We start from the raw sequence: 72,089 nt of genomic DNA, 5'->3' as shown, positions 1-72,089 counted from the left end.
CCTTATTTAATAATATATATCATTTCTTTGTTTTTAGTTGTATTTATTTGTTTACTTCCATATCAAAGTTAGTATATTTGAAAGGGTTCTGATATATATGTATTTACATGTTAGCATTTTTTTAAATTAAAGATATATTTTTTTCTCTTGACTTCATGTCACTTCATTGGCAATTAAATTTTGCTGAAGATAATGTTTTTGTGGCCACCAAGGTGAGTATAAAATTTAGTTCATTTCTTTAATGCAAAGTCAAATTTTTCCAGCTGTAAATATTAATCACAGATTTATCCTAAGACATTGTTAGGAGATAAGAGGTCATATAAATGGTTTAACTGCTACTGTTATAGTATCTTATGAGGTGGAGAACATCTAGCATGGGTTGCAGGCAATAAGTAGATATAAATAATTTAGTTTTTGGATTATGGAGCATTACATGTGGATTAACATGATCATAATTGTGGTGCAACATCCTTTGAGATATGTTCTTTAATATCAGCAATTTAAATAAGAAACTGCTGTCAGAGGTAAGGTAAAAAGCACATAAATAATGAAAGTTTCCTTGATGGCAAGAAAAAAACTAAAATCTAAGGCACGTTGACAAATTAAAAGGATTTCACATTATTGTAAGAACTAAACATTATGGTTGACTTTTTGTAGATGAGAAGCATTCATTTGTCAGCAATTCAAAATGTGGAGAATTGCTGGATCACCAATCTTCTGGCGTTTTCCCCAGCAAACTCATCCTCATTCACGATTGGTTGTCTTTCCTCTATGAATTCCATATCTTGATCCTCATGCGGAGGTAATTCTTGTCTGTGAGTTATCATAAGGTTATGAAGGACAGCACAAGAGATAATGATTCTCGCAGCCGCTTCTGGGGTGTAATGGAGCACTCTCTCCCTGTGTAAGCATCGCCACGTATTTTTTAATACCCCGAACAAACGCTCCACACAGTTCCGTTTTTGTCAGTGGCAGGTGGTGTACCGTTCTTCAGGGGAGTTAGGGGCAGCCTGCCTAATGGGGGTCAATAAATATGGCTGCAAGGCATAGGTACCCTGAATCACCTGAAATGAAAATTTATTTGTTTGTCCATTGTATTTTCAAGGTGATATTAATCTAGAGCTAAACATGAGTTAATGTAACTAATGCATTGGTAAGATTTAATATTCTCACCCAACAACCACGTATTTCTTATCCCTCCATCATACATCGCCTGCATTATTTCCCGGGTTGTGCTGGTATTCCATATGAATTGATCATGTACAGATCCCGGAAATCTTGCTGACAGGGACAAGATTCTCAGGTCATGGTCACATATCTGTTGATTACAAATCACCATTATTAAAAACCGTTTAATAATGGTGATTTGTATATCTATATTGTTATATATATATAATGTTATAATTTAATCATTGATCCATGGGTCAACAGGAAATATATTTGGCAGACAATTATGAAGGTATGGAACTTAATGCCTGTACATTAAGGGAATGGGAACGATAGTGATGATTGTAATAGGCCTCTTCTCTTGCTGATGGTTTCACTATTCTAATGTGCGTACAATCTATGCACCCAATGACACCTGGAAATCCTCGAGCCTCCATGAATCTGAAATATATTTTGTTAAAATAATTAATTAACCTAAGTATTGAAGAGAACCATGTAATACAGTGAAGGATAGTGGTAATAGAGCCACCCTAGAGGATAAAGTCAATGCCTCCAAATGCAATTGTTTCAATTAGTGTAATTATTTCGTGTTATACACACCACCAAGAGGAAAATCACTAACCTGTTCTTAATGGCCTGCCGCTCTTCAAATGTTCTGGGAAATATAAATGATGTAGGCGCGAGGATTTCAGTGATTGCTTCGCTTACTTTCCTGATGCAGTTACTCACGGATGCCTGTCCCATTGAAAGGTGGAAATCCTGAGCGGCACATCGTTGGTAAGAGCCAGTGGCAAAGAATCTCATTGCTGTCAGTACCTAACATATATTTTCCGAAAATTGTGATCAGTCAAATTCTATCAGAATTCAAATTTCCTCTGCTTGAAAGTGAAGCTTATAGGTTATTACCTGCACATGAACAGGTAAGCCACTGGACCGTCTTCTTAACAGCCGTGGACTGATTCCCACAATTAGCTCCTGTGCTATCTCCCGGGACACTCTGAAGAGGCGTTTAAAATGCCGCTCTTCCAACTCAAATGGATTATGGGCGACCCGGATCCTTCGTCGCTCTAAGCGTAATCTATTTCTCTCCCGTCTCCGTTGCCATTCGTGGAGCAGAAGAGGCAAAAAGTAAATCCCGTCCATTCTACTCTTTAAAATTAAACCATTAGTAGGCGAGACGGCGGAAGGGAACGAAATGCATTTATTCGCTTACGGAAATACTATCATTAGAGAACCCAAAAAGAAACTGAGAATTTGCTGAAGCAGTACTTACTTTCCAATTTGCTGCGTGAAAATAAAGCTGCACAATCGAATACACTGCCTCTTCGAATTCACCACCATGCGCATATAACAATTGAACAACGTGGATAACTAATTAAGTCAAGACAGCACTCCAGTAAAAATAATTATGAATTTTATTGGTTTTTGTTCGATTATAGGGCATTATTAAATTAAATAAACAATAATTTTTGGCAAATAATTGCATTTATTGTTCGATTTTATTTCGGCATATGCTTGTCACCATCGGTTTCGAGCGTGATAGGCCGATGACGCTCGCAGCGTGATAAAAAGTGCGACCACGGTTTCATAATCGCTGCTATCACCTTCCGTCGTGGGAATCGCGTTGCCCCTGGCAACGACATCGCTCTCACCCTTCTCACAGTTACATAATAAGGGCGCTGGTGGTTTGCTGGTCTTTTGCATCTCCGCTACTGACGTGAATAACCAACCAATAGCTATATGCATATGATTTGGATGGGATGGCTGTCGCCAATTAAATCATCCGTGCCAATATATGCATTCTCCCCACTATCTCAGTGATTGCCATCCCATCTACAGAGGACCAACTTCATCCCCTCCACGCCCCCTTCGGGACATCACCTCTCCGCTGCTCCCACCCTCCACATCCTCCTGTTACCATATCACCTCCGACTGACGCTTCCCTTCCTGGGGGGGTGTTTCAGAGTCTCGTAGGATTGGCGGCGTCGGAAACGGATTCATTCCGAGTCTATCGGGAACCTATCCTACGCTCGTCTTCCGTGCGTTTCACACATACTGTCGGGAAACGAGAATACGTCATAATTTTCAAGTAACAAGTGAGCAGCGAAAATAACTTCCCGCAAGATTTGATACTTGACAAGGGAGGCGAAAGGTTTGTACGGGCAAAAATAAGTGCTTATTGATACATTGTCACATAATTGACGTTGTTGCCGGGTAAAATTATCTTAGAATTGTTCGCCTGTAGTTTTTTTTAACGCAATACCCTGTCGTTTTGAGCAAATTACGGGAATGAAGGAAATCTTTGAACGAGTTTGTTATTTCATTCTCGTGAGAGCATAGTTGATTGTTCTTGAGAACGAAACTACAGGTAGTTGCGAAATTAGGTAAACTACAGGTAGGCCTTTCCATCCCTCTCTCGCCGTGTGGCTTCACACCCTGAGGCTTATGGTTCGACCATTAGCATTGAAAGAGACAAACCACTTGGTTATCCGCAGGTATCCCCATTCAGATGCCCCAGTGTAAGTGACAAAATGAATTTCAAGAGATTTATTATCAGCACTTTATTCAAAATATCAAATACTATTGAGTGTGATGTATAAAAATGGGTTTTTGTTATCTAAATGTAGTCTGATAAATACGTCGTTTGCATTATGTTATGTCATGCCTCGCATTAAAAAAGATTCGCTTTACTCGATCCAACTGGTGAATACCGAAGTACCGAAACTGTATCCTTCAAGGTCGTAAGCTAACGCACGAGCAATTATAATGCGGAATTCTGCATCAAAATATTACAAAAATCAGTAAGTACTTACCTCAATGGATCTGTTGATGTATTACACATATATATATATATATATAAATTCAAAGGTAAGGAAAGAAAGGGATAGGAACATGGAATAGAAAAAGGACGAGGACAACGGTGCTGTGGTAGGTGGAAAAAAGCCAGAAATCAGAGGGTAAAAATGCGGCCTGACTGGGACTCGAACCCAGAACCTCCTGGTTGCCGGCCAGGTGCTCTACCAGTTGCGCTACCAGGACGCTTAGAATTACCATGATTTCGAGGTTCTGGGTTCGAGTCCCAGTCAGGCCGCATTTTTACCCTCTGATTTCTGGCTTTTTTCCACCTACCACAGCACCGTTGTCCTCGTCCTTTTTCTATTCCATGTTCCTATCCCTTTCTTTCCTTACCTTTGAATTTATATGTATGTTTGCGCTTATGGCGCCGTGTGAATGAATGAAGTAGTGTATCGGCCATATTGGCTTATTTCACTTGGGCTCTGCGTGCCCCGAAACGCGTGTTCCTGTCTCTTTCCCACTATCGTGTGAGTGTGTACCTTTCCTTTCATCCTTGTGTCCTCGTCCATTCCTTCCCCTGGTGAGTGGTGAGCTGCCCCAGTGCCATCTATTGGTTACTCTCGTGGGCCACAGCAAAGGGAGTTTTCTGTGTATAAACCCCCGCCGAAATCATGGTAATTCTAAGCGTCCTGGTAGCGCAACTGGTAGAGCACCTGGCCGGCAACCAGGAGGTTCTGGGTTCGAGTCCCAGTCAGGCCGCATTTTTACCCTCTGATTTCTGGCTTTTTTCCACCTACCACAGCACCGTTGTCCTCGTCCTTTTTCTATTCCATGTTCCTATCCCTTTCTTTCCTTACCTTTGAATTTATATGTATGTTTGCGCTTATGGCGCCGTGTGAATGAATGAAGTAGTATATATATATATATATATATATATATATATTAATTACCCAACTACCCATCTCTAAGGTTTTGGGCTGAGGATAAGGTTTCAAGGTTAGAAGCGAGCGAAAGAATAATGATTTTAGGTTGTGCCCTGAATTTTCGCGCGTAGGTCAGCTCTCACGAAAGCACTAAAATCGAGTGTCACTTCCGCATATTTTGTGGCTTGATACATTTTTTAAATTAGTACACGTTTTCTCTATTCGTCCAAAAAAGTTACCCACTTTGCTAATTCATCAGTGCTATATGAATATATTTTGCCGACCAGCTGTTATAAGGTGGTTTCCTATTATTTTCTCATTGTCTATATTGAAAGATTATTACTCCTGGAGTCCACATTTCACGCTTTTAGATTTTCAAAAGACGATATCTATTTTTCGCGATAAAATGGAAAGTGATAATTTTTAAGCGAGAGAAAACGCAATGGCTAAGTGTGAATGCTGGGAAAAGCTCGTGAGACGTCAGTCTGGTTCCCGCTGCCGCATTGTGAGTGACCTTGGGGAAAGTATGTGTGCGCCACGGCGATGCAGGCTGCTAGCAGGTAGCGCTTGGCTTAAATAAAGATTATCATTACCCTATCAAACGAAGGAAACTTTCCGAGCTTAGGTAATTTTAATGGGTGATTATTAAGAGATGTTTCCCTGAGTTCTGTGCCTCATGCATGCATTTGTAATCTCAGTCGGTGTAAAACTCCTATCTTCTCGTAAAAAAATAGGTCCCTGTGACGTCACGTGGAGTGGCATCGCGTTATCACCAATTTGGCCTTTTTTAAACGCAATCGCAATCAATGCATTTCGATTTCTTTGACAAAGGAAACTACCCTCTTGTATCTCTCTAGGCATCTCCTGTGCTCTCTCTTGCCAAGCCTCCTTTCTCTGTGACTTCTCACTCCGAGGATATTGGTTCGGTCTAGAGCGTTAGAAGTGACAAACCTCTGTCTTCCCATTGGGTTCGCCTAAAGTCAACGTTACATACAGTACACAGGCAGTGTGTTTCGAGTGATAGGGGCTAAAGTTGGCTGGCGAGCAGATGCGACGCAGGAATATTTCAAAATTTAGGTTATCTAACCCCGTTCTGCTCAGCGCCACCCTCTTTCGGCATTTACAACTCACTCTACTATCCATCCCTGCGATATTGGCAAAGTTTCCAGGCGACGAGCGCATTGACGTCATGGCGAAATTAGCAGTGCCCGAACGCAACTTCCTTAATTTTTTTAAGAGTAAAATATTACTCCGGGTGTTTTTTTTTATCACAAGTAATTATTGAAATTTTATCACATTTTTTTGTTAGCAATGCATGTATCAGATATTTTGTGGCAGCAAAATTGATGAAAATGTAATTTGCCTATTACGTATGTCTTTTGTTAAACAGTGCTGGGACGGAGTTCTTGCTCGTTTCGGCACCTTGACACCACTGCTGGTGAATGACGATACCAGATCAACAAGCGATTTTCCATGAAATGTTTTGCCTTGAATCAATTCTCTAGAGATCATATAAAGTGGATGGCATTGAATATCTTGCTCTCTTTTTCAATGCTCTATTTTCTATTGCGAATTGATTTTTAAAAGTAGAGTATCCAAATGTGTTGCGATGAGTTGCTTACATGTTCATGTGTCAGTACCATGTTTCTTAAGTGCAGGACTAAAGGGAGGAAGGTGGAATTGATTTCCATTCGAAAATTATGCCGGTACCATATGGCGAAGGAAACTATTTGAGATCACATAGAAAATGTTGATATAATTTTAGGTGACTCAGTAACATTACTAGTGTGAACTGGGTTCTATCTAAAAATATGTAAAAAGTGTTTTCGTGAGACAGCTAACTGGATATTTATCATTTCCTCGCATTGACCCAACCTATATTACAAGTTTTGAGAAAACGAACGTTAGCTCTTGCTATATTTTATTCAAAACAAGCTTAAAAAATGGGTTTTAACATTACCTTGTCTTTGATTTTTCTCCAAAATTCTAGTTTGAAACACTGAAACTCACTCACTCAAAACAACTGAAACTCACTCAAAAGTGTGGTATGAGGGTATGTTGCTAATTTAAGCAATCAGTGGACGTTAAAGAAAGTTTCATTTACCTTGATAACAGAGGGCAATAGTGCACATATTTTCGCTTGTTTTACCAAGTATATATTCAATCCCATCACATTGCTATCAGGAAAAAGCTAAATATTACGGGATTGTTTGTGTATTAAGAATGCATTGCGTATTTTCTGCGAAATTATTTAAGTTGACGGCGAAATGTTAGCATATTTCTTTGGAAAATTTATTGTTCGTTTTTATTATCAACTATTAAATATTTTAATTGCATTCGTCTCTCGGTTTTCATTTTTGATGTTTTGTAAAGTCTGAAATATGAGTAGCTTTCGAAAGCTTTGAAAATGGTTTCTCGTCAAAAATGAAGTCGTTTGCGAAGTTATAAAACTTCCATTCATTCAGTATTAATGACTACCTTTTTGAGGAAATGATGATAGATATGTTATTTCATTTTAATAGCAATTTTACTTTAAGCTGCGGAGTCAAATGTCCTCTTTTTTTCAAGCCTGACAAAATGTGTGAAAACAAATTGAGTACGATGCATTTATGTTGCTCGTAAAACGAAACGACCGACAAGGGGATATTATAGAGAGAAGAATGGAGTCTTGGGTACACTTGGGGGGGTGGAAGCAGTCGCCAGGAGGGAGAGGGGGGGGATAGTGCGCGTTTGGGAGACTTGAGGGTGGTGGGGAAGGAACGAGGGCGATTTCTGAAGAACCGGGGGTCGAAGAAATGCTGAAATATGGGGTTGATACGTTAGTGAATGGACCACAGGTTGCCGGCCTCGGTGGCGGCGGTGTAACGTCCTCGCCTGCCAAACAAGAGGTCGCGGGTTCGAGTCCCGCCTGGGTAGGTTTCCCCGGTCCAGGGCATGGTCGTTTGTGTACGTTTACTTGTTACACTTGTTGAACACCCCGGTGTAAAATGGCCAATAAGAGCTGTATCCGGTGGTTTGATGATAAAATAAAAAATAAAATAAATCTGTAAATCAACACAGGGAAGCGGAAGTCGATTTCTGTGTCTTCAGAAAATGTAATCCCTGCACGATTAACGAGGATCGAAGGAAAATGTCGCGCAGAATGCATATTGATGTTATTCTTAGACGTATTTCTCTCTTTGACGACACATCCGAATAAAGTCCACTTTCCCAGTAGGGAATGAATTCCGGGAAAGTGACTCCAGATTTACTGTGAATGGCTTTTTCCCCAAGCCATTCATTCCAATGGTAAATCAAATTGCCCCTTCCTGTCGAATTATCATAACGCGCGATTCTCGAAAATTGTGTACTATCACACGAACAGTAGCAAATAATGCGTTGTGTGTCTCAATTTCGGCCGCAGCGGGAAAGGAATTCGTGGATGTATTGCTAATCAGGTTACGGATTCGATAAATTGTTATCCATCGGTTGCGCTCTCCCTCTTCGTACTCCTTTCATCTTTCCCAATTGCGATTGTGTGATGGCATTACTGCCCCTGAGATGCGAACCGATTTCATACCATTTACTTTGAGGAAAGACGAACGATAGTGCGCAACTTGAAAGACATTCGTCCGTTGACAGGGAAGTCGACCTCGATTCGGATTTCCACTCTTTCCACCGCTGCATACGTCACCAGCTGCTGCTTCTTCCTCGGGGAGAGCAGACCTTCCCCTACCATCGTTCCGACCTTGGGAACTGCGTCACATTCCTATTCCCATACGGAAGGGCGACCGGCAGTTGTTTTCGTGGAACGTATGTCGGAGGGATATATTCCCAACCCTGAAATATAACTTGCAACATCGAAAAACTTCATTGAACGTATTCACTGCACGTTATATGACAACTTCCTCGACGTAGTGATTGCGTGACAGTGTTGAAAGTGTACTGTTACCGAGGAAACAATATCAAATGAGCGTACCCTTCAAAGTATTACTCTTGCCACACCCTCCTTCAATTAGTGGCAGTCAATTAGGTATTCGCATTACTTAAGCCTGCTATCCTCTGAAAGTATGTGTTGTTGTCATTGAAGTCTTTATCCCCAAGTGCACGTCGTAATATGGGACAGGTATTGCGTTATGCTATGAATAGAAATTACTTATTCACTTTTTACGTCGACGGAAAACAAACGAAGGAGGCCAGTGCGTCTTCTGAAAAATTCGTCCGTTGGAACTCTTTTTTTTCTTCCCAGCGTCCCCTTCGCCACTCGCTGCGTTGTGGCTCGTGGTGGGGGAACCTTCCCCCACCACCCAGGTCCGACCGTGGGAAACTGCGCCACACACAGGTTCCCACGATGGTGGTCTACTTAGCAGCCCCCCACCCCCTATTACTTTCGCCCAGGTGGGCCCTCGCAAGACAGTGTGTGTCTCAAGAAAATGTAGAAGGAAATGAACGTTAGCTATGTTTAATGTCTGCCGTTCGCATTTCCACTTAGTAGTGCATTCACTTTTCCTCCAAATTATCTCCTATGGTTAAACGGTACAGCATCATTAAGGTCTACAGAATGAAGATTACGTGAAAAATTAACCGTGATATTGCCCGGAAAGTAAATGTATTTATTGACAGCTTCTCCACACTCAACTTTCCGTTCATATGTGCACGAGTGAGGAATAGCCGTCCGTTTCAAGGATTTACAACCGTACATGGAATTTATCAAACACGAACTTTCAACGTAATCAATTTCGGGATACATTTCCCATTTCTTTACGAGTTCATGTCATTGGTCATCTGACGAATAAAACTTCAGTTTCAGTATGGAGGGAAATATTTGCATCGGACTGCATGATATACATTAGTCACACTGGATTTCCTGAAACTGTCTGCATTAATGAATGTGCGAATGAGGGATAGGAATATATCTTCCAGCAATTACGCAGAACGATCCGCCGGGAAGCTGAATAATCCGCTGGACCAAGCGTCACTTTCCAATGGCAACGAAAAGGAATGCTCGTGAATGCTCACACTTACCTTAGCCATTTGCGCTGCTTCTTCTTTTCTTTGTATCTATGCTCATTGATTGTATTTGTCGCTCCCTATCCTCGTTCCCACGGAATGAGTCGGTGACTTCAATGAACGAATAAACCGCTGATGTGATCCACACAAATATTTTTATTTTGCACAAATATGATTTCACCGAAACGACGATCGGTGAGGAAATGATAGTATGTTTCGGAGGAGAAGTTCTTGATTGGAATAGACGTTGAAAGGAGACTCTAAGAAGATCCATTGACTGTTCTTTTTCCATGTAAAAATGCGATGACGTCTTCTGCTGACCTTCGGATTTGTTTGGAATATTATGGAATATTGTTACACGTATATCGTGACCGTTGGTTGTTTACGAAATATCGGACCATTTATTCAGCGCCACCTTTTCAACAAATCTTTTTTCCCTCGTAAAAAAATAATTTTCGTGGGATATATTTTTTTACAAATTTACAGGCTACCGCTGTTTATTAATCTATTTTATTGGATAAAATTTGAAATAATCTATCATATGCGATCTTCAGTGGTTTTAAAGGTTATCATTGGTTTCAAAGAAAACGGGTTTTGAATTTTCTTGACGTCACAGCTATTTGTCATTGGCTGAGTTTCAGAAGTGCCGCTCTCTGGACTTCACTTCGCGGCAAGCTGTCTTGGAGATAAGAGGTGAATACCTTACCTATTCTTTTGGTGATACGGTTCGTGCATCCACTATCCATTAATTTTCAATTCTCGCAAGCCGAGCATCAATCGCAAATACGATTTATTTATAATCACAAAGTAGTCGTTGTAAGAGTGACAATCGTTTTGAAAAACCAATTATTGTTACGGCTTTCGTCTTCATGTCCAACATATTATACCATGAAGGGAATACGCCCCTGTTAAAAATAGCCCAGTGTCTTCAAGAACACCTGTAATCGGGAAAAATTTTCTCGGTTTTAAATCCTCTTGTATTTTAATCAACACTGGAATTCGTGTCTAAATAATTTCTGCTCTCATGGCATTTCGGTGAAGGGCCAGGTTTCATTGCGTATTAGCTGCGTTAGATATTTAATGTGACCGTTAACTGGTTTGATACTCCTTTTTTATGTGCGTATGAGATAGATTTAATGAGCAAGAAGGGTTACTTTTGATTAGTTACATTTCCATCTAGTCTGTCTGCATTTGCAGATTATAGGTAAACTGTGATTAGCTTTATCACTTTTTTATCGTTTTTCAAACTACCAACTTTCGCACGATTGTGCATTGCGGGTGACTCCCGTAAAAGTTATCACCGCGGCTAGTCCCGGTATACTTTAAATTAGCATATGATGATTTTTTTATTCTCTCCTATGCTTCTATTCCTAGTGTGAAAAGATTATTGTTTTTGCAGTAAGCCTCCTTTTCCTCCACTATTTTCTGCTTATTTCTTCCTTGCTTCACCCATCGTTGTAATTCAGCTTTCTGGGTAGCAAAATTCTTTCACCGCTTCATGCTTTTGTTTCCTAGGTTAATCTTGGTCTTAGCCTCCTCTCTTTTGCTTCATACAAATATGTTGGTATCTTTTTATGACTTTCAGCTGACATTTGGCCATTGTCCATTCCAAATTTCTCAAAGTCTTCTTCATATCCTTGTCTTTCTCGGCTATGACTTCTATATTGTCAGCAAACGGCAGCATAACAGTTCCTTCTCATTGTATATTAACACACTTAAAAGCCCTCCGTTTTATTTCACTGATGGCTTTCTCTAAGTATGCATCAGAAATTACAGGGAACAGTTAAGCCCATGCCTCCTTTTCTTTTCCTATTCTTTTCTCTTTCCACCGATAGATCCAGAACTTATCACTGCTATTTGTTTTTTGTGCAATCTGTGCTCTATTCTGCGATAGTTGTTGAGCACTCCAACTTCCTTCTGAATTTTGAGCCTCGACTCCCATTCCACGTCATCAAAGGGCAAATGTCTCTAAGTCTGCAAATGATATGAAATTCGGATTTTTCTTCTCTACGAGCAGCTGAAGAGCCAAAATTGCTTCCTTTTGCCTTTGTTTTTCCTAAATCGGAATTTGTCCTCATCCAGGAGTTCTTCTTGTCTCCGTTGTATTCCCTTGTAGATGACTGTCGTCAGCATCTTTGACGTATGTGACCTCAGGCGTGTGGTCTAACATATTTACACTCCTCTGCACTCTCTTTTTTGGGAGTAGGATTGACGTTCTTCTCGAAGTCACCAGGTGAATCTCCTGTTGAGTACGTACCGCAGATAGTTTCATACAGTTAAGACCTTTTCTCCTGCAATTTTGTTTAGCTCTGCTGTAATGTCATCTATTCCTGGTGCCTTATCCTTTCGTAGGCTTCTAACTGCAGCGTCAAATTCCGATCTTAGGGTGCTCGCTCCCATGTCATCCTTTTCTACTTTACTTTCCTTTTCGATAAATTTAGGGTTGAGCTTGCATCCGTTGTAGAACTCTCCAAGTATTCCTTCAATCTCTTGGCTTTGTGTTTCTTTTTCAGTGAAAATATTTCCATACTTGTCTGTTATGGTATTACACATTTCACATCATTTCTTAAATGTTTTCTCACCATTCAATTGGCCGCTTCTACTTTCCTTGTAAGAGTTTATTGAGAGTATCCTCGCAAAAGTTGTGATGGCGATCGCATCTTACCAAAGATTTGATCGTTACAAGTGATTCATTTACTTCTACTCCCTTGCATCAAATCACTGGTTTTACGCGGAGTGAAAATGAAGACAAGGATAAGTAAAAAATTCGACCGGTCGAAGGGAAGGGAGGGGGGGCTGCGTCTTCGTATCTACCCAGGATCTGGGATATCTGGGATCTATTGTCTTATAGGGGTATCGGGTAGATGTGGACGCTGGAGTTTTGGCTTCCCACCTTTTAGGTCCGTGTTCAACTCCCGGTGGCGGAGAAATTCAGAGCCGGTTGGCCGATCCTAGAGAAGAGTGCTTTGTGGCGGGGGTTTCAAGTACAGCTTTGCGTCCGTCAGGTGGGGCGTAAAGCCTTTGGCACCTTTCCTAAAGAGCAGACTAATGCCAACGCTGGGTTTCTCTTTTTTTCTCTTCCTACCATTTATTTAAGTGTGGGGCAAATGACTTCTTTATCTTTCGTTCGCCTCCTCAACACCCCATACCATTCCTGCGGATGGTGAGCTATCGCCAGTTACGAGATTGCAGGGTGCATGTTGGGAGAGCCTTCGCCACCGCCAAGAGAACTTCCTCGCACTCGAGATATCCGTCAATGTCGTTTCATCGCGATAACATCGCCATTTGCTCTCTTCCACTTCGCTCTCTTGTCTGACGTGTTGAATGGAGGAGGAGTGCTGTGCTTCTTCTTCTTGCCTTCACTCTATTCCCCCCCCCCCTCCACGCATGTCTCTCGGCTGCCAATATTAACGCCTCTTCCCTCCCACCCCCCACTTTCTTTCCTCCATCTATTGTGTTGGAAATCTTGTGTTGGTGCTATCGTGGAATATACATATTCGAGAAATAACCGGTCAAGCTAATCGTAAATTGGGTTTTGTTGAAAGAATATTAGGAAAGTGCGACGACAAAGTGAGAGAAATAAGCTACTTTTCCCTCGTTAGACCACACTTGGAATACGCTGCCAGTGTTTGGGACCCTCATGAAAAAGTCTTAATAACAGAGTTAGAACGCGTGCAAAGAAGAGCTGCCAGGTATGTGAAAGGTCGTTACGATAGTCTTGTTAGTGTAACTGGCCTCTTAGATAAACTCGGATGGGAATCTCTGTCGGACCGTAGATTGAAAAATAGACTAAACCTTTTAGATAAATTCAAGAGCAATATCTTTTCTGACGAAGTTTACCACCTCCGTAATTCTTCTCGCTCTGAAGTAATGTCTGCCCTATCATTGGTCCCACTATCCTCCCGTAGGGATTTCCGTAATATTTCCTTCATTTACAATGCCTTAAATGGCAAGTTCCGATCCTCAGCTATGATGCCTTTCTTTTCACTCCACATTCCCTCCCGCTCCTTCCGTAATAACCACCTACTACACCAGCCTAAATTCCGTCTCTCTCTCTCTCTCTCTCTCTCTCTCTCTCTCTCTCTCAGAGATCACTTTTTTACAGACTCCCTACCTCTTTCAATGCCATTTCGAGTACTCACCCTTCCCTGGATCTTTCAATGCCCATCAGGTCATCCAAGAGGCAGCTTCGAAAAGCCATCTACTGAATCCATTTTTTCTTTTTGATATCCTTTGTATAGTTTTTTTTATAGTTAACATTTGTTAAAGCTGCAGATTTTATGTTTTGTATTCAATGTAAAGGCCATTTTGGCTGTGTTTGAATAATTTAATAAAAAAATAAAAAAATTAAAAATATCTTGCGGACGCCAACATACTACGGAAGATCAGATCATGTAGATAAAATAAGAGAGGTAGATTGTAGAACGGTCAGATTCCGAGTGTCATTTTTTCCACGATCAATAAGAGATTATAACGGCAGCAATAGAACTCGTAAATAGATTGCATGACTTGTAGTGTAGCCTACTAACCTATGCGAAACTTAATGCATGTTTCTTAATTCAATTATTAATTCTAACAGCATAAGGTAGTATAATTTGTTATTATACGGGACGTTTTTTGGACGGTGTGATGTGCATGTGGGAGTCCAAATGCATGCTGGTGATTGATCACCCTCTGCCAAACACCCTAGAGGTGGCTCTCATTATGTAGATGTAGATGAAACGTCCAAGTATTGTTGTGAGGGAGTTTTGGCTCCCGCGCATGTTTAGTAAATACGATACACGTACTTATACGAAGCACAGAGCGCAGTAAAACAACATAAGTCTTCTGCATTTTGATGTGGAATGTAAGTAGCAAACTAGGGACTTCCAAAACACTGGAGGTAGTTCAGTACATTTTTCTGAATTTGAGGGGTATTTTTGGCGTATTTTGCCCATTTCTCAGGAAACGTAACCGAATGAGGTAAGTTCACTGTATTTAAAGGCTACAAAGCTCATTTATGGGTGATCGATAAATAGATTCCTTCCGGATTTTAGAGCCTATTTGATACCGATAGTTTTCTTATACTCAACTGGAAAAAGAGTAATAATTGAGCCATTTGTCTTGTTATCATTCGTTATTTAACTAATGTCAGTTTAATATGTCCTGCATTTTTGCGGGGTGAGGGCCTTAAAACTTCCTCATACATCATAGGTTCATGGCCTTCGGAAATTGCATTTGAACCTCTATATATCTCTCAAAAATTAAAGTAAAATGTAATTGCTATTTTCCACAATAGTTCTTACGACGACTTTTGGCTCACAGAGTTGTCATTTGGTATGGGACATCACATTACATGAGCATATCACGTTTAATCATTCAGAGAAGAGGTGGAGCAGGATTTGACAAGTATTACGTAGGAGTAGAAAACAAGTAAGATAGTGAAAATAGGCAACCCAGGAGATATAGATAAACCATGGGTGAGAGCACATCTCTAGCGGCAGGAGAACGGCACCCGGGAAAAAGACAGGTAGATGCGATGGCCAAGGGAGGGGGGAGGATATAGGAGGCAGAGGTAAAGAAAATATCTCCCATATTCTCCCTTGCAAGGGCGCAGCTAAGAATTAAGGCTAAGGGAGGTTTTATGCGCAAGTAATACTAAAAGAGTGTGGGGGTATTGTATACCCACCAGGGTAAGCAGGAGTTGCGGGGGGGGGGCCTCCTCCAGAAAAAATTGTAGAAAAATGGTTCAAAATGGCGAGTTTTACGGCTTTCTGAAGTTAGTCAATTCATATTCACCAGTCAACGAACCACGCAAGTTCCAAGTGGCTCCCAACCAATCCCTTTCCGTTCCATTTAAATTGCCTTTCTGCTTCGGATTCTCTGTATATTCCGTATTCGAAGTGCGGCTAAGTAATTACGAAATAGCACCGCGACTTAATCACTTACCTCCAAAACGCTCCATAAATTCTTAACTCTCGTGGCTTGCAGCGAATGACTCTTCTGTTCTATCATCAATGAATTCCAAGTGTTCAAGGATTTCCAAAACCTGACATTGGAAACAGATTCCTACATCTTTAAAGACTGTTATTTTTTCAAATATTGTTGGTCAATATTAAAAAGATTTTTTGTCATTATGCGTAAGTAATACATTTATGACTAAGTGGTGTGCATGTGGTGATTTTTTATCATGTTGGTGATTGGTCAACCACTGCCTATCCCTCCCTTGGGGTGGCTCGCAGGATATTTTGTATATGTAATGTTACCCCTTCCCCCGAGTGAATTCAAAAGCATGGTCACACGATACATTAAGACGAATAAGTGAATCTGTAATCACCTAATTAAAACAAATGTTAGAACAAAAGAAGCATCCTGTTCGCAGTTGCTTAAAATATTCTTACATGCCGCGTCATTCTGATTTCTAAGCCGTTTGTGCAATCGCATGTTATCCCTTTTGGGTTAATGTATTATTCATTGTCATCTATTCTCACCTTTGCCGGCTATCATCAGACGGCGTTGCCATTCACCTGAAATCCTGATCTACTGAATCAAGCGGTGTAGTTACCCTCATGTTCACATATGCTATCCTCAGAATGAACGCATTTTCTAATTGAGATTCTAATCTGGCTACATAAAAAATCGTAATTTAATGTGCATCAGCTGAAAGGCCGAAAATACTTTTATAAGGTATTTTGTATTTGCTGTGATAGAACACATCTCTCCTTAAGTAGGCGCTTACGCCAGTTATGTGAAAATCAATTCCTCGGAGGAGGGTGAAATTAATGTCAGAATATATTGTGTTAGCGTTTCTAGTATTGTAGTAATTCCTTTCTAGTATTGTAGTAAAAGCCGCGGATCGTTAGTACGAATGAAAGCAAGGACAAGGTTTGACCTAGAGAATTGAACCAAGAACTATTAATATTTAAACAAAGATATTAGGTTTTTCACGCTGCGACGCTTTATTATCTTATTTTATTGTGACCACTTAGCTAAATTGCACATAAATTGATAGATATGGGAATTCGTTTTTCCCCCGAACTATAAAGGACTTTAATAAATGGTGGTCGAAATTTTGTTTGAGAATTTTGCTTTTTATATTAAACGGCTTGTTTCCTGGCACCCTCTGCCACACGCCTATGTAGGTTAAAAAATGCTGTTTATTTTTCGATCAACGTGGTTATTATTTAAGAGTATAAATGTTAGTGAAGAGTTTGATCTGGAGTGTAGCTCTCTACGGTGCGGAAACGTGGACACTGAGGGAAGAAGACGAGAGAAGATTGGAGGCATTCGAGAAGTGGGTATGGAGAAGAATGGAGAGGGTGAAATGGACGGAGAGGAAAAGGAACGACGAAGTGCTGGATATGGTTGGCGAGGAGAGACAGCTTTTAGATGAGATACGGAGGAGACAGAAGGTATGGATGGAGTTAGTGTTTAGCGGTGAGGGGATGTTGAAAATGGGGTTAGAGGGTAGAATGTTAGGGAAACGAGGGAGGGAAAGGAAAAGAATAGGATTTTTAGACAGATTGAAAGAGAGTAGGCCTTACAGTGAATTAAAGAAGGTAGTGTTGGAAGGAAAGGGAGGCTCCCAGCTCACTTCTTGAATACTCCATGAAAACCTACCTTAATTGGTAGAATACTAATAATAATAATAAAGTCAGTCGGATGTGTCCCATTCTGTTTCGCTAGGTGACGTCAAAGAAGTGGAGAATCTCTCGACACGCAGCCGCTGTATTGGTGTAGGTAGTTTAAATGGTAGGGTGGAAGTGTCGGCTGGCTGGCCCATTCACCACCCCCTCGCTTTGCGGACTGTTTGTATTCGAGGGATTGGAAGAGGGGGCGGGGGAGTTGGAGGTGTGCCCACAGATATATTGCATATATCTGTGGGTGTGCCGACGGTGGCGTGCGAATGTTTCGTCGCAACGTTGTTTGGGGGGATGGGAACGGAGAGGAGGGGAACGGAGGCAAGGAGTGTCGACTGTGTGTTAAATTCGTGGCCCGGCCGATCTAGTGCTCATACGCAGCAATAGATGGCGTTAGTTGTCACCGGGAAATTCAAATCGGCCTCACTGCCTATTCCATTTATTCCAGTAGTTTTAAAAGGGATATTTTTTTCCAAGGAGTCTTGGTTTATTACAACTCAAATTAACACCAACATATCAAATATGTAAAAGTGATAATTTTAATTGCAATAGACCAAACCTCCCTAGAAAAAAACATTCCCTGAAATTAAAAGACTAATTATACAACTGGACTTCATAATATACTTATTTATTGTTTGAAGCATCTTGAAACTCGAACATCTCACCCTAATAGGAATCTATTCACTAGGAATTACTGATCATTATGTAGAATCAAATATTTACCAAAATAATCTCTGGGTACTGCGAAGCTTAGAGATTATTAGTGAAATTGCTGCAATAAATCACGGGTTGCACGCTTTGGTATACTGGGAGATAGAAAATAAAAAAAAATTGCACTTCCTAATAAAGATTTAATTAACGAAATAATGAGCAGTAAACACAGCAAAATCAATACAATTGCAGTCAAACACAGCAGATGTCAACATTAATCCATGATGATTAAAAATACATCACACATTCCAATAAAATACATTTTACTGTACATTGCTTAGAGGAATAAAAGCCACTAATTTTCTCCATAGTGATGATCCTTGATATTTACTCCAACAAAGAAACCCTGAAAGAAATTACCAACATTAATGAATCTGCATTAAAAAAAGGCAAGTGTGCCACCATCCTTATTAAAAAATTATAATAATAACAACGTTTAATGTCCTGCAGGTTAACATGAATAACATAGGGCATAATCATAGAAAAAATACATACAAAAGAAGAAACAAGCAGTAAAATGCAGATTACAAAAAAAGTTATCATTCAAAATCTCAACGACGCTGTAGTAGCATTTATGGATATGCAGATGCTTTAATTTATTTTTAAAGATATTTTGGCAGGCTAAATGTTTAATTGAATTAGGAATCTTATTGACGGTCATTGAGGCCGAATTGAGGACCTTTCTTGCTTATGTTCAGTGGCTGATTAGCCAGATGAACATTTTCTTTACCACATTTCACATGGCTATGTATAGCAGAATTAGGCATCAGCATATGTTGATTACTACAGACAAACGTAAAAAAATTCATGACAATATAATAAGTACATGGCAGAGTGAGTGTCCTTATTGAAACCCTTAACAATGATTTAACAGCCACCTTTCACATAGAAATTGCTCCATCTCTAGCTACACTAGCATTTCCCCAGAGGAAAATTTTGTAGTCTAAATAGGAATGAATTTGTGCATAGTTGATAAGACCTAGTCTGTGTGGAGGTAGTTGGGGCAAGTAAGTTTCCCAATCAAGTGGATACCAGTAGTAATTTCATTATTCTTGTAATATGTAGTCACCAATGAAGATTCACATTAAGATATTATCTAAGATATTTGGTACTGTCACAGTGTAAAAAATATTCCTGTATGATAATTCCCATATGCCTGTAAATATACGTAAAGGGCCCAAAACTCTGTCAATATTATCATAAAAAATTAAACTGGGCACAGACAGTGTACTTCACGTTGTGTCTCTGATCCATCTTGCAGCAACAAATAATTAAAAATATACTGAAACAAAAAATGTAGGTGAGAGACATTTTGAACAAGCCAATGGTCTCATGAAGGTGATACACATTAAATTATTATGGCCACCAGAGATTTAAATACTGCATAAATATCACTACATACTAAAATGCACTCAAGATGCAGCAGAGTTTTAAAAGAGTCATTTAAATTCCCGTGTGGTATAGGAGAGATATAAAATCTAAATGTAAGCAAAAATAAAATAATAATTACATGACCTTTAGTTCAACAGCAACACACTTCCACCATCCTTGTGAGGAGAATTCTAACACGAGGTCACCAAAATGCATCGAACAGCTAGCTGCAAAAAATGTGAAAGGCAACTGTAATTTGATGATAATGGCCAAAATGAAAGCATTGAATGCATATGTAATAGCAATTTGCTGATTATTCTGTTATGAAATGCAACCTTTCATATAATACCATGGACATAATTTGCTTAGAAAAAATACTGGCAAAGCTAAATGATTAATTATGAATTTCATGCACAATATAAATTTGCATCGATGTGGATGAGTAGATACAAAGTTACTTGTGATATGCAAGAGCTTTCACCTTCTTTACCATGTGATGTAGAAGCAACCATATTCACACCAGAGGAAATTTTAACAATGGATTTATAAGAGGCAACAGAAAAAACAGAGATGGCACGGCATTAAAATTTGATTGAGGGTTTCATTTGTAAATTACTCTCTGAAAAAATGTCTTCCACAAATAATGAAGTTATTATTTAGCTTAGCAACATCTTGTAAGAAAAAATTAGGGTTGCCACATAATTCACACCACTTCTTCTGATGTCACGTAGAAAGCCATGTACAAAACAAAACGGTATTCTGAATACCAAATACAAGTCATTCCATATCAATGCCACCACAAAATTAGTCTCTGACCCGCACAAACTTGGGTATGCTGTAACTTGGTCCTTGACATATCTTTATTATTTAAATAGAGAGGGCAAAAAAATTATTTTTAAAGAGCTATCAGCATTTATGGTATAACATGGTTTCTGAAGATTGCCAAATCAATGCAATACAAATAAGATAAGTCATGCAGAATATCGGCATAAAAACAATAGTCCTGGCAATTCGCTGTACACAAAATTGCCAACAAATTAGCATAATACATACAAATCAGCACAATGAAAATGATATCCTTAACGTCGGTGTTAATTCACCGTCATGATCACTTACACAGAATGCAGTTGTACTGAGACCGTCACCTAATATAGCTCTCAAGTTTTTAATACCGGAAATTTTATCTCTATTTTCAAGGCTTTATACATTATCATTTCATTGGTAAATAAACTCAAACTGACAACTCAATTAACTATAACACAGTGACCATTAATCACATACCGCATTAGGTAATCAACTACATCCAACAGCAAAAGAAAACACATCTACGTACAATCGCGCAAGGTAAAACATTTCAGACAATATTTTTATCCAGAAATTGAGCACTACATACATCAAATACTTACACGACATAAATGACCGCGTACACGGCGTTTACAGCCACTTTCATAGCCTGTGTAGCCGTCTGAGTAGTATGAGCAGTCAAACCGCACAAACAACATAGCCATTTCCTTCAAGGTAGATATCCTCGGATTACAATGTTGAGTATCCCTTAAAGATGTGGCGCATCGTCCGCCACAATGTAGAGTTGGACCAGTGGATAAGTGTCCGCCTACTAATCGGACGGCGCGCGTTCGAGTCCTGGCGCCGGCCGGTATTTTTTCCTATATCTTTTCAGGAATTCTAGAAGGTTCGAGGAAGTTCCGGCGCGGCGTTCCAGAATATTCGCCGCATGTATATAAGCTAGCCATCTGGGCTACCCAGTTCAGTTCTGTATTGTCAAGTCACAATAAACGCCTCTCCGCAGATAACCGAAGTGTGTTATTTAGCGTAGCCATCGCTACAGTGGTGACCCCGACAACACGCGACCATGGCAGACGCAGATCAACTCGCCAAACTGCAGGCTCAAATCGCGGGACTCCAGCAGCAACTCGCCGCACACCAAACGAACCACAGCCAACAGCTAGCGCTCCTTCAAGAACAGCACCAGCAGGCTCTGCAGCAACAACAGCAGCAAACAACGCTGTCATCGCAGCAAGCCTCACCGTCTCCATCATCCTACGGCGTCGACACTGCTGCCGTCTACCGCGTCACTCCGAAACTGCCTCCTTTCTGGCCAGCTCAGCCTGAAATATGGTTCGCCCAAGTCGAAGCACAATTTTCTTTGGCCAACATCACCTCGGACAAGACTAAATACGATTACGTCGTGGGAAACCTAGACCATCGTTTTGCCAGTGAAATAAGCGATCTTATCGTGAATCCTCCGGCCGAGAATCGTTACCTAACGCTGAAAAACCTATTGATACAGCGCGTCTCTCCCTCCGAGGATCAACGGGTGCGGCAACTCCTCACAGCAGAAGAGCTCGGTGATACCAAGCCTTCGCAACTATTACGACGCATGCGGTCTCTCATCAGCACCACCCTTGTGGAGGATTCTTTCCTCCGCACATTATGGTTGCAACGTCTTCCGGCCAACGCTCAAGCCATCCTGCAAACGCAAGTTACTTCAATGCCTCTTGATGAACTTGCAAATATGGCCGACCGCATCGTCGCCGTGGCTCCGCCTCCAACTGCACCCGCCATCCATGCAGTACGCCATACCAACGATGTTTCGTCATTGGCCCAACGGGTTGAGAAACTCGCAAAGCAGCTCGAAGATATACAAGCTCATCTGAAAAAACCTCCGTACTCACGGACTTGGAGCAGATCTCTACCCGCGCCGCGCCCCGCTCAGCCTGAGATGTGTTACTACCATCGCAAATTTGGAGCCGAAGCCAGACGTTGCATCCAGCCATGCACCGCAAATGCAGTGAATCCGGTAAACTCCAACAGCGACTCGTAACGGCGGCTATGAGTCGTTCTATCACAGGCTGCCGCCTCTTCGTCACCGACCGCCTCTCCCAGCGGCGTTTCCTCGTAGACACAGGATCGGATCTCTCAATCTACCCTGTAAAATTATGCACCGAACAACGAACCTGCACTGACTACGAGCTCTCCGCAGCCAATGACAGTAGGATCCATACTTATGGTACTTTACTTCTACGCCTTCAGTTCGGCCTCCCGCGTGACTTCCTTTGGAGATTCATCGTTGCCGACGTTACCGAGCCAATCATCGGAGCAGATTTCTTAACCCACTTTCAACTCATTCCTAACATGGCCACTGCTCAGCTCATCGACGCAATCACTGGCCATTCTACATCGGGTCATCGAGGTCGAACTTACCAGGACAGCGTGCGCGCTCTGTCGGGCTCTTCATCCTACCACGACCTCCTGGCCGAATTTCCTGATATCACGCGGCCATCAGGGACTCCTCGGGAGATCCACCATCATACCAAGCACCACATACGCCTACAACCTGGACCGCCGATCTACCACCGTGCCCGCCGTCTAGCCCCGGATCGACTCCGAGATGCACAGGCAGAATTCGAGCTACTAGTACGCGAAGGCACTGCTCGTCGTTCACACAGCCCTTACGCCTCACCACTACACATGGTTCGCAAGAAGGATAGTAGCTGGCGACCTTGTGGTGACTACAGGGCTCTCAACGCACGTACGATACCGGACCGCTACCCCGTCCGCCATCTGAAGGATTTCTCCCACGCTCTTCAGGGGTGCAACATCTTCAGTGTTATCGACTGTGCCAAGGCCTTCACTCAAATTCCAATGGCTCCCGAAGACATAGAGAAGACAGCCATAATTACACCCTTCGGCCTTTTTGAATTCCTATTTATGCCATTTGGACTTCGAAATGCCGCCCAAACATGGCAGCGCTTCATCGACGAAGCTCTCGAAGGCCTAAATTTTTGCTTTCCTTACATAGATGACATCTTAGTATTTTCCCGGTCGCAGGAAGAGCATCATCAACACCTGCGGATATTATTTCAGCGCCTTTCTGACTACGGTGTCATCGTCAACTCAGCTAAGTGTGTCCTAGGATCTTCCAAGGTCACATTTCTGGGCTTTCACGTGAGCGCTGACGGATGCTCGCCGTTACCTGACAAGGTAGCTGCTATCAACAACTTCCCTCCACCGAAGACCATAAAGGACCTTCGGAGATTCCTCGGTATGCTGAATTTTTATCGACAGCACATACCACACGCCGCATCCACACAGGCCCCTCTCAATGCTCTACTTCAAGGTCCTGATATCAGGAGCTCCACTCCAATTTTCTGGACACCAGAACTTCAGCAGAGTTTCGACGCCTCTAAAGGCGGACTAGCCAAGGCGGCAACCCTGTCGCATCCAATCGACTCAGCACCTCTGGCTCTTGTCGTCGATGCTAGCCGAACCGCAATCGGCGCTGTCTTACAGCAAAATTTTGGGAACTCTTGGCAGCCACTCGGTTTCTTCTCTCGCAAGCTGACACCTTCCCAGCAGAAGTGGAGCACTTACGACCGCGAACTCTACGCCGCCTACCAAGCAGTGAGGCACTTTCGGCCGATGGTTGAAGCCCGCGATTTCACCATCTTCACCGATCACAAACCACTCTCTTATGCCTTTGGCCCCAGCAAGAAGAGTAGCGACACCTGCTCACCACGACAATTTAATCACCTGGAATTCATCTCACAATTCACCACGGACGTGAGACACATCTCCGGACTTGACAACGTCGTCGCGGACTGTCTCTCCAGGGTAGAATCCATATCCACACCGTCTCCGATTGACTTCGCCGCTCTCTCTCGCTCCCAAGATGAAGACGAAGAGCTCCAAAGACTACGCCACAGCGGTACGGCTCTTCAACTTCACCGTAGGCCTGTACCCGGAACGAACATTTCACTATGGTGCGACACCTCCATGCCAACCCCACGCCCCTACGTTACTCCCTCATATCGCCGACAAATCTTTGACAACATCCACTCCCTTAGTCATCCTGGTGCAAACTCCACCATTAAACTCGTCTCCCGTCGATATGTTTGGCCATCCATGCGAAAGGACTGTCGCGCATGGGCTCGCAGCTGCCTCTCCTGCCAACGTTGCAAGGTGTCTCGTCACATCACAACGCCACTTGGAGACTTCGTTCCGCCAACCAGGCGTTTCGAACACATACATATGGACATCGTGGGTCCTCTCCCGTCTTGCTCCGGCTACCGGTACCTCCTCACAATTATCGACCGATTCTCCCGCTGGCCAGTCGCAGAACCCCTAGCAGACATCACCGCAGACAGCGTCTCCTGCGCCTTTCTCCTGGGATGGGTTGCTCACTACGGCTGTCCTCAACACATCACCTGCGACCGTGGACGACAGTTTGTGTCATCTCTTTTCCAGAGACTTTGCACCACTCTGGGAACAACGCTACATCACACCACGAGCTACCATCCCCAGGCAAACGGACTCGTCGAACGACTACATCGCGTTCTTAAGGCGGCCCTCATGTGCTCTTCTTCCAACTCATGGATGGACGCACTACCCACAGTTCTTCTCGGCCTCCGCACAACTTGGAGAGCCGACCTGCAGACAACACCTGCCGAACTCCTCTTCGGGGAGCAACTGCGTCTTCCCGGGGACTTCTTCGTCGACTCTGCCCAGCATCTGGACTCCCAGGATCTTGTTTCTCAGCTGCGTAACCACATTAGCCAGCTGCGTCCGACCCCTGCGTCACGCCACATCTCATCGCAGCGTGTCTTCATCCACAAGGACTTGGCCACATCCTCCCAGGTCTTTGTCCGCCAAGACGCTTTGCGGCCAGCCCTGCAACCACCTTACGCGGGACCATATCCTGTCCTCAGCCGCGGTGAGAAGACGTATACCCTGTACATCAATGGCAAACCAGCCACTATATCAATCGACCGTCTCAAGCCAGCCCATCTTCTTGAGGAGGACCCTCCGCCTACTCCGTCACCAGATACCACCACTCGCTCCTGTCGCGCCGTCCGTCCTCCAGAACGTTTTGTTGCCAACACTCTGTCTCTCCTCCAAGGGGGGGAGTAGTGTGGCGCATCGTCCGCCACAATGTAGAGTTGGACCAGTGGATAAGTGTCCGCCTACTAATCGGACGGCGCGCGTTCGAGTCCTGGCGCCGGCCGGTATTTTTTCCTATATCTTTTCAGGAATTCTAGAAGGTTCGAGGAAGTTCCGGCGCGGCGTTCCAGAATATTCGCCGCATGTATATAAGCTAGCCATCTGGGCTACCCAGTTCAGTTCTGTATTGTCAAGTCACAATAAACGCCTCTCCGCAGATAACCGAAGTGTGTTATTTAGCGTAGCCATCGCTACAAAGAAATAATGGCAACATTAGCAACAAAAACCCCATAAAATGACAGATCAAATGAATGTTTGACAAAATCAACAAAACATTACCTGGTGAGTGGTCACGGAAATCGGAATATTTCACTGCATTTTCATTGACAGCCACTGACAACACATTTGCTACGTAATATCAAGCGTTATCTCACTTTAAATTTAGCTTGAAGCACATTTTCAACACTTTTAGCCTTTAAAAAAGCAATGAGGCACGACAGATTTCAAACCGCAAGCAACAGAAAACTAGGTATCAAAGATCATGTATTTCAGAAAGAAACCATGGAATCGATGCGCATTCCCGTCGTTACTTGTTTACCGCACCTATAAAAAACGATATAGTAACTTTAATTCTTCATTTTATGCAATATTATTCACCAGTACGTCTTAAAATAAAACAATAAAGAGATATTACTGTATTTCACAATTCAAAATTCAATAATAAAATTTAAATACAGCTTACCGCACCCATAGAGGGTATCCAGTCCGAGGGAACCAGTTTTCCCTATCCTCTTGGACAGCTATGACGGAGGGAAGGGGACGGAGGGGAGGGTGATGGAGGGGAAGGGGGGCTCGCTAAGGAAGTCCCTTTTTCAGTACCATTCAGTACGCCGGACAAACAGCTTCGAGTCGGGATCCGGTGCAGAGAGACCGAAGAACAGTTGACGGTGAACACGCGAAACACGCTCCTCGTCTTCGCTTGCGGTCGTCGTGGTTCGCACGCCCCCAGAGCCGATTCCTCTCCTTTATTGGGGGCGTAATCTCGCTCTATCCGGCTGACAGAAACACGGGTCCCCTCTGCAGCCTCCATGGAGTAGGAACGGCATGCCACCAGCGTTCTCCGATCGGGACATCGCATCCTCGCCGCTGGATACGGCGTTTGCGACACCGGCGTCCACCGCGGATCGCGGATATGCGTCCCGCGCCGATATTTGTCGACGCATCTGACCTGAAAAGTGGTGTTATTGCATCGTTTCGCTGTCATCGCAGAGACATCATTGTTCATCGAAGAAATGCTTTGGTTCCCCAGCGGCAAGGTGGAGAAATATCCTAGAATCACGAAGGAGTGGAGAAGGGATTGCATCGCTTCACTGTTATCAGGGAAAATGCACTGATTCGCGCTACCTCATGGGTAGCAATAAAGGAATAATTTGTTTCTCCGACATCGTGGGAGGTTATTCTGCATGTGCGAACTTCGGATGAACGTTTTTTTTTGTGTGTTCGGATTTTTTCGATAGTGATCAAAGAACCCGCATGAAAGAGTCCTTCGTGTCATTTTCATGCTTTAATCAAAAACCCCTTTTCAAACCCTCGAATTCACTTTGCCGTGGTAAATGAATCAAAGATTGAGGAAAGTGAGTCGCACTGTTCGGACTTCTCAGGAGTGCGTCCTTTTAAGATCGTTGGATCTCTGTTGCATTTCCGATTTTTTTGTCACTCACAGTCACTGTGTTCCAAAAGCTTTGAGGTAGAATTGATAAAAGAGTATGCGGAGTGGAGGGCCTGGACCGCAACCCTTTGACATCATCAATTTGCAGCGAGGCTTTCCACGGGAGGAGTGCGGAAGGATACGAGCGCCCCTCGAGGGATTTCTCCTGAAGAACAATCGGAAAACTCTCTCACGTTCAAGTGAAAGTGCTCCCCCTGAGGGTTACAGCAGTGAAAGGGTTAAAGAAGTACGAAGACGATCGCATATTCTTATCGGAGGTTGGAAAATAAAAATTGGTGGTAAATATCTTCCCCTAGGCAAGAAACAAATATTCATTGCAACCATCTTCCCACGTTGGAAATTCAATTCCGCGGTATATTATGAACATATTTTTTTTCAAAGCTCTTAGATGTATTTCATTCTCATCTTTGTCATCAAGCTTTGATTTTTTCTCGCCCCCTTAGTCAAAGTAAAGACTGGGAAACAAAGGTTATTTCAGAGACTTACATTTGCAAGTGTAAATCGTCCCTGCTCAAGTTAAATACTTCGTTATGTGCATATCTTTCCCCTCCGTAACCAGAAGTATGTCCAAAATTCTACATCGTTCACTGAACTTCGTATGAGTTTGTGGTGATATCCCGTTCATTTAGCGTTCTACATTTCATACTTAACGATGATGTTCTCCAGTGGATATGTGAGCAAGTGATCGTGAGCCATGCTCACGTGTGTCTTACTTTGAGTGCTTCGTTTTGTTCAAGAGGAATAACTGCTCCCCCGGACGGCGTCTTAGAAGCGTCGGATGGCGGCGGCCGTAGGCGTCTTATGCGGGGCGGTCGTCGAGACGGTGGGGCCCTTCTAGCGACGCTACACCTAATCTCGCTCCTCTGACAAAGGTGAGTGTCCCTTTTCCCAATTCGCATTTATGCTCCTCTGCTTTAGCTTTGGTTTTACATATATGATCTTTGCCACCGTATATAAATGTGAGCTTAAGTGACGAAGGACAATGTGTGGAGAAGTCCGTGCTTTGAAACAGTTGAGGATTCGACAATGGTAGTTATTTATTATTTTTGGAGTGCCTAGGAAATCGGAATAACAGGAAGTTGTGCTACCTTAGTCCACAGTTTTTTCCCAAACATCTGAGTGCTGCCAACATTTAGCTTAAAACTAGTGTGACGGTATCAGTGTATAATATTTAACATTACTCACTTATGCGTCCATTAATATCGCTCGTTTTGAAAAAAATGGTAGACAAGACATCAATACTTAGTACTATATACAGATATTCCGCGAATTGTCCCTTGTTTTCTAGATATAGAACCTACAATACTTAGTAATTTCTCGCCGCGAAGCTGTGATTCGCCTGAAGGTATGAGTATAATATCTAACATTACTCAGTTTTGCGTCCATTTATATCCCTGGTTTTTTTTTTAATGGCATATATGACATCAATACCTATTACCATATACAGATATTCCGCGAATTGTCCCTAATACTCAAGTTACAGGTCCTACAATACTTAGTATTTTCTCGCCGCGAAGCTGTGATTACCTGAAGGTATGAGTGTATGATATCTAACATTACTCAGTTATGCGTCCATTCATATGGCTGGTTTTTTATGGTAGACAAGACATCAATACCTAGTACTATATACAGATATTCCGCGTATTGTCCCTAATATTCAAGTTACATGGCCTGTAATACTTGGTAATTTCTCGCCGCGACGCTGTGGCTCGACTGACAGTATGAGTGTATAATATTTAACATTACTCAGTTATCCGTCCATTCATATCGCTGGTTTTTGAATATATGGACGTCAAGAGATTAATACTTATTACTGTATACAGATATTTCGCGAATTTTCCCTTATTTTCTACATATAGAACCTACAATGCTTAGTAATTTCTCGCCGCGAAACTGTGATTCGCCTGAAGGCATAAGTGTATATTATATATCATTACTCAGTTATGTGTCCATTCATATCCGTGGTTTTTTTTATATATGGCACACAAGACATCAATACTTATTACCATATACAGGTATTCCGCGAATTGTCCCTAATATTCAAGTTACATGACCTGTAATACTTGGTAATTTCTCGCCATAAATGAAGACAGAATACTTAGTACCATATACTAATATTCCGCGAATTGTTCCTTATTTTCTTGTTATAGGTCCTATATGGTATAGTGAAGTTCTACTTTTCTTGGGGATTGCCGTGATCGTTATGCTATCTTAGCCATGGGATTTTTTCCTGAAAAGTGTATGTGATCTCAGGCATACATCGCCTTTTCCTAGTCTAGCCTTTCCAAAGCCTTTCCCTAGTCTTCCTTCCATGGGGTACAGTAAGCGTATTTATTTTCTAAACGCCCCGTGGTGACCCTACCGTGCTTCCGTGATGGGGCGTGTACGATGGGAATATGTTCCTTTAGTTCTTCTTGGTAAAGAAGTAGGCGGCGAATGACGCACAAAAAGCTCAGAGATGAAGCTTGGAAATTGACAATGACAGAAAATTCCTTGGGAATCCCCGCGTCGTTAGGCCGCTTCTCCCCCACCTATCCCATTCTTGAAGTGTCCTTGACCAGCATAGGAAGAAATACGTGAGGAACGGACGGGATAACGAGGGTGGGGTTCCATGAGGTGAAAGGGAGTATTGGCGAGTGCATGCGGGGCAACAGTTATTGGTTCTTCGTTCGTCCTGGCGTGGACGATTCGGGCGTGAGGTAATGAATTCCTGGAAATGAATCCCACTCTTTTAAAACCCCATAAGGGAGGATTTACGGTGATGTGTCTCAGTGACCATTAACCTGTGTGTGCATTAATATGTTCCTGGAATAGAGTGTTTGCAAGGGTTGCATTTTTTCAGATAAGAGAAATCGCGATCCATGGCAGTAATATTTTAACTTTAAACTTTTTTTACAAAGCTTTTCTTTACTTACTCTCATGTTGAATGCTCTGCAACATATAATCGCATTTCCTGGGAAAAGTTTATAAATATGATGTGTTACAAATTTTAGAGGAATGCTCGAAAAATTCATTCATAATGTAAAATATAAATCCATGCATTGATTCAAATAAAGCTTTGAAGTTGTATTATAGACAGGACTTGACTCATCTTTAACTTTGGCGAACCATTGCGTAGATTTTGTTCGAGGGTTGATATTATCTACAGAACTGCATTTACCTGCGTAAAACCTTCGCAGGTAAGGAATGGTGTAGGAGCAGTGTACGATCGCGTGCCGGAATGCAAGGAGAAATCGATTTCTGAAGAAAGGAAATGCTACTAATTGAAAGTAATTGGTTAGAAAAGCCTCATTATTATTCTTCCGCAACACTTAAACAATATTCATCTACATCTACATAATACCCTGCGAGCCACCTCTAGGGTGTTTGGCAGGGGGTGACCAATCACCAGCATGCAGCATGCATTTGGACTCCCACATGCACACCACACCGTCCAAAAAACGTCCCGTATAATAACAAACTATACTACTATATGCTGTTAGAAATAGAATATAGAATAGAAATTCAGAAACATGCTTTAAGTTTTACATAGGTTAGTAGGCTACACTACAAGTCATGCAATCTATTTACGAGGTCTATTGCTGCCGTTATAATCTCTTATTGATCGAGGAAAAAATGACATTCGGAATCTGTCTGTTCTGCAATCTATCTCTCTTATTTTATTTATATGATCTGATCTTCCGTAGTATGTTGGCGTCCGCAAGATATGGTTAACTTCGTCAGAAAAGACACTGCTCTTGAATTTATCTAAAAGGTTTAGTCTAATTTTCAATCTAAGGTCCGACAGAGATTCCCATCCGAGTTTATCTAAGAGGTCAGTTACACTAACAAGACTATCGTAACGACCTTTCACATACCTGGCAGCTCTCCTTTGCACGCGTTCTCACTCTGTTATTAAGCCTTTTTCTTGAGGGTCCCAAACACTGGCAGCGTATTCCAAATGTGGTCTAACGAGGGAAAAGTAGCTAATTTCTGTCACTTTGTCGTCGCACTTTCCTAATATTCTTTAAACAAAACCCATTTTACGATTAGCTTGACCGGTTATTTCTCGAATATGTGTATTCCACGATAGATCATTATTGAGTCTAACTCTTAGATATTTCACGGATTCAACAGTCTCTAATTGGGTACCCCGAATTATATAGCCACGTTGTAGGGAGTTGTTCTTCTTCCAGAAATTCATTGCGACCCATGTTCTCAAATTTAATTCTAACTGCCAAGCACCGCACCAAGCTTGGATAGCAGCAAGGTCATTCCTTAGTTCATCCATATCTTTGCTGGAACGGATTTCTCGGTAAACTACAGCGTCGTCAGCAAATAATCGAAACTTACTGTGTACTACTTCCCCAATGTTGTTTATATAAAGAAGGAATAGAGTTTGGTGATTGATCACCCCCTGCCAAACACCCTAGAGGTGGCTCGCAGGAATAGGAGTTCATATAAAGAAGGAATAGGAGTGGGCCAATGACACTACCCTAAGGAACGCCAGAAGTCACTCTAACCTCATTGGAGACTGCACCGTCTAATACTACTCTTTGGACGCGGTCGCTCAAAAATTCTCTTATCCAGGAAATGACATCTTCGTCTAGTCCATAAGATTTCAGTTTTATTATTAACGTTTCGTGGGGTACTTCATCAAATATCTTCTTGAAATCAAGAAAAATCGCGTCTACTGGAATGTTGTCTTCCCCGGAGACTAAAATATCGTGGGCAAAAAGCGCTGAGTTTCGCACGATCTGCTTTTCCTGAATCCATGTTGAGTTCCCATTAATAAGTTTTGCGCGTCTAGCTGTTTCATTACCGAGCTGACTACGATTTGTAAGATTGACCCTAATAAGAGTTCACTTTTAATTAATTAAAAGTACTATCAACGAATCAGCATCACTGGTCAACAATCCTAGGATTGGTTTGACGCAGCCCTCCACTCAGATCTCCTATTTCCTCAAAAATTCAAAATCATTAATTGCATTTAATTGCTTGGGGAACAAACATTGAATTTTTTCGTAAAAATTGCGCACTCTAGATTTCGTAAATTTTCATTGAGTTTTCGACACCTATTTAAATTTTTAAAAATTATTTTTAAATAATATTAACAACATTTTTACATGCCATTGACATTCTAAAATGAGCAACTCTCGGTGCGAGATAACAAAATAGATATTTTCATTTTTGGCCTGTTTTTTTTTTAGATTTCAGCCCGATGCACTGTGCGCTGTCTGTAGGCCCCAAACAGTTTTTGACGAATCACACAGCCTTCCTTTTAGTCCAGGAAATGAAGCATTTTGGCTAGCAGTTTTTTCAAACTGAATCGATTTTCTTGAAATGTTTACAATAAGTAGGGAATATACCAAAGATCAAAATCCTTATCATGCCGACGGGCGCTTTTACTCTGCGGGGTGGCTTCTACCCCATCTCGGAAGTGGAAAAATTTATTTATACGAGATTTTATTCTTATTACTCGTATTTCGACTACAGGAATCAATGGAAGAATGAATTGAACGACTAATGTTCATTTCATGTATTGCGTCCAATTAATATTTTTCTAGTTATTCACGGTTGAAGGTAACAGTCCTTTGACGATGAAATGTCGATTTTAATAGGTTATTGGCAAATAACTTGAAAAGTATTAGTGTTATCAGGAGATTTCCAATAGCATACCTGTAGCGGGTAAAAAAGTAAGTATAAAAATAAATAATAAAAGTGTATAACATGGATGTAGATGTAGGTACGCCAGGAAAGGCCAAGTTTGAAAGATAGTGACAAAAGAAACCGCAGCGCACCTTTGGCGCCGTTAAACCAGGCACGGGGGGTGGAGGAAAATGTTTACAACGTGATTGGTCGCAGGCTTATACGTTCAGGCGAATCACAGTTTCGCGGCGAGAAATTACTAAGTATTGTAGGTCCTATATGTAGAAAATAAGGGAAAATTCGCGAAATATCTGTATACAGTAATAAGTATTAATCTCTTGACGTCCATATATTAAAAAACCAGCGATATGAATGGACGGATAACTGAGTAATGTTAAATATTATACACTCATACCGTCAGTCGAGCCACAGCGTCGCGGCGAGAAATTACCAAGTATTACAGGCCATGTAACTTGAATATTAGGGACAAAACGCGGAATATCTGTATATAGTACTTACTATGTATTGATGTCTTGTCTACTATATAGTAGACATTCATATGGCTGGTTTTTTATATAAAAAACCAGCCATATGAATGGACGCATAACTGAGTAATGTTAGATATCATACACTTATACCTTCAGGTAATCACAGCTTCGCGGCGAGAAAATACTAAGTATTGTAGGACCTGTAACTTGAGTATTAGGGACAATTCGCGGAATATCTGTATATGGTAATAGGTATTGATGTCATATATGCCATTAATAAAAAAACCAGCGATATAAATGGACGCAAAACTGAGTAATGTTAGATATTATACACTCATACCTTCAGGCGAATCACAGCTTCGCGGCGAGAAAATACTACGTATTGTAGGTTTTGTAACTTGAGTATTAAGGACAATGCGTAGAATATCTGTATACAGTAATAAGTATTGATGTCTTGTGGGCCATTATAAAAAAACCAGCCATATGAATGGACGCATAACTGAGTAATGATAAATAATTAACACTTATACCTTCAGGCGAATCACAGTTTCGCGGCGAGAAAGTACTAAGTATTGTAGGTCCTATATATAGAAAATAAGGGTTAATTCGCGAAATATCTGTATACAGTAATAGATATTAATGTCTTTACTGCCTTATATTTAAAAACCAGCGATATGAATCGACGGATAACTGGGTAATGTTAAATATTATACACTATACCGTCAGTGTAGCCAAAACGTCGCGGCGAGAAATTACCAAGTTTTGCAGGTCATGTAACTTCCATATTAGGGACAATTCGCGGAATATATGTATATAGTATTAAGTGTTGATGTCTTGTCTGCCATATATCAGAAAACCAGCGATATGAATGGACGCATAACTGAGTTATGTTAAATAGTATACACTCATACCTTCAGGCGAATCACAGTTTCGTGGCGAGAAAATACTACGTATTGTAGGTTCTGTAACTTGAGTATTAAGGACAATTCGGGGAATATCTGTATGTAGTACTAAGTATTGATGTTTGGTCTGCCATATAGTAAAAAATCAGCGATATGAATGGACGCATAACTGAGTAATGATAAATATTACATACACTCGAACCGTCAGTCAAGCCACAGCGCATACTTGAATGTCTGCGCCGTTTTGGGTTGGTGCGCTTGCTTGGATTGGGAAAACTGTTGGCCAAGGTAACACAACTATAACAGCATCATAATTGGTTCCTTGTCATCAGTACACGTAAGTTAACCTCACATAAATGTGAGGTTAAGTAACGAAGGAAAAAATGAGTGAAGAAAACAATCCCTGCTTTAAAACAGTTGAAGAGTCGCGTAATGTATTTAGTTATTATTTTTTGAGTGTATAGGTGATCGAAATTATGAGTTCGGAATTTTTTTTCTGGCACTTGGACACAAATATGCGATTATCGAGATATTTATTTCGACTCCACAGTGAATGCTAGGGTTTCAGGATTGAATGCCACAGTGAATGCTGCCATCACATACGAAGCTTGAAAATGCATTATCGGGAAAGTATATAACAGGTATGGTTAACGTGTTAGTTACGTCCATGTATTGTTTGGAGTAATCTTGCACTCAGGAATCCATTTGAGTAGCTACATACCGAGGGGATATTCATGCGTCTAAATATAAGATCTATCGTGCAAGCGACCACCAAGGTGTGTGGCACGGGTTGTTCTCTCACCAGGTAAATGGCTTTAATTAAAAACGCGCTCGCCTGCCGGAAAGGCAAAGCGCACAGGACAATGGCACGCGATTATACCAGAAAACAGGAGAGTTCTAAAAACACGAACTTGCTAACACCCAAAATAAAACTATCAGTTAGAAGTAGGAAACATAATGAAATACACTTTTGTATGTTCCACAAGAGTTTTTAATTCCGACCCAGGTTTCGGCAGTACACACTGTCATTATCAAGGTCACCCGAAACCTGGGTCGGAATTAAAAACTCTTGTGGAACATACAAAAGTGTATTTCATTATGTTTCCTGCGAACAAGTTCCACCAAATATCGCCATCCAATCTTAAGCTGATCAGTTAGAAGTATTCATGAAATATGGGGAAATTTATCACTCGTGTTGAATTCAAATTTATTGTGCAAATTGCCGTTTCTTTTTTGGTCATTTTGGTTGAAATTTAAAAGCCAAAGGTCCGGCAGTAAAATTTCCTCGCCCAGGGTAACTCGCGCGTGGGTGGATTGTTATGAAATAGGCGGGGGAGTTGTTGGGAGGCGGCTCACCCGTCGTGAGTCGAGGAAGGCAGTCCTTGTACCGCGGAGAATGGATTACCTCGGGGTCGTCGCAGTCTGCCTTCTAGGGAGCAGTGGATCCCATCGCCCGCTGCATGCTGTCAGCCGAGTCAGCGTATTTCGACGGCTCTTCCCTGCATGCACGCCCCAAAACAATACGTCCCTATGCGCCAGGCATGTCATTCCATGCGCTGCTTGCGCTCATGAATTCCCAGCGTCGCTATTACGCGGAATAATGGCATCATAGTACTCTACAAGGTTATTTTTTATTAACTGGTTCGCAGATTATGGGTGCTTTCTCACCGTAATTTCACCTATTTTTGAAGTTCTTTGTGATCCTAAACTAATGAATGCTCTGCTATCAAGGTAACCGAATTGCTTTGGCGATCTTCCAAAAAATATGTATTTTTACCGGGGGCAATTTGTTAATTGCAGGTTTTTAACCTTCTTAACAGTCTATATACTTGTCGGCTATATCTTGGATCTTTTTTTCAATACAATTCATGTAAGGCCGTCGTTTTTAACCTTAAGAGATTTTCAGTATGCTACGTTAGTAGATCTTCCTGGGTCGACCATCTCTAAATCTATTTTGTAGAAAACATTCATAATAAAAGCACTCTTTGTGAAGCTGATTTTTTTTACCTAAACTAGAAATTTATGATTGAATTGAAAGTCATCTTCCAAATATTAGCGTTCTTCCTAGCAAATTCGCACCTACCATGAATGTAACTCCTGGGTTAACATGGCTGTGGTGGCTACCTTCTCTACTTAACTACTGTCATCTTCTCCCGGGAGACTCAAATCTAACATTTTTTCCAAATAGTACCTGCGGGTTTTATTAGCTTTTAAGAACCTCTTTATAACACAGAGTTCCCACTCAACCGTGAAAACCTTAAAACCGTGAATAAGCTGTGCATTTCGTCTACCGTGAGAAAACCTGGAAAAAGACGTGAATTTCGCCATGGCAACCTTAAAAATATCTCCATCTTGATTATGATACTACGATTTACTGATCAAATTCGGTATGTTAACCCTTTGAGTGCGGATGGCATAGCGTTGATGCCCAGCGTAGGTCCTGCCAACGGTCGGGTGGCATCACATAGACCTTCTATCCGACCCGATCACACTATGTCCTTCAATCGCTCCCTACGCTCCTCCGCTCTGTTCTGTCTACTCTCATGATTTTTTCCAGCACACGCACTGGATTAGACTACCTGGATATGCCTTCCGTTTCTGAAAAATAGTTTATATTTTTTGAGTCCTTTTTTTACATTAATGGAGTACTTTTTAATTTGTAAGATTTTTCACCATTACAAAAAAATTTAAGTGTGATATTTTCTTTTCTCTTCTGAATATTTGTACCAAATGTTGCCACATTTGATGGTTATTATTCTCGTTTTAGTCCTATTAAAATTTTGTAAACAATATTTAGTCATCTTACTTCCATGTCATCGACGAAATATATTTTCGTATTTCAAAATACGGCTACTATACACACGCTAAACACAGTTGAATAATCTGTTACTGTTTTCGTTAATGTTTAAACTAAATATTTACATAATGCCGTTATAACTCATAGCATTCTTCCATAATATATTTGCAACTCATTTTATGAACGATACTTTCAATAGGGATTTGATCATATTGGTTACGGAAAAAGAAATAGATTTTTTCGGCTTTTTCTCATTTATTTCATATGAGTTTGTTAAAGTTACTAGGTGGGATTAATTACGACCACCAATTCGTTATTCACGGGACATAATGAAGGTTCCAGAAAAAATTTTAAGTATATTTTTTTCATTTTGAATGGGAAATTAGAATTGGGGAAATTGTTGGGGAAAAATGATCGAATAAAAGTCTCAAAAGGGCTCAAATGAAAGAGTCGTTTTACGTCACCGCGGAATAGACTACAAGTCGCTGTGTCGCCTGTTATCTCTATTTTTAGAAGTATTTTTGCCATTCTTATTAGAAATGCATGCAAGTACATATTCTGTTGTGTGCATTTCGTGGAGAAGGTCAGCTCTTCCTTCTCAGTTTTTGCGACTCTCGCCATTAGTGCAGTCTCTTCTTCGGACATCTTTCGATTGCGTGCATTTTCACTCCTCTATAGAGATTTTATTTTTTCTAATATTACCGCATGGCCTTTTTATTTTGGACATTTCAGTGTTTTACATATATTTAGCCACTTACGTGGAATATGGGAGAAACCTTTATTTTTAATTTTATTCTTATTTTCAAACCCCAAAGAACGGTTTATGCCTTTAGTGAACTAGGCTTAGAATATCTCCTCGCCATGAAACTACCTCTGGCACAATTTACTCAAGTGTACACATGGAACACTGCATTTGGTCTTCTCCGCTAAGGTTTTTTTTTAACTTTGATGCAATTTAAATATTTTACTTCGACCAAATAGAGCAATTATAATCAGAAAAGGAAGTCAGCAAAATTTCTATGCGCAAAGAAACAATTATTTTTGGATTATTATACGTTGTCGTTTTCCCTGGAACATACACGATTAGACATTTATTGTGCGTCGGTTCTAAATGTTAACACTTACATCTCTCTCCGACTGCAAAGGAGCAACCTCATCAGTCTTGTGTATTTTGTAGTTGTAATGTATTTTATTGTAGTATATTTTATAGGTGTTAACTGAGGTTTACATTGAGGATGCAAGTATGTGGGAGCTGGAGGAAATATTCTCGTCTGATTGCCAATGCGTCTCAACATTCAGTTCTTAAAGAATGACCGAGAATGGGAATCTTACTTCTGGGGAATGGGAGGCATTTTTGGTCAGATATACCAAATGTATTATTGTGTGAAGTATTGTAAGATGGCCATCCATTCCAGATTATTGGAAAAGGTAGGAAAATATGTTAGATTTTTCTTGCCTTCACAGCACTTTTTCCCGAGACCGATTTCAAATAATTTTCCGTTGCATGCATTTTGGCAGGAACCCTGGAATAGATGATGCGATACTAAGAGACCTCTTGCATAAAATTCGACCCCTTTTGAATTCATTCACTCAAAGAATGAAAGAAATTTACTATCCGGGTAAAGAACTCTGCTTCACGAGTCCATGTTGCTTAGGCGTCACAAACACGGCATAACATTATATGCGCTTTCTGAGCCTAATGGCCTCGTGCAAGATGCTATAATTTACACTGGGGCGAAGGATCCTGATGTTGGACGCAGGGGACACGCAAAAAAAATCGTGCGAAAATTAATCTATAGATTTCTCCTCTGTGGGCACAGTTAATACAGTCGCGTAGCTACGATTTTGAAATTGGGGGTTTTTGCCGGAGATTATGGGGCCCTTTCGGATGATGCGGGGGCCATTTTACCCGTTTTTGGCGCCTCAACGAGGTTTTTAACCCATAACCCCCCCTCCCGTGGTTACCCTACTGAGTTTATACATGGAAAATTATAATTATCTTTTCAAATATCTATTGAGGTAATACTCAAAAAAAGACACACCACTGAAAATCTAAGGGCAAACAGATGAAATAATCCTCCTCACGTAAGAACGACTAAAAAGTAGCGAATCAGTATACCCCTGATGGTGTATGATGTGCAGAAGTTCCAGGGCTGTGTAGGAACCCTTTTTTCAAAGAATTTCACAATTATTAGTTAATTTTTGCAGCATTAACGCAAAAGAAAATGTCAAAAAGATAAAATAACTTTCATATGTTTGCATGCAAATCTAAGTTACTAGTAAATTTAGAAATGTGAAAATTCAAATTCGAAAACTTTTATTTACCCAAAATTTGATGTATGGATAGTGGATGACATCTGGAAAAATATTTATCTTATTTGAATTTTATAATGCAATTCCGGCATCATTTCAAAAATTATTTCAAGCTTCTTAGTTGCTACGTAAAAATATGTTATCCGTCGTTCCTAATTTTTGTGTAACGGGTTGCATAAAAATCCGGAGCACTTATCACATGGGTGCGGATGGCATTACTGTGATGCCATTAACAAATTGTTTAATAAATAGTCAAATGAATATAAAAATCCTTTTTTTATTGAAATTGTTTTCATATTTTCGAAAAACAAAGTGAATGCAGTGAAAAAAATTCTCCGCCAATGTGAAACAACTCTGAGAAAATGTTACGCAGTGAAAGGGATAATCATGTTCCATGGTCAGGCATGCGCAGACTCTTAGTCTACGCATTTCTCTACACACGAATATTCGAAGTGTAGTAATTGGTCCGTACTATATGACGACTCATTGGCCGATATTTTTCATTGTAATGGCGGAAGTTCGTTATTTTGTCTAAGCGTTTCAATTTCAGTGATAGATTGGGATGGACTTGTATTCTAAAAAGGACGAATGAAATAACTTGCATTTCTAATGGACCCAGAATGAACAATTTACGAAAATTATATGATTTGTAACTCGAAGTTCGGTTCCCACACGAAATTAGGGCACAGCCATGTCCTCAGAAATATGAGTTTGTCATTGGAATTTTCCTGAAGGAAAAATTTCCACGGCAAATAGGCTTTCAATTTATGGCAATAGCTCTCACTAGACTACGCTCACCTCGTTTGGATCGTTGGAAGATCGCGGTCCCGTCGTATAATTTTCCCGCATCCATCGTTTAACGAAAATGAGACGAATTGTTTACAAAATGTTGTTTGTGGCTAATAATGACAGACACCCCCAGGAGATTGAATTACAATGGAGGGGGAAGCTAAGTGCCGTGGGAGAGTACCATTAGCGCATTTCCCAAGATCCGCTATCCCCCTCCTCTCAGAACTCGCCCCCCACCTCTGAAGCTTTCCTCTTCTCCGAAATAAAAAAAAGCTCTCAGCTCGCGCGAGGATCGTATTACGAAGACCTCAGCTTCGAAAAAAATATCGAGTTACACGAGAACAATAGAAGCGTGTTTCGCGCTCCCCCCTTTTCTCACCCACTGACCTTTTTCAGCCTAACTGCTTTGAAGTTCCCAGTTTGTGGAAGTCAACTGCTGCATGAATCACGTATTAGCCCAAAAGATGTCTGACAATGAATTTCGGTAATTGGCATTACACTTTTATAAGATTGAAATATTTGTTAAGTGCACGTAATTCTAAAAAGAATGAGGCCAAACACGACGTCTTTTTAACGTTATTTAAGCATTTACGAGGCATTTTTGTGCGTATTAGGTAGAAACGCCAGAAAAAATATGAAAAAGTTTTTATGTTCCAATAAATTGCTATAAATTCTCTCACGATCGTGGTTCTTTCGGATGTATGACTTTTATGCTTCGTCATTCATAGAAGAGAGAATATGGGGAACAAAAGCAAATAGCCAATCCTGACATGCTGCATTTTACATCGGGCTTTTGTATTTCGGACATTCTTTAGTTGCTACTATCTCCTAAGAAGTATCACAAGTAATCCAACATTTTTCAGAATACTTTCATTGCGAAGAAGTTCAGGCCTGTTGTTGATACAAATTTAGGTTGGCTGGTTGCTGTTATTTAATTTTTCCTTACATGATTTCGTTAGAAATATCTATTAAACGCTTCTTAGAAGCAGCGTTTTTCCTAAAATTGTAGATACAAGATTTTTCGTGTCAGTTGTCAATGATACTCCGTGTATAGATTCATTGTTTGAATAAGCCTATGATCTGCATTGACTTCAGCAATATAATTTGCTTTTCCACGTAGGAGCATGTTAGCAAACACGGTGTAGGTAATGCAAGGAGTGTGGCGAAGCACCCGTGGTTCACGGAAGCTTGGAGTACAGCGTCCGCTAAACAAGCCGTAGGGATCAACCACATTCTCCCAAATCCCACCTTCAGCCATTACATACTCCAACCATCATTAGGATCGTAATATACCTCCATTATAGTATATATTAAGGTACTTTTATCCTGAGTGAGATGTTATATAAACAAGTTACAAATAACTGTTTCACGAAAAGTTACAAATCAGTGTAACATGTAGCATTGCGTTATAGAATAAAAGTTCGTATCACGTAGCAAGTTTATGCATCGGTTTCCCGCTTCGATTGACCAAAAACTTGTTGCTTAAGACGAATTTTTGTTTTGTAACACAGTGTAACATGTAGCATATGTTACAGATATATTTACTTCTTCGTAAAACATGTTTCATGTAACTTGTTGATATAACACGTTAATTAGTGCAAACGCACCTTAAGCCTCCAACTGACCGAGGCCATCGCATCGAACGGTGTGAGTAATGAGGCGGTGGAAGGAAGGAGAAGAAGCGAATTACCTCCAAAGAAATAAATAGAGGTGGCCCCAGTTCATTCGGTAGAAGCTTCACTTCTTTGTTGGCTCTTCAGGCGCATTTTCTCAGTGCAACGGTGAGGTGAGAGGAATCCGTTTGTGCACAATGTTAACAATGTAATGTTTGCAATCATGAGTAATAGCACTTGAAAGCTATGGATACAAAATATCACATCATATTAAGTCAACAAATATAAACAAGATACTTGAAAGAACGCAATTGGCAATTTTCACACTTTCAATTAAATTCTCATCAACCGACCATGGTTTCAACACATTGTGTTATTTTTATGGACAACATTTTTTTCCTTGAACATGACACAATTTGTTGAAACCATGGCCGGTTTTTTTAGCTATAAATTTATAGTGTAATCTTTGTTTTGAATTAAAACTGAAAGAACTTCCACAAAATCGAGCCTGAATCGGTTATATACATTAAACAATTCTAAGATTTATTACGGAGGCTTCCGCGGTTAGTTATTTGGTGATGGTTTTCCGGGTTTACACCGCGTTGATACATGTTTTGCGGACGACAGTTTCGGGCGCGTTCCAGCTCCCGTCTTCGGGTCCAAATGATTTGCAGATCTGTGATCCTTATTTATTTACAGCTAGTCAGACGGATGTTGATTTTTAATTCCATTGTTGGAAAAGCCGTTTGAAAGATGAGGATAAAGGATAGCCGTCTTCCCTATTGAAGTTCTTAGGGTGACTCGCTATTTCAATCGCCTCCCTTATCAGCCTAGGGAAATATTTATTTTCCCTGGCGATGATTTTCGATTCCTTGAATAGTATGACGTGCCCAGGTTCCGACCATGCATGCTCTGCAACCGCAGAAAGACGAAAATTTTTCTTTTCGGTTGCCTTCAGATGTTCATTCATTCTGCATTTGAGGGATCTAGATGTTTGCCCGATGTATGATAAACCACAGGAACACGTTACTTCATACACTCCTTCATAGATATCTGATGGATGACGATCTTTTTCACTCCGGAGGAGGTCAGAGGTCTTCTTCAAACTTATAAATTGCGTTAGAACGTCATGTTTGGCGAGAACTCTAGCAATTCTTTCCGACGTTCCAGCCACGTATGGCAAGGGAGCATGTTCCTTTGCCTTTTGCTGGTCTTCCTTTGCAATGTCCAAGGCCACATCTCTTTTCTCTTCTTCCCTACGCGCGATTTTTTGAATCAGTACCCGATCGTAGCCGTTTTCTTGGAGCGTGGTAAGGAGGTGTTGTTTCTCTCCAGCGAGCGAATCTGTATCCGATATGGAATATGCCCTATGATATAGAGTTTTAATAACTGATGCTTTTTGCCTGGGATGATGGTGTGATTTGCCATTCAAATAGCGATCAGTATGCGTTTCCTTACGATAGACTGAATGTCCCAATGTGCCATCTGATTTCTTCTTGACGAGAACGTCCAAAAAGGGAAGTTGGTTATTTTCTTCCATTTCCATAGTGAACTGGATGGAATTATTTTGGCTATTAAGATGTTCAAGGAATCTTTTCAGTTTATCTGTCCCATGAGGCCATATGACGAAGGTGTCGTCAACATATCTCACGAAGAGTTTCGGCTTCATAGGGAAAGAATCCAGAGCTTTTCGTTCAAATTCTTCCATATAAAGATCTGCGACGACAGGTGATAAAGGAGAACCCATGGATGCCCCTTCCGTTTGTTCATATAATTTCCCTCCCCAAGAGAAATAGCAATTACGAAGGCAAAACTCCACCATTTTCGGAATGTCTTTCGGAAGGCCTTTTTCTGTCAGAGTCTTAATGACTTCGATGGCATCTTCAATAGGTATTTTGGTGAACAAAGATACCACGTCAAAACTAACAAGGAGATCCTCTTCCGTAATCTTATATTCCTTTATAATATTGATGAAATGGAAGGAGTTCTTTACATAGGTTGCAGTTAGGCCCGAGATTGGCCGAAGGCTATGGGCAAGATACGGGAAAAACTTAAAAACGAAACTTAAAAACGATACTTGTTAGTCAAAAATGGGATTTGCACTATACGGTGTCAGTCCTTGCGAAGCAAAAAATAACGCTTTGTCATCTTTTTGAAAATGACGCGACGATTACAGATTAATGAAAACCCAACAAGACGCGGGATAATAATGAAGGAATTAAATTTTTACGAATAATTAGTTAACAGAAATCTTCTTGAAAAGCACTCAAAATCGGTAAAAGCGAATGAATTTACTACAGTCTTAACGGTTCCTCTTGTTCTGACGTCATTTCCTGAGGCCTATGATTAGCGAAGGCTTTCGCTCTCAGTGATTGCGGTTCGATGTGGTGAGATAAATCCGAATGATAATCGAATGGAAGTCAATTCATTAAATTCATAACCCAAATGCATGTTATTGTGTATAAATGTAGAAACAGCAATGTTTTTTTATTCCTTCAACTCCTGCGGTAAAGGATTTCCGTCAGGCCCACTACTATTTGTCACTTTTTGTAAAAAACTTACCCTGGGAATAATCAAGCGTTATAAATATTTTTTACTAGAAAAAAACTTAATTCTTACAGTGCCAGATAAGGATCTTCGTTAAAGGGAATTTAACATTTGGAAAAAGATATGTTTTCTATGCAATTATTTTCATTAAGATAATGCAAATTCTTGTGATTATTTAAAAAATAAAACAAAATTAGTTTCAATCTTTATTCCGCATGAAATCCACTATTCCCTTACGTTCTTTTGGATGAAGGGATTTTGTCGCCGTTGCAAAAGTTTCGACCTGGAAGCACTTTCGCCCCAAGCTGATTTAGCAGGGGAAGGGTGGCTAGAGGTGGGAGTGTCGGTTCCGTCCGTTGCGGCGAAGAATATTCTTTATTCTGTCGTTGAAGCGGGCACCATTCCCCAAACCTCCTCCCGTCCATCCCATTAATAAAGACCTCCGAGTTTGTTTACCCGCGCACCCGTCCCGACCCCTTCAACTCCCTCCACCCACTTGTATCTCCACCGCTATTCCTCCCCTCCTTTCTCCCCCCCTCCTCTCTTCCCCCCTCCTCTCTTCCCCCCTCATCTCTTCCCCCCCTCATCTCTTCCCCCCCTCATCTCTTCCCCCCCTCATCTCTTCCCCCCCTCATCTCTTACCCCCCTCCTCTCTTCCCCCCCTCCTCTCTTCCCCCCCTCCTCTCTTCCCCCCCTCCTCTCTTCCCCCCCTCCTCCACGCTATATCGCTTCATCTCCCAACGCACCGTGCCAGGTTTACGCCACCGATGCTGCTCTTTGCTGGAGATGGTCTTGGTCGGTGGGACACTTTTTTGTGCATTCAATCTGCTACGAAGTGGTAGGTGGCTCCGCGTAAACTCTTTGCATCTCATCGGTTTCAGCGTAACTAATAATGGTTATAATAATGACATAAGTAGATAATAATTTACGCATGATGATGATGATTATTCTTCGAAACCCGAATCGCGTTATCAAAAAAATGGAGTGGTGTAATGAAAGTTTTTCATCCAAAAAAAACTTTGTATTGAAGTTGTTCTCCAAAATATTGCGAATTTCGTATAATTTTGAATTCTTTCTTATTTGCCTTGTTAACTGCTCCATTAAAGGTACGTATTATTTCCTAAATGACCTTACTTTTCATCTATTATGTCACTGAAACAGGCTGCAACCTACCTTTTGCACTGGAATAGCTAACAAGGAATGTCAAGACATGAATGTAAAAGTAATGATATAATTTCAGACTTTTTTCGCTGTCCATTAGGTAGAAGTATATGACTTGAGGTACTACTTATTGGTTAGAGGGTTGAATTTGGAATGTAATCTTTGAGACACTGGATTTTCTTTCAATATCCCCGCCTTTCAAGATCAAGCTGTCACATTCCAAACAACCGCTAAACTTTTTTCGATAATATATACGGATTTGCGTCATAATTTAGCCACGAAAGAGATATATTTCTCTCATTTTACCTCCTGCGATTGACACGTTATGATTTTATGAAATGTATACCGCATCGTGATAACCTTTTGGCCTGTCATCAATTTGAAACATTGGCGAGCAATTGCCGTAATTTTTCATGGATTTGGGAGGAAAATTCCTTTCTTGTTTGATATTTTTTTGCCTTCTTTAGATATGTTTTAACACACGGTATGTTTTTAATTAAATTATTTAGGATATTTACGTTGCTATCCATTTACCACAAATAAGCATATCAGTGTTGTCCTTCTCTTCCAAATTTACTTCTCTCCTTGTGTAGATTCTTCAAAGTACGGATTTATGTCGGCTTGTATGCAACATTGACTTTGAACCAATTTTACATCAGTGCTTTACATCAGCTTCATTGTTTTTGGGGATGATGTTTGGGAATATCCAATTATTGACTGGTTATTTCGTTCAATATCTGCCTCTGTAGATAGCAGGTACCTCTAGCGGTATTCAATTTCCAGCGTTTATTTCGTCATGCCTGAAATCAATGAGAACTGCTACACCGTTCGGAAAGCTGCTTCAAAGTTCAGATGAGCCATGGTTATGACCTCGTATGACGATGGGTCAGCAATGATGCAAAGGACATGCATATCTATAGACCCTCTATGAGCATGCATTACCTCATTTTGTTTACGGTTACAGCAAGCAAAATAATGCAGGTCGCACTGCTGATTTAAGAAACTAAGAACGCCGTTATTATTTCCGAAAAAGTTTTCCAATGCTTTCACTGAAATATCGAGAATTGACGTAAAAGAATAACAATGTGAAACATCAATAATAATATCATTTGTGTGATGTTTCTACATAAGCAGTAATGAGACTTATCTCGTGTGCAAAAATAGTTATCCCTAGTAATTCTAAATCATTTAATTTTACTTTTGTGGCAGAATCAATGCCCACGGTCTTGTCTTGTTAGTCGCTTTAACAGATTTATTGAGGCGGGGTTCTTGTTTTTATGTATATTTTTATATTACTTTATTTCACTTCGAGGTAAAAGTTATGCCGATGTATATTAATTAGAATTCACGGAAAAAAACGCGTTGGACGAATCTTTGGGGAAATTACTTTTGCTTGAAAACAAATAAAGGGTTGCCATATTTTCCTTAAATTTATTGAAGGAGTATATAAATAATACTATTTAGGTTGGAATTTATACTTGATTCGAGAAGAATATTTTTTACATTAAAATTTATAATTTTGGAGTTTTAAATTTTGATGCCCATCTTATTGAAAGGCTATTCTTCCATAGGTGTCACTTTTACATAGTGGATAAAATAATCTTCATTTCGCAGGGTCACACTTCTTATGCTCATTGATACATTGGTACGATCCCATTCATACCATCATGGTAATACCCCTGTTTTTTCCACTACCTAAGTCGTTTCTGTTTTACTATAAATCGTTCAAATTGTTTCACCGATCTGCTGCGTACAATCTGCGCTATTTTAAAAATCCAATTTTGTCTCTGGTTGGTATAATTATTAGTACCGACACATGCGATAAAACATTCGTTGAATTGTAAAAATGTTCCTACCTTGAAGCTGGGAAAATCAAAGGGGAGCAGTCTGGGCAAATAGAAAATTTCATTATGTTTTCTAAAGGGTTGCTGAGAATTTCATCCGAATCCTCTTGAAAATTTAATGGCGCCTTCACCATCATCATTATTATTCAACAATCCTAATATTGGTTTCACGCAGCTCTCCATTCCTCTTTCCTATTCGCTTGCATTTTCGCTGTGGGATATTTCCTCTCTGAAGATATCTTAATGAAGGTATTTCATAACACTTGAATCACGTTGCAGTGCTCACATTAAAAACCTTTGTTGATGGCCATAGGAATTTCAGTAGTGATTTCGGAGACATTGAAATCCTTGGTGAATCGAATGAAAATTCTTCACGAATAATCTTCTAAGTATTTGCAAATCCTAGCTAATACGTTTCCATTAGGAACATCAGAAAACATCCACAGATTCTCTAGGTGATATCAAGAAAGCCCCTTCGTGTTGCAGTTAGTTCTTTGAAAGGGGCTTGAAGTCTTATAATTTTTGTTGGGATTTTATGGTTTTGACTGAGGATAAATGAAAACATCAAACCAAGAACATTTCGCCTTAAACCAGTTTCATTTTTACACGATTGTTTCTACTTCTTTCAGCCCATTATGTTTTGTCAGATGCACATTGTTGGGCTTGGAATAATTCCTTGCATCTTTTAAAGTCTATCATTTTTCTGTGCTTCCCAGTTATGGTGATATTTATTTCTCCGCAAATTCACGCATTCGCTCGAGTGAATATCGAGATAATCTGGCGTGATACAGCTCAGTATAAACGCTGAAATCTTTTCTTCCTGTCCCGCCTATTACGACGACTACAAGCTCCAGCCCCATCCATTTTTTTACGCCCGTATTCGGCGAATTGATCACTCATCGTAGCGTGGAAGGAGGCGAAATAGAAATAATTCACTCTCACATTATAAATCTGTTACAGTGAATGCGAGGCTGGTCGCTTATAATCTCGTTGTTGGTTATAATACTCTGGGCTCGTGCGGCCTAGTAGGTAGTCTTTTTTCGTGCCCCGTGAAATATGGCGTCCATTTTTCAGGAAGACAACGCTAGTCCGCTGGATTCTTTACTCGCGCCCAATCTTATCTGCTCATAGTGTCATGGAAGGGGAAACAGCGCTTTGGGCTGTGAGTTGCTCATCCTCATTCTAGGGGCTGCTGCGTTTAATGCGGTCATGTATTGTGGGTATCCGTCCCCTTGGGTGGATACCAAATGCATCGTTCCTTTTATCTCCTCACAAGGAGGAAGACGATTAGGGTTGAGGTGAGACTGAGGGACTTGTTCTGCAGTGCTCGAATGTGCAGCTCGCAAGGGATATGCTCTTCTACGTGTGAGGTGACTTCGGTGTGTCTGATGAAGATGCAGTCAGTCCCGTGAATGACTTTTTAATGTCGGACTGCAAATGAAGTAGAAAGCGTTCGACTCTGTTCACACATATCCGCGATCCGGAAGCATTCAACATTTGGGTCACAATGTGCATTGGGTCATCGCGTTCTCTCCTACATCGTAACAGTTATTTCGAATATATACGGTGTGGTTCATTTTGGCAATTAAATGTCTCAGTTTCTGGAATTGCAGTCAAATTCGTCCCTATGATTAATGCTGGGAGAAATAGGGCAATTCATTGCAAATACGTACGTGGATTCACTTTTGAGTTTATGACTTTTCGGTTATTACTGCAGTGGATTCTCATGCCACTCCTGGATTAAAAAAAACTTGTTGCACCACTCCTGCCTTAAACGTTAAAAGGGAGAGGAGGATATGCAATTACCACTTTCACGTTTTAGCCAAATTTGTGAATTCTTGAATTCATTGCATAAAATGTGCAACAAAAAATATTTATTGTGAATTGGACCGAATGCAATCGTCGGTGGTGGCGTGGATAAGTCCTCGCCTACCACACCGAAGGTCGCGGGATCGAGTCCCGCCTACCTGCCAGGATATGGGTTTGTGCGATAGTCTGTTGTTGATTGTTACAATACAACAACAACAATTAAATTCCTTATGTAAAGGCCTAATTGTGATGTTTTCGGGGGGTAATTGTGATAAATTAATGTAGCCCGCACATTTGGGCATCAAATACGTCTAATCAAATTAATATCATTAGATGCTATTTTGAATCATTTATTGAATCGGAAAATGTTATTTTTATTTATCTTCCTACATTTGATCGCTGTGTAGTGATGCACATTTCATAAATCTGCGAGCAGTAATTGTATCCCGTGGCAGTATTTTACGTCCCCTAAGACTTAAATCGATAAACATCAGCTCTACTATGTTAAACCATCTCCTTTAACGCTGGCGGCTCTTTAGTCAATCATTTGCGGACGGTAGATTCAGCTCTCTATTGCACGGCGCCTTTCATCAAGTTGTTCGTCGCTCTGTGATAGAGTTTGGGAGTGTGTGAGGGAGCGTGATGTGTTCGAGTGAGGAAGGCTTCGGAGTGGAAAGCGAGGACGCGTAGAGAGGGAGGGAACAGAGAGTTGGGCTGTTAAGCGGAAGGTGTCGTTTCCGTGTGAAAACCGACCATGCGTGTGTCCACAAATATTACAAAAGAGAATCCTCAAAGAGTAGGCCGCGAAATTTTCGTCACCCATCGCGACTTTGAAGAAATAGTTTTACAGAGACGGCCACTCGAGTCGCCGACGGAATTGCGGCTTGCGTTGGATTACCAAAAAAACAATTGGTTTTATTATTTTTATTTTCACCCCAGTTTTCTCGCAACTTTACTCAATATCTTGCAGAAAAATTACGTGATACTTTCCAGGACCTCTCCCCCGAGTGAGATTGGCTGAGAATGACCCACCTCAAAATGATTCAACTAGTTAATGGTTGCCCCCTTATCGATATTCTATTAATTTTATTTTTATCGATTCTGTCGATATCTGGTCGTGTGACGCGGGTTGTTCAGATGGCTGTTCGGGTGCGTGTCCAGAATCCACGTCCGTGGTTCTCTCTATCAGCTTTCTTCTATCCTCGAACGTCTATTTGTTTTACGGATGTGACACTCAACCACGAATATTTATATGGAGGACCCTCAAGTCGTCCTCTAAATGTGTTGTCAACCACCGCGTTGCATTTAAATGGGTTTTTACCAAATTCACCGCTCGCGTCGCTGACGGACAAATCGATCCAGTTTTCAGAGGGAAATGAGGTGTAATCTGCCGTTTTAACCGAAATTTTTATAGATGATGATGATGTTATCTATCAAATTCATAAAAGCGCAATGACATTCCTCGCAATCACAAAAAGATACTGCAAATAATTGGGAAAAAATTGATACAGCTGCACTCATAACTGCATCGCGGACTATTTTGAAAACCAAATGAAATGCAACCGAAGTGGCAACAGAAATCACCATTTTACGGGTTGAAATGGGGCCTCCTCTATGCAGTCCTCTTGCAAGACACTTTTAAATGACGAAGGTGAACAAAATCTATCATAAAATGGATTGCTGTATTGAGAGATATACCAGAAATGTAGATTTTTTTATTGAAACAAAGGAAAGTTTTTATGTAAATGATGGCACTCTGTCGTTGAGATTTTTCGCTAGTATCCTTTGCTTTAGGGAAAGGTTACAAAATTTCTAGGGAGTGCTTATGCTTCCATAGCATCCTCCTTGGCTACATGTTATCGTTCGAGTCTACATAATAGTGTCTAGTGGATCGGGCTGAGGAGGAGGAGGCTGGAGAGGTAGGGAGCAAGATCAGAAAAAGTATCCAAATTGAGGAATTTGTTTGGGGATGCCATCACTTCGAAGACGAATGATAGGTTACAAGCATTTTCGGATACTAGAATAAGTGGTGCATGCAAAGAGAAATTAAAATTCGTAATATTCGGAGGTTTAACATCCGTTTATGTCATTTTCCCATTAAAATCATATTCCTGAGACCGAAGATCGCTGCGGTATTTCCACGGCCGGAAGTTGATCGGATAGTATAAATCACCTTATCTAGAAAGGTGAAAAATGAATTCGAGAAAGGGATTTAATAATGAAAAACACATTGTTATTTCCACAAAATTCACATTTTCTATTTTATTACCGGTTTCGGTTATTTCACCATTTTCAAATACATACAATATATAGTGGTTGTGTATGTGGAAGTGGGGGAAAAGGTTTGGATTCGAGCTGGGATTGGTAATTCGTGGCAAAAAATATGGGGGGGACACTGTTTGTCAGGTGGGTTGTTGGGGTGGAGGATTTGGGAGGGTGATGAGTAATAAGGGGGATGGGTTGGGAAAGGTTATGTCGTTAACAAGGTTTCCATTTATGACTATTTCTCGAATTTCCAAGGTATCCTTCTTCCATTACAAATAAATTGGAGTATATCGGGGTCGAAATTACTTCCGTGCCCCATTTCCAGGAGGTGTCGGGCGAAAGCTGACGTATCGTCCTAGTTTTTCCAACATGCCCTGTGTTCCTTTACCCTGGTGTTGAAGTCTCGTCCCGTTTGGCCGATGTAGCATGAATCACAATCATTACATTTTGATTTGTAAATGCGAGATTTTAATTTTGGTTCAATAACATCTTAAGCATTATTTAACAGTCTACCCAAGGTGTTATTATTATAAAAAAGCAACTTTGTATTTGTTTATGGGGATAGCTTGGGATACAGCAGTGTACAAAGGGCCTATAAAAGGTATTTTACACCATTTAGTTGAAGTTTTCGATTTTACGGGCAGCAAGGAACTTAACTTGGTGTGAGCAATATGTATTAATTTCCTATTTAAAATTCTTGTAATCAAAGATGGTTCATATCCGTTATTATGAGCAATTTGTCGTATGGTATTTTAAAATCAGTTTCCCGAAGGGGAATGTTAAGTGGGCGATGAGCCATGGCGTGAAAGGATGCGTGTTTATGGGAGTGAGGATGGCAGGAACTGTTGGGTATTATGGCATCGGTATGGGTGGGTTTTCTATGAATGGAAAACCTGTGCCTATTATTCTCAATGGAGATGGTCAAATCTAGAAAATTTAAAGTTTTGCTCACCAACTTCTGTGGTTAGTGTGATTTTCTGGTGGAGACCATTTATTAGGGATGAAAATCGGTCAAGTTGTCGCTTGCTGCCCGTCCACAAACAAATTATATCATCAACACATCTATACCAATGAAAAACAATCTTAAGTAAAACGTCCTTAGATTTAAAAAGTTTTCTTTCCCTGCTGTCCATAAATATGTCGGCAAGAAGAGGTGAAAGCGGACAGCCCATGGCAAATCCTTCATTCATACGATATAATTTATGGTTAAATGAAAAATAATTTTGGCTTGTGAAGAGTTGCATTAGGCTCAAGAGTTCGGTGGCGGCTTACGAATTATCTAGGAATTTTTTTCGCCTCTGTGAGAGCTTCGTTTACGGGAACACAAGTAAAAAGGTTAGACACATCAAAAGAAACCATTATTGAATAGGGTGGTTTCCCATTATTTTTTTATTGCCTTAATCGAAAGATTATTACTCCTGGAGTACGTATTTCGCGCTTTTAGATTTAAAAGTGACGATATCTATTTTTCGCGATTAAATGAAAAGTGAAAATTTTCAAGCGCGCGAAAACGCGACGCTTAAGTATGAATGTCCGTAATTCTCTCCGCGTGACGGATTTCTGGTTCCCCCTCCCGCCCTGCGAGGTGACCTTGAGGCGAGGCTTAGCGCTGATACGACGCAGGCTGCTAGCGGCTAGCCTAGTACCCTGCTGGCTGGTAGCGCTTGGCTTAAATAAGGATTATTAATAACTTATCAAACGAGGAAAACTTTCCGACCTTAGCCAGTTTTAATAAGTGATTGTTAAGACATGTTTCCCTGAGCTCTGCGCCTCGTGCATGCAATGGTAACCTCAGACGACGTATAACTCCTATCTTCTTGTATAGAAACTAGGTCCCTGTGACGTCACGTGGAGTGGCATCGCATGGGCGCCAATCTGGCCCTTTTCAAATGAGGATAAAAATGGACCATTGCCATTCGTCTAACCCGGTATTTCTAAAACAAAATAATTTGTATATTATGAATACACTAATGGTGGGTAACGAATCGCAATCAATGCCTTTCGTTTTCTTTGATGAAGGAAACCACCCTATTGCTCGGAAGAATCATGGAGTCTAAAGTTCGTGAAAGCTCAAATGAGTTTTTAATTCCGAATTTCGGGATGTATGATGACATGCTGCGGACAAGTGACTGTTCAACATGTATGCCAGTTTGTGCGTTGGCGATGAGACGTTATACCTGCCCCCACCATATATTGTACATATTTGAAAATGGCGTAATAGCCGAAACCGGTAATAGAATATAAACTGTGAATTTTGTGGAAGTAACAAAGTGTTTTTCATCATTAATATGGAGCCCTTTACCACGTAAATGCTTCAAGTTTCGATTTAATTTCGAGAAAGGGAATTTGATTTAAAAGCGGGAGTTCCAAACGGATGAAAGTTTGAGATTCTTAATTTTTGGACTGCGCTAATAGAAAATTTTATTCTCCATGAAAATCAAGCTCTATACAATGTCCTCATCAAGTCAGCTCAAGGGCTGAATTTTTAAAATAGTCCTACTTTATCTAATAATTATTTCCTAGAAAGAGAAATCGTCCTATAATTCTCCAAGCGGCTTGGCGATTTACCAGTCTTAACTGTGCAAATGACGCGTGCGCGCTTCCATTGAGATGGCAGGTATCCTATAGAGACGCACGCGTTCATTATGCCCAGCAGAATGAATGCCATTGAGCGCGGCATGGCTCGGATGGCGGCGCCGGTGATGCCGTCAGGTCCTGGTGCTTTCTTTGCCGTGGTGTTTTTCACTGCTTGGAGAAGATGAGATGCCGAAATATCGGGCGCTTTCTCTCCTCCGTCTCGAAATCGCCTCTTCCTTTTCGTAGATGGGATGCTGGTCACCGGGTGTATGGCAGGTTGTGCATAGCGGCGAGAACAGTCGGTATTGTTCGCCGCGTTGGAAATTTTAGCTGCTTCGATGCTCTTGGCTTCCCACGCGTGCACGTGCGGGCCGTGATGTTGTCCTCTGCTTTGGGGGGCGGGTGGTGGGAGGCGGGATGAGTGAAACGGTGAGAACCAAGTGCATGGGTCGTCGCCGCTTCTCTGCCTGTGGTGGTCCCACGCATGCAGGTGCATGGGAGTCGCGTGGCCGTTTGTGTGAGTGGTTCGTAGCTGAGGGGGGAGAGGGAGGATTGTGGGAGGTGATCGGAGACCCGGCCGAGTACAGGCAAAGGCCCGGGCGCGCGTGGCGTTGTGCTGTTGTTGTCTGCTGTGGGTGAACGGCCGATTGGCCGCCAGCAGCCGTCTGGGAAGGGAAGAGGGAGCTTCTGTGGCTTGTATTCTCCCCTCCTCACCCTCCTGCCTTTCATGAGCCTTTTGAATCTTACATTGCATTTCATAAGTACTAAATTGTGGTCTGAATCCGCATCTGCTGCTGGGAAGCTGCGCGAGTTTTTCACACTATTCCTAAACCTCTGTCTTACCATAATGTAGTCTATTTGATATCTGCCTACATCCCCTGGACTTTTCCACGTGTACCTTCGCCCTTTATGATGTTTTATTCACATGATTGTCTGAAAAATATTTCACGTCTTCTAGAAAAAATTTCCACAGCACTCATCTATCAATTCAAGAGATCCATCAAGTAAGGCAATGGACAGCCATTATCAGTTTTTTATTATACGGGACGTTTTTTGGACAGTGTGGTGTGCATGTGGGAGTCCAAATGCATGCTGCATGCTGGTGATTGATCACCCCCTACCAAACACCCTAGAGGTGGCTCGCAGGGTATTATGTAGATGTAGATGTATCATTAGCCGATAGTTTTTAATATTTGTGCTTTTTGCCGCACATAGCGTCAAACATTTAAGGAGAGTACAGAATCGCCCCATATCTCCGCTTAAAGTATGGCGGGTAGCATATTTCATGCAAAATCTGTTTCCTGAATCAAAGGCATTGCATTCCTTAATACCTTTTTTATTTCATATCTATCATGTCTGAGCATTGGTCAGTTGCACTTTCATCATCGGTTACGATTCCAGTTCAATTCCTGTCTCCATATCTCGGACACAGTTCACTGGGGGGGAGGGGCGGTGGAGTAGGAGGACGAACAATGCATTGTGGAAGAGGAAGGCCAGAGAATTATATTATATTTTTTATGGAAGAAGTCACCCGAAGATGGTCAGAAATATATTGAAGCCGTGTCTGCAATGAATTTAAAGTATTTGTGGAAAATGGCCAAAAACTTTTGATTTACTAGTAGTTTTGTAACCTCCTGTAAATGCCGCCATTTCTTCAACACCGGAGGAGAGCAATTAAACCGTTAGAAAAATTAGTAGGTGTATTATTCCACGCAAAATCATGTAATGATGACACGAAGTAAGTTAGTGGGTGGCGATTTATTGGGTGCACAGACGGCGGTCGACTCGGCAGGACGGAGGGGAGGGACGTATCTCATGTGGGGGTGGGGGGAATTCCGATTCGGAGGGGGGTGGGGCGGTGAAGAGGGGGAGGGAGGGGGCGTGGTAATATCCGCTGCGCATGCCCACCTGCTCGTCCTCCCCGATTTGAATGTGGGAGAGTGGGGCGGGGAGCGAGTGAAAAGAGTGGGCCGAAAGAACACCCACCCGCACGCCCAACCGCCCCTATATCTCGATGGAGGGAAGGGGTCGGGAGGCACGTTCACACAAGAATAAGAAGGAGAAAAGAGGGTCCACGCATTAATCACGCGCCACGCCCCCTGCACACGGCCAACCTCCCCAACAACAACGCTCGAACACCCAAATTGAACTTACATTGATAAAAAAGAACATAATATTTGAGTTTGGGTTCCGGTTGGTATAGCAAATTAGTGGTTATAATTGTAAAGATGTTTGTTATAAGTTCAATACTTTAAATCAAAATTATATTGTGCACCTAAATAATCAAAATCATTCATCCCACATGTTTTTAAGTCATATTGTGTCTATCGAAATTATGTTTATGTGTATCTATTGTGTTTACGAATGAAATCAGGTCATTATCTATTGTAATTGTTTATCTTTGATAGGTGAAGACTTATTATGCAAAGCAGGAGTTGTACGAAACGTACTTGATTTTGTAGAGTATTCTCTTGATCAATACATTGAGCATTTATGTCCATGTGACCTGCACACGTTCAAGCGAAAAATCGAACTTATGTTCGCCTGCATGTATTGAGGTTTGGCCTCGTAATGCGATGTGTTGGAGGGACTGGGGTGTCGAGGGGGGGATGAGAAGTGAAAGGAGGGCCCCCTAAAGCCCTCCCCCCAAAGGGGGGCTAAACTCCCCCCCTCGAAAATCCTCGCGTCCTCCGCTCCATTCCTCCGCCAAATCCTCGCTCCGCGACTTTCAATTCACGCTTCACGCTCCTCCAAATCTCCCTCGATGCACACAAGGAAGGAGGGAAGGCTGGAGCGGCTCATTTGAATGCGGGCCGCATTGCCGCGCCGGGTCCGCCGCCTCTCAGGGGAGGATTTGGGGAATACGCCCACCGCTCCCTCGGCCGTCTCTCACCCACTTCCACCCACCTGATCCACTGATATTCAGTAGAATAGCACAGACGAAGATGGCATTCCACCAAAATATAAATCTACATGCAGCGGGAATAGACGTGAGGAAACTATCTTTCGAAACTCACATTTACTTCTTTACGTAGGCGAGGCAAGGCTAATGACATCAGCGGAGAGATAGAGGATGGAGGCTTTCGAAATGTGAAGCTGCAGAACAATCATGAAGATGAAACGGATCGATCGAGTGGGTGACTAGAAAGTTCCAAGAACAATTGGAGAGAAGAGAAGCCTAGTTTAAACCCGGATATGAAGACGAAAAAACCTAATGGGCCATGTCTTGAGACACGATGGCCTGATGAAGACAATCGTGGAGGGACAAGGAGATGGCCAGACCGAAAAAGGAATGCAACACATAAAATATACGGAGCAGGTAAAGAGGGATTTGAAAGAGAAGGAATATGTGGGTGTGAAAAGATTAGATGGTGGGAGATGCAAGTGGAGATGTTGGCTGACGGGAGAATTGAGGGATATGTGGGTCGGAGCAAGCCAAGGGCCGCAATCCACATCCTGACTCGATGTGAAGTTCTCACTCTGCCTCAGCGGTTCGCATCTCAAACAAACAAAGTTGAATTTGACTTCTGAAGAGTTCGTATTTTAGAAACTAACCTCTTTCAACACACTTGAGTTACCTTTATTTGTAATAAATTATAAAATAATGCATTTGCCTACCAATATTATTTCATTCATGGTATTCCGCACTTGAAACACTAGCATTATTAGAGTATAATATCACTTGCGGAAGTATTGTTTGTGGAGATATTGAACATTTTGAAAACAAGAGTATATTACGGTGGATATCTTTGATCTGCGCGACTCAAATCGAGTTTTAGTCGGGATCAAGGCTTGAGTTGCGTCCTGAAATACGGCCCTCAGGATAGTCGACTAGAGATGACGATTACAATAGTGGTCCTTTATGGCGCGCATTGCAATGGATCGGACCAAGGTCGGTAAAAGCCAGGTCGTGTCACGCACTTGACCAATGTAATCCGCCATCTTGATTCTCCAGCGCGGCGGGAATTCAAATTTTACGTGCATTTAAATGGGAGACATAGGTAAAAGGAAACACGGTTTTCTCACAACGTAATCGATGCAGGGAAATGAAATTTTTTTTATAAATAGTTAATAAAATGGAAATTTATGATACATCTGTATTTTGAGTCTATGGTCCACGGTTCGACTCTAGAAAAATTGTCAACTCACGGGAAAAATAAATTTCGCACTGCAGCGCTCTGGATGCATGGGTTGTAAGGCACCATGTCTTACTTCCTTATTTAGGAAGTCTGGTACATGAAATTTTCCATAGTCATAGATAATTATAATATACTTGCGAAAACGGGCAGCTTTTGACACTGAAGACCTCGGTTCGACTCTAGAAAAATTGTCAACTCACGGGAAAAATAAATTTCGCACTGCAGCGCTCTGGATGCATGGGTTGTAAGGCACCATGTCTTACTTCCTTATTTAGGAAGTCTGGTACATGAAATTTTCCATGGTCATAGATAATTATAATATACTGGCGAACACGGGCAGCTTTTGACACTGAAGACCTCGGTTCGACTCTAGAAAAATTGTCAACCCACGCGACAAAAATTTTCTTTCTTCAGCGCTCCGGGTGCATAGGTACAAGGAACCATGTTTTATTCCTTTATTTATGAAATCTCCCAAGGTCATAGAAAATTATAGTATACTTGATAATACGGGCGGTTTTTAGTCTGACGACCTCGGTTCGCCTCTGGAAAAATTTACAAGCCAAGCGAAAAAAACATTCGTCCTACAGCGCTCCGTGTGTATAGGTACAAGGAACCCTGTCTCACTTCCTTAATCAGGAAGTCCGGTGCATGGAATTTTCCACGGTCATAGTTAATTACATTATACTAGATAATAAGGGCGGTTTTTGACCCTGAAGATCTCGGTTCAACTCTGAAAAAATCCCCAACCCACACAACAAAAATTGTCTTCAGCGATCCGGGTGAATAGGTACAAGGAACCATGTTTCATTCCTTCATTTATGAAGTTAGATTCAAGAAATCTCCCAAGGTTATAGGAAATTATAGCATACCTGATAATACAGGCGGTATTTTAGTCTGAGGACCTTGGTTCGACTCTCGAAAAATGCCCAAACCAAGCGATAGGATGACTAATCTAAGAGGGTTGTGAATTTGTTAACATTGCTACTCCAAATCATGAATGTAATACTAGAACCATCTGCTTGCCAATTTTCTAAGAATCATGACCAATAATCCGACTGCAACTGCATTTAATTCAGCACAGAGCAAATGCATTCCAAATTACACCCAGACCATTAACAATTAAAATACTTATTGAGATGAATTGCTGGATAGAAATAAAAAAAGCTGGCACATCGTAATCACATCCTTATATTATAATAAAATTCACTACAATCTCCACAGTTCAGTAAATCACATTACTGTTTACAATTACAGTCATATAAAGTAGTGTTTGATCATTAAAACGGAAAGTCATGGGCAATAGAATATTTTTCCAGAATAAATAAAACATAATTTTGTTGAAATAGTAGTACAATTTGATCAAACTAATTTCAAAACAGATGCACATAATTTAAGGCTTTTAAAACATCCATTTAAAGGGTCACTGCCATAATGTCTAGACTTTAAGGAATGATGATTTTGCTAATGCTGGCAAATGTAGCAGTAAGGTCCACACAACAGGTATCACCCTCAGGATTACAAATCCAGCCTGCCACTTAATGCATAGTATCCTGTCCCGGATTAAGAAGAACAGTTTTTCAAATAGTTCATGATTATCCACTGCACCAGGCTGCTAGAAAACATAACATATAAATACCATGAGACAAAGTAAACCGAAGAGTTAACAATGTAATTAATTGAACAAACCATTCATTTTGAGATGCACAAGTATTTTCATGGGAAATCAACATTCAAAAGGAAAAAGTTATGTTCATCCAAGTTATCAGTATAGGTCAGTGTATAAAATACCCAACAACACTTACACCATGATCCCGAAAAAATCAGAACTATGTAATTGTGTTTGTAGTTAATAGAATAATATCTTCAAATAAATGGATTGTACTAAACATCAATTCCATACTTAAAATAATCAACTTCTAAATATACTGACATTCCTCCTGATGTAAGATCCTAATAAAATCCTTGCAAACCTGAAACACAATTAAAAAGACTATCGGAAACAGTACATATTACATAATTTCCAAGGATTGCAGATAGCAGTAGTCTCACACATTATCCAAATATGTAAAATAAAGTTGAAATGCCATTCACCATTACCATATGCCTGCAAAATGACAAGTTCACAGCAATGCATAAGGCCTCATATACTCCAATAGCATATACCAGTTCATGCCATTAGAATGTATTTTCCAGTTCCCAAACTCAACCTAGAAAGAATAAAAATATTTAGCTCAAAAAAGGGTGGGAAAACTAGGGTGGAAATACATATCAATGAAAGGGCTATGAAAGAATCATTTACTCACACATGTGTTCTCCTGAGACATCTCCTCAAACTTTTTTCAAAAGTGTTTCCCGTGACACTCACTTGCTTCCTTAAATTCTCCAGATATCAATCCGCAATTCACATCATTTTGAAAGGTCCTATCAGTAACATTTCCCCCTCTTATTGACCATATAACACAGCTACGTCCGCCTGGAAGAAAAAAAAATAGAATAACCTTGGAAATACATATCAATGAAAGGGCTATGAAAGAATCATGTAATCACACATGTGTTGTCATGAGACAGCTTATTTCATCATGGTTTCCAAAGATTATCGGACTTCATCATCCCCACTGGTAAAAAATTCTAAGATTTCTTGATGCAGCTACCTGCTCAATTATCATATTAACTAATCTTATCACCCCTAAATATTTCTGTTTCACATCCTTCTTCACCTATTCCACATTTTTTTTTAGGCATCCTCTTCCATTCTTGCCACCCACTTGTCTCTCGACCATTGTCTTCATCAGGCCATTATGTATAAGATGTGGCCTATTAGATTGTTCTGTCTCGTATAAAGGTTTCCATGAGGCTACACCTCTCTCCTACTCTTCTTAGGACTTCCCCATTACTAACTCGATCCATGAAATCCACTTCATATATCTGTAGCACTACATTTCTCCTACATACAGTAGCCTCTATCAATGCACTTTACCTGCCTTAATTGTCTAATGCTCACTTTGATATAGTACAGTAGTCGAAAAAAAAGTCTTGAAAATGGTACAGTGTAACCGAAACTAGTCGGCAATAAAGTGTGTTTTTGTAGAAAAGCTAAGTAATTTCCTTCCAACCATAAAAAATGGTATTCTACAAAGTAAAGGCCTCAACGATTCAGTGCATTCCCTGACTCATGTAAACAAGGATGGTTGCCAAACCTTCTTTGTTTCCGAAATGATGGCAATGTCAGAAATAAATTTTAGCATGATAATTTTTTCTCCATTTACATTCACTCACTAATCCTCTTCCTTATTGTCATGGATGGCTTCATCCAGGTAAATGCTTAAAGTTATCAGTGACAAGCACAGCCTTGTCTCACTACCTTCCAAATTCTTGAATTATAACAGCTTTGCCCTGATTTTATCTAACTTAAGAGACAGCTTATCAAACTTACTTCACCAACGTTACCAAAGATAATCGGACTTCACCATCCCCACAGGTCAAAAATACTAAGATTTTCCTAAAGCAATGTCCCTGATGGGTATCTCATTTGCTCCACCATTGAAGACAGATCAACCTAGAAGAAAAAAAATAATTATAAGGACATCCTTGGATACATTTCGAAAAGGCAAGACAAATGAAAAATGCACCTACTTACTCATGCTTGCCAATCATTCATCTTCATAGACTGTTTCCACAATGTTCCGAATGAGACTCACTTGCTCCCATAGTTAACACAGATGTTATTCCATTCTTCGAATCATTTAACAACTCTCATGGCTAACATGTTCACAATTCACCAAACCATAGATGACAAAGGAACCTAGGAAAGTGATAACATGTCCATATGATAATAATAAACTCTCATTGAATGCTTATTAATTGTCTAAAGTTGATGTTAATTAGTTAGAAATTGTAAATATTGCCAATCCCAATAATGAATGTAATACTAGAATAATCCGCATGCAAATATTCCAAGAATCACGGCAAATAATCTGACACAGTGATGTCAGTGTGCACTCAGGTGAGCCTTTAGGTACATTAAAGATTTTACAAATAACTGCAATAGAGGAATATACATCAGAACATTAATTAGAATAGGATGGATTCCAAACTCAATCACTGATTTTAAGTCAGCAAATGCTGCACAGAGCAAATGCATTCCAAATTGAGCAATTAGACTCAGACAATTAACAATGACAAGACAATCATGGATGTAAATAACTGAAGCATAAAGCCTGTTAAATTGTAGGAAGTAGTTGTACAAATCCAGTAGAATACTGCGCTCATGTGTTAATTTTAATGGATATATTATGGGTTGAAATGCACTATAGATACAGGGTGGGGTACAGACATAATGGGTATTAAATGAAACGAAATGATTAATACCCAGCTAAATGCAGGAGATTACCCCGAAAGGAAAGATATGGTGCATCTCAATATGCAGTCAAACTATACTAATAATGTTGCATTGATGGAGAGAGAAATAAATCATCCAGGCTCATCATAATCACATTCTTATATTATAATTCACTACAATCTCCACGGTTAAGTTAATCACAAAACTGTATCTATATTCACAAAAGTCATATGAGTGTGCACTGATCATTAAGAGGGATAGTTATAATATGTATTTTAACATCCTGGATTAAGAATAACTGTTCTTCAAGTAGTTCATTAATAACCATTGCACCAGGCTGCTAGAAAACACAACATATAAAAACCATTATAAAAAGTATACCAAATGCCAGCAATTCCATACTTAAAGTCATCAACTTCTTAAAATAAACTGATATTCTCCCTGATGTAAGATCCAAATAAAATCCTTGTACATCTGAATAATAGAATTACAAAGACTATTTGAAACAATACATGCTACATAACTTTCACAGGTTGTAAAATCTCACATATTAACCAAACATGAGAATAAAGTTAACATGTAATTCAGCATTTGCCAGCTATATGAAAGGCTGTTCATAGCAATATATAAGGTATCATATTCTTAAATAACACAAGCTAGTTCATGCCATTACTAAATACTACCCAGTTCCCAAACTAATCCTACAAAAATATTGTAGCCTATAAAAGGGTGGGAAAAATGTGCACAGTAACATTATTGAAACAAGCTCTAATTCTCTTACATGACTTACCATTTTTTTAATAAATAATCCTCATGAGGTAACCAACTTCTTCCTTAAATTCTCCAGCCATCATTCCATAATTCTACTGATTTCACCATCACTCATGAATACCGTGTTAATGCCTCAACTGACCATAGATCATAATTCAACCTAGAAGAATGATAATAATGATATGAACACCATTGGGAATATGTTGCAACGGAACACAAGATGAAAAAATGCACCTACTTACATATGTGTGGTTATGAGACAGCTTCATAAACTTTTCCGACAATGTTCCCCATAAGACTCTCACTTGCTTCCTTAATTTCTCTATCTACATTCTACAATTCAAATGATTTTACCAGCTCTCATAAGTAACATGTTCACACTTCACCTGACCATGGATCATATATCAACCTAGAAGAATTATTAGAATTAAAAGAACAACCATGGAAATATGTAGCAAGGGAAGGACTGGATGAAAAAATACATCTACTTACACCTTTATGGTTGTGGAACAGCATCTATGACTTCTTTCAATAATGTTCCCCCAGGAAACTGTCACATGAGTAATATGTACACGCTTCAACTGACCATAGACCATAGTTAGTTCAACCTAGAAGGATGACAATAATGATAAAAACAACCTTGGTAATATGTTATAAATTTATAACAATATTTTGCGATTGCAAGGGAGGACAATGGAAAGAAACATCTACTTACACCTGTGTACTTATGAAACAGCTTCCAAGACTTAGGCAGTATTCCTCATAAGACTGTCACTTGCTTCCTTAATTTATCAAGCAGTCATTCCACAGCTCAAATGCTTTCATGAGTACATTTTTATTTTGTTGCTGCTTCACCTGACTAGCTCATCATAGTTCAACCTGAAAAAATGGCAGAAATAATAGGAACAACCTTGGAAATAGTTTGCATAGGAAGGACAGGTAATGCCTGAGAAAAGCAATGCTCATCACAATAATATCAGATTATAAATTGTATGTGGTCATTTTCAATAAGCTTCACCGTATTGATTCACATCCTACAGTGGGTAATCTATTAACACATATAATGATTAGTATCTATTACAATGTTGAATATTTATTACTTCTTGCATGAATTTGGCCATATAATGTTCAACTTTTGCACTAATCCACAATAAAATGGGCTGATGTTGTTGCACCATTTACACAGTAAATGAATGATAGCATAGATTTAAGGTCTATTTTTCCCACACTACTGTTACGCTCTCAATAACTTAACCTCACATAATACCACATGTCCTTATTCCCATGAATTCAACACACAATGACTGCACTCAAATAACTGTCAAATAATTGAACTGCCATATATTGATATCCCTATAGCCCACACTTTAATTAAATTCCTGTCAATAGACCCTTCCTTTAAATGAAGATATACTTTGCGACATTCTCAAAAACTACCAGACAACTTTATAAACGGTACATAGGCTTTATATAAATTTATATGCGAAGGAGTCCATGTATGAAGTTATAGGTTACTGCAATTCGGTGTGCATAATATCCAGTATCATGAAAATATCACTTCAACAGCACTGATACAAAAAAGTTAACTGAAAGCCAAACAAATAACGTAACAAGTGATAATTCAATATTCTACTACATAACTCATAAATTTACTACACACTAGCAGAATTAAAACTCGAGTAAAGCATATAACCTTCTCGTACATGGTTGCATTGAACTTCACAATCATAATTTGTGAATACTTTTCCATAATATCATAATACACTTACTTTTGCTTTCAGCATCCGGATTTCCTAATTAATCACCAACATCTCGTCCTGTTGACAGTCGGGAACGTCTGGTTCTTCCACCAACTCTCCTCCAGCACACGGGTTGATATCCGAGTTGTTTGGATGCAAGAATTTCTATGCATAACGTATAACGAATGCACGAGTTTAAAAGGACATCTTATTACGACTTCCAAAAGTGCATAAAAAACTAAAATTATTAGAAAAGACTAGATTCGACTGTCGCCAATTTGTAATATTAAAACTATGTAACTTATTCAAACTTTGTATAACTTATCTTCAGAATACATACCTTTTTCCAGAAATCGCTGTTGGAACGGCAGTTTGTTTATGTAGTTTGCGACCATCCTGTTGACGACACTCTTAACTTCTCCGCAGTGAAACAAACCTAAATAATAATATTCGTAAAAATTGAGGAATTTCTGAACAGAGAAGGCATTATCCATTGCACGTATAAAACTGAATTGAAGAAATGTATACTGGCGCAAGCGAGCCTACATACGATCCGATTATTCTACTAATTTACAATGAAAATGCACCATTTCCGTATTATTCCGTATGAAACATGACCCGAAGTAATAAATAACATTGAAAAGTTTGGCACTTATGCATTACTTAACATAATTTCAAGGCAAAACGTGATGAATCCGTATCAAAATATGCTGGTGACAACAGCGTTGTCAACAACTTTTGAGAAGCCTATATTTCTACTATGTGACGTTCCCTCATTGACATAGACTATTGCTAGAATTATTAAGACTTACGTTGAATATATAAATATTTACAAAGTACAAATACAGGCAAAAAATACTTATAATATTGTCACTTCCTTACCTCACAATGTGCGATGTTATTGTAGATTTCCATTTGTTTCTTCTGCAATATATCGACCAAGGAGCCTCTCTTTTACGATCAGAAGGAAAACGAAATATTATTACTCCGTTTTTCGTGGAATTGGAGCAAATCGGAGCACTGCAGCACACAATTTTTTGAAATTAATTCATATGCCCTATGCAAACACCATGTAAACAACAGACAGGTGGGAACCAAGATGATCAAACCGAAATGCACTATGGGAGCGTGACACGACCTGCCTTTTACCGACCTTGGATCGGACGGGCACACACCACCACCCCTCGCTGCTCGTCCCCCCCCCCCCCCTCCCCTTGGAAGGGGCGCACGGGTGGCGAGAGCCCTCGAGCGGACGTGATTAAAGGCGATGCGAGTGAAGCCAGTGTCCCTTTGGGAGGAGGCGAGCGACGCTTGGTCCAATGTGAAGACCGAAAGGAGAATCATCTCAAGTCAGGACCACTCATTGGTACGGCTACCTACGGTTAAAGTCATTAGCACCACGCGCAATCAAAATGCGACATGAGTGTATCATCTTGAATCCTGATGGTCAATCATTAATCATAATTGGATTCAAGGATTGGATTCATATCAACGTGAATCCAGTTTTGGTTAATATTCTCAATTATTATGGTAGATTTCCCGGTAAAAAGAGTATCACGCCACCGTCAGCGCCACGAGGGACAATTTAAGTAAGCCCATTTGAATGCGCAGCGGAAGACAGCAAATCTAGAAGCTGGCACAAGGAGACTGCAACATAGAGGAAGCCCAATTCCATCCCATAAGAAGGCTGATCCCTGTTGCCACTTCGGTCGCATTTCAATCGGTTTTCAAAAATGTCCGCGGCGCGGTGATGTGTGCAATGCGATCCACTTTTGCCCAATATTTTGCAGAATAAGATTAGTCGTTGCGAGGAATACCTTTGAAAAGCATACTTATTCAGAGTCCGACTCGAGGATCCTCTTTTGAAATATTCGTGGGCCGACTGAAGATTCCTCTTTGCCAATATTCATGTTTGCGGGTGTGTGCTGGGCGTCTTCTGCGCATGCGTTCATAATTGAAACGGCGAATGTGCAATGAGAACTCGAGATGGTTGCGATGGATTCGCTTGGATTTCTACGACAGCAACTGCTGTATTAGCGAGGTTTATTTCGATTGGAAATTTTATATCCTTCAAATTCAATGTTCTCGACGTAGGAGTCGTGTCGGCATTTTGATAACTTCGATTGCTCAACCTTCAGCGTTGCGATTTGCTACTTTAGTGAACTAATTTAAAAGCGCGGCGGATGATACTACACCTGGAGGCAAAGTGTGGATGTAGAATCCCTTATTAGTTCAGTTCAAAATGCTTTTATTCACGAGCAAAACAGATACATAGAATTTGAAATAACAACAACAATAACAAAAGATCGTGAAGCTCGTCTAGGCTTGCGCCTCATCAGCGTTACTGTGAATGAATCACTGGTACGGGAGTTGCATTGGCCCGGCATTTGCTCTAAGGAGGTGGGAAACCCGTGAAACCATATTCGAGGTTATTATTCTCATGTATGCGGATAGAGCGAAGTTTTCGTGAGGACCGTACTCAAAAGAAAATAAGACGGGAAGATAGATCAAAAGAAATGGAATGAGAGAGCGTGGGATGGGACGGAGGTGGTTGCGTTGGTCAAGATCACGGCCCATGCAAGGAGAGAGAGAGGGAGAGAGAGCGCTGCTTGAATGGCGCAGTGCGTCGTAATGGAGCCGTAAAAACTCCCGTGGTTCGCACTGCGCGGCCCTTTGGGAGGATATGGGGAGGTGGATGGAGGCGGCGAGTGTCTGAGATTTGGGAGCGAGGGTAAACTCTCTCTTTCCCTCTCTCTCTCACCCACGAACGACATTCACACACACTCGCACTGTCAAGGAAGCTGCTTCTTTTTCTTCTTCACCCTCTTCTTCCTGCTTCATTTTTCTCTTGCTCCGTGTGGCCTTGAACGAGGGTGCGGGGAGAGCAATTGAGTGTTGGAGGGGGGAATTCCTGCTTCTGGTAAGTGAAGAGGCGTGCAGAGCGGCTTTCTGGCGCCCGACCGCACCGAGATGGGATGGACCAAGGGGGGGTAGGGGGGTGGGCGACACCCTTTGGCGGATTTAGTAACGGAAGGAAACCGTTTCGAAGACGAGGGGAGGAGGGGGGGTAAGGGGGGAAGGGTTTCTCAACCCCCGCGAGACATCACGGGAGGAGCGAATTCTCTAGTGGTGCCGAGACTAGGAAATGTATGTGGCTGTGTTAAAATAAACTCCTCAGGAACCAAAGCCACGCGAGATAATTCAAAAATGTTAACTAATCCTAAAATATTAGCCGATGGGGGATTTTAGAGCGAAACTTGTTGGAAGGAATGAAAATTCCACCGAGGGAGGCCAGGAGGGAAGTGAGTGCGAAAGACAATTAAAGGAAGTCATTAGGAAAAAGAGTATGAGACAAATTAAAGGATTCCATCGGGTAAAAAGAGAGAAATTAAATCAAATTCGAACCCGAAAATATTCCATGAGCTGAAAAACGTAACCCAATCGAACGCCACGCCCAAGTTCAAACAAACACAAATAATTATTTACTTGGCAACCATTCTTTCATGCTTATCTTCATACTTTTGCTTCTATGGTCAGTTTTCTCAAATCATTCGGTATTTTGTTTTATATTTTTGGGGAAATTACTTCATGAGCATCTATCGTTGCCTGATTTTGCGCATTAAATTAAAATACATTTAGATTAATTATATTTAAACGCTATTATTGTCCCTGGTATTAACTGTGTGGTAGCAACAGCCGAGCAGTAAGCAGGGCCCGTGTGAGACGGGGGATGTCTTCTCCTCCTTCTCTTCCCTCTCCCTCCCTTCTCCCCCCCCCCCCTAAAATAAGGCAAGGGGTCTTCCATTTCCTGGTTTCTCCCTTCCCCCCTCCAACTCATTTCATTTCGCCCCCCCCCTTCCTCTTCCCCCCCTCCGATTTCTGCGCCTCATTAGCCGCCAGACCCCGTCTCTTTGTATGGTCTAATTTACGTTTTATACACGTATGAATGAAAGAGGATGAAACTGTCTCGAAATGAAGTGGCCTCATGTGTTTATGCTTGTGCTTGCATTGCTCTCGGATGAATGGGGAATGGGCACAGCGATTGTTTGTTTCAAACGTACCTTCGAGAGACTGCACAACACCACAATTCCACGGAGAGGAAGCCAAGTAGCCAATAGGGTGATTTGCACACACATACTCCCCTGAGAGCCGCTTCGAAAGGCGTGTGGGGTATTAGGACCGCAGCCGTCAACAAATAAAAAGAAAATGCGATTTTTCTAAATTTAGCATCGAAACAAATCCAAGCTTAGCGTTTAAGAAAGCCATTTATTGTTCGAGGGAAAAAGAAATAATTCCGTTCAACCTATCCGTTCGGCAAAATATCTCTCTTAATTTTATCGCTTCTCTCGGATCTGGAAATAAAGTTAGGCTCATCGACGGTCCTCTCCGTTTCGCTCTGAACTTTATCCATCCTTATATTAATAAGCAATCTAGTTGCAATCCAAGCACTTAGACTCCGATTCTGTAGCGCCTCCCAGCCTTAATTGTTCATTTTGTGAATAGCGGATGCACGAATGAATAATTATAGCACGTTAGGTAGCAGTCATTATAATACTGGCTAAAAATTTTCAACTCCGTTAGAGCGTCATTTATGTCAAAATTTAGTAAATCAAGTGGTTCGTAACAATAAAACCATTTGGAGTATTTCGCCGAGTCCAAAATTAGTTGGTCTCAGCGTTTCCCGACCTGAGTCTTAGTCAACCCGACTTCTTAGTCATTTTACGTGAAAAAAAGACCACCGACGCGTGTGTCTGAAAATATTAAGATGAACTCAACGTGGACAGGGTAAAGCATAAAATTGTTCCTAACCATACTAAGCACACGCAAAAAAACGAGCAGTTAATATAATTAATAAAAATAGCCTCTTAAAATTTGAACTTTCGCATTGGTTTTTTACAACTAAAATCGAAACCCATTAATCGAAATCAAGTGTTTCCCCGAGAAATTATAATCAGGGTTGCGAATGACGTATCCATAACGGATAGCAATCTCAAACACTCACCCATTGATCTGAGACGCTGTTTCGGGGAGCAGATAGAGCAAGCATTGGTGAGCGATGGGTCGCAAAGAGGAGCGGAGCCCTTGAGAGTACACGAAAGATAGGACTGAAAGTAGGTCGCTGTTCGACCACCAGGCAGGGTCCATGCCCTCGGAAGGAACTCAAACTTCCTCAATGGGAAAAGCAATTGATCTACCGTGAGGAATATTATCATCATTATTATTTTTACAGTAAAACTGAAGAGGTGTACCTAACAAATATCACGAATTTTGGGTGTTGGTGATAAGAAACTATTGGATTGATTACGGAATTATTATTGTGATTACGTAATTTTCCTGGATGCGTAGAAAAGATGGGGAGAAATGAGTAAAAAAGGAGCGAAAGAAAAAAGAGAGATCATAGCAAGCAGGATGACCAATATTACGGCGCCTAAGGGCAAAATTTCGTATCGGACGAATAGAGTTCAAGGCATGCAGCAGATACTATCACCTCGCCACTCTCACGCCAGTTCCGTCAAGAAATATGTACCCTTAAAAACACACCGCTACGGAAAGCTGGGAGCATTCAGATCCGTTGGAAGTACACGACAAAGTTTACTGTTGGAATCGAAATTCGTAATCAAGGCTGGCTCTATAATTCCACCATTGGCTCTATAATTCCACCCACGACAACCCGTTATTTTTGCAGAACATTTTTATACAATCTCAAAACAATCTAGTGCAAAACGCCGAACGCTGCAGCTAAGTCTGTTATTGTTAATGAAATCGCATTATTTAATAATAATATTAGCGGCAGAATCTCCTTAAAAAGCAGAATCACAACCAAGAGGACTAAATGGATGAGAGCTCAGTCTGTCCCATAGAAACTTGATATATTTCTTAAGTATTGTATGCATTAGCTCTATGATTTATGAAATGGGGCATTTTCACCGATTTCCAAAAAAAAGTCCGCAATTAAGCAATAAGTGCAGTGCGAAAAATTTGTTCTCAATACTTACAATATCGATGGCTAAGTTCTAAGAGCACGTATCTCAAAAATAGCAACTTTTCAGGAGAGGAAAAAAACGATTAATTTCTTTTACTTGCACACTGAAATTAAAAGCCAAAAGTTCATAACACTGAAAAAAGGCATTCATTTGCAAATAAAGAATCGTTCTTTGCTTGTATTCTATTTTTTTTAAGTTATTGCACTTTGTTTCAGGTATCTGACTCAAACCGGCCGAATTTAAGATACGTGTACGTTGTTAGAAGTTAGCCATCGATATAGTGTTCGAAATTTCAGGGAATAGCATTTAAAAGTTATGAATTTGACGCATCACATAATCAAGAATAAAAATTTCGATAAATAGCCATATTTCTAAAAGGGATGGACGGATCCAGGATTTTTATCGGATCCGGATTCGGATGGGATCCTTGATTTTCGGAACCGGATCTTTCGGATCGGATATTTTCGGATCAAAATGCATTTTCAATTTCCTGACGCTGAGATTCCCCCGATGATTGTTTAATCTCTTGGGAAGAGTCACAATATGTGCCAGTCGTATTTTGCTATTTTTATTTTCCAAAGCTGAAATTTTGCTACGTAAACTATGTGAAAGCTTTCAAACAAAACAGTTCATGAGTTGGACTAGAATCGCCTGCGACGGCGCATTCGAAGAAAGAATCGGAACTCTTTCCGCCATTATGGGGCGTTGCATTCACTCAAGCTATTATTTAAAATTTCGGATCCAGATCCAATGCCTTCCGCGACTTTGAATCCGATGTATCCGACGAGGGGCAATCACCGCGGATATTTGGATCCGAGGTATCCGATTCGACCATCCCTAATTTCTAGTTATTTCTAATAATAAATTCGGATAGGTCTGCAAATTAGCAACGCGAGTGACGATTTTCGCGAACCAAAATGCGCGGTGGCAGTGAACACATCAAGAGGGCGAGTAGAGATACCTCCGTCGTAATATTCGATGATATAAGATTCGCCTGACCCCTATCCCCCTGCCCTCCTCTTGCCCTCCACAAAAGCCTCGGCGTGGTCGGCAGCAGATGAGGAGCGGCAGATGAACAAATGGCGCCCTCGGACGGGAATGGATGGCATCCGGGTGGGGGG

General features: G+C 40.8%; 1 protein-coding gene and 2 long non-coding RNA genes across 11 annotated transcripts in view; 1 reads left to right on the top strand and 2 right to left on the bottom strand.

The window, feature by feature from the left end:
* LOC124161910 overlaps positions 1–74 on the top strand; it is a 1,507-nt gene extending 1,433 nt beyond the window's left edge. The window contains exon 7 of the mRNA XM_046538168.1: positions 1–74. This exon is cut by the window's left edge and continues 131 nt beyond it. The gene's annotated coding sequence lies outside the window, so the exon portion shown is untranslated.
* Positions 75–18,331: 18,257 nt separating this feature from the next.
* On the bottom strand, positions 18,332–26,063 carry LOC124161909. Of its 2 annotated transcripts, none has more exons than XR_006865438.1 (4): positions 25,874–26,063; positions 20,983–21,127; positions 19,716–19,803; positions 18,332–18,551 (listed from the first exon to the last, which is right to left on the bottom strand). It is a non-coding gene; the product is annotated as an uncharacterized LOC124161909 (long non-coding RNA). The 2 variants fall into 2 exon arrangements; XR_006865439.1 differs by having other exon boundaries at positions 19,721–19,803.
* A 33,536-nt stretch (positions 26,064–59,599) lies between these two features.
* On the bottom strand, positions 59,600–63,301 carry LOC124161905. Of its 8 annotated transcripts, none has more exons than XR_006865430.1 (6): positions 63,265–63,301; positions 61,773–61,937; positions 61,569–61,691; positions 60,439–60,608; positions 59,938–60,342; positions 59,600–59,744 (listed from the first exon to the last, which is right to left on the bottom strand). It is a non-coding gene; the product is annotated as an uncharacterized LOC124161905 (long non-coding RNA). The 8 variants fall into 8 exon arrangements; XR_006865429.1 differs by lacking the exon at positions 63,265–63,301 and adding an exon at positions 62,877–62,921; XR_006865428.1 differs by lacking the exon at positions 63,265–63,301 and adding an exon at positions 62,696–62,870.
* Positions 63,302–72,089: the final 8,788 nt, after the last annotated feature.

This window comes from Ischnura elegans, chromosome 7, assembly GCF_921293095.1.
Source record: "Ischnura elegans chromosome 7, ioIscEleg1.1, whole genome shotgun sequence".
Taxonomy (NCBI): Eukaryota; Metazoa; Arthropoda; class Insecta; order Odonata; family Coenagrionidae; genus Ischnura; species Ischnura elegans.
The sequence above is the reverse complement of the archived record's forward strand: the minus strand, read 5'-3'. Positions and strand labels throughout refer to the sequence as shown.